The sequence below is a fragment of the Borostomias antarcticus genome (genome assembly GCF_949987555.1).
Source record: "Borostomias antarcticus genome assembly, chromosome: 17".
Lineage (NCBI taxonomy): Eukaryota > Metazoa > Chordata > Actinopteri > Stomiiformes > Stomiidae > Borostomias > Borostomias antarcticus.
The window spans coordinates 17,195,484-17,267,572 of NC_140250.1; the positions used below are offsets into that span (position 1 = coordinate 17,195,484).

At 43.6% G+C, this 72,089-nt stretch overlaps 1 protein-coding gene across 3 annotated transcripts; it reads left to right on the forward strand.

Annotated features, from left to right (window-relative positions):
• Positions 1–3,003: 3,003 nt before the first annotated feature.
• Positions 3,004–52,173, forward strand: col18a1a (collagen type XVIII alpha 1 chain a). 3 transcript variants are annotated; one of them, XM_084452352.1, is made up of 43 exons: positions 3,004–3,409; positions 15,794–16,335; positions 20,161–20,244; positions 22,039–22,098; positions 22,736–22,789; positions 27,739–27,817; positions 30,228–30,349; positions 30,884–30,910; positions 31,787–31,984; positions 32,318–32,344; positions 32,473–32,535; positions 33,182–33,265; positions 33,463–33,513; positions 34,664–34,795; positions 34,937–34,990; positions 35,525–35,569; positions 37,489–37,566; positions 37,979–38,110; positions 38,392–38,460; positions 38,599–38,625; positions 39,218–39,316; positions 39,971–40,006; positions 40,471–40,551; positions 41,580–41,612; positions 42,132–42,167; positions 42,455–42,514; positions 43,019–43,096; positions 43,190–43,225; positions 43,416–43,469; positions 43,878–43,949; positions 44,177–44,242; positions 44,487–44,517; positions 44,978–45,031; positions 46,897–46,931; positions 47,226–47,357; positions 47,626–47,785; positions 47,871–47,935; positions 48,110–48,238; positions 48,422–48,451; positions 48,848–49,159; positions 49,474–49,671; positions 50,079–50,194; positions 50,713–52,173. In XM_084452352.1, exons 1-43 carry the CDS (start codon positions 3,079–3,081, stop codon positions 50,924–50,926), a joined length of 4,386 nt encoding a protein of 1,461 aa, XP_084308478.1. In that variant the 5' UTR covers positions 3,004–3,078; the 3' UTR covers positions 50,927–52,173. The 3 variants fall into 3 exon arrangements, with proteins under 3 accessions (XP_084308478.1, XP_084308480.1, XP_084308479.1); XM_084452354.1 differs by having other exon boundaries at positions 3,004–3,292; XM_084452353.1 differs by lacking the exon at positions 37,489–37,566.
• Positions 52,174–72,089: the final 19,916 nt, after the last annotated feature.

Here is a 72,089-nt window from a genome sequence, read left to right on the forward strand (position 1 = left end):
CTATTATAATATATATCGTATATCATACTACTAGTATAAACACCCCCCAACCCCCTGCCTCTGAGTCGCTGGGTTTTCGGTGGCGTAACTGATGGAGGTGTTTATGAGAAGCGGTCATGTGTGTTCGTAAGTCAGAGGACCGAGTCCGAAACCAGTGTTGGCTGAGGTTTGAACCCAGTGTGGGCTGAGATTTGAGCCCAGTGTGGGCTGAGGTTTGAACCCAGTGTGGGCTGAGGTCAGAACCCAGTGTGGGCTGAGGTTTAAACACATTGTGGGCTGAGGTTTGAACCCAGTGTGGGCTGAGGTCAGAACCCAGTGTGGGCTGAGGTTTGAACCTAGTGTGGACTGAGGTCAGAACCCAGTGTGGGCTGAGGTCAGAACCCAGTGTGGGCTGAGGTCAGAACCCAGTGTGGGCTGAGGTTTGAACCCAGTGTGGGCTGAGGTCAGAACCCAGTGTGGGCTGAGGTTTGAACCTAGTGTGGGCTGAGGTCAGAACCCAGTGTGGGCTGAGGTCAGAACCCAGTGTGGGCTGAGGTCAGAACCCAGTGTGGGCTGAGGTCAGACACCAGTGCCAACAAGTAGCAGCTTGACACCAGTGCCAACAAGTAGCAGCTTTGTATTTTGCAGACTCCTCAAATATGGATGGTCCTGTAGGCTACATGGAAAAGGCCTTACTTTCAGGACCTTAGTTAGTGTGTTTTCTGTTTATTTGCAGTCACTCCAGACATTTGCCTGAAATAGCCTCTGACTTTCCCTCTGGAATGGAGCTTAAATTCACTTATTCTAATGTAGATTGATGGTGTTAAAAAAGTCTTACCGTACCAAGGCCTATATTTGTCCTCTTAGAAAAGTTTTGCAACACGTCACGTTTTTGGCACATTGCAATCCCCCATGTTCTAAGTGTTGGTACATTGCATAGTCACTTTCTCACAGGAAGGTGCTGTCATCGCACGTTTGTGTTTGCAACAATATAATTAAATCGTCTATTTCTGACAGTTTTATTCTGAGCTATAGCTTGTTGTTTACGGGATTGCCTCATCCTCTTCCCCTCAAGGAGCATTCAAGTCATGCATCCTATGAGGGGGCCATCATGGAGTCTGTAGACAGTCCAACAAGCTTCAACTCGCCTTTGTGGATAGTGCTAGGGTCATTTAACATATCTCTAGACTGATAACCCTCCATAGCCCCTCTTCATAGTAGCATCTATTTATAAGTGCTGTTTATGACATCACACTTTTTCCTCAATGCCCTTTTTGACAAAACATTTCTAAGGTCAGAAATGAACACAATACTTATTTGTGCTCGGAACACGAGTTGTTAAGTCATTTTTACCCAAAGGATTTCAATGGCCTGTTTCTTTAATGACCGTTGCCTTTACTAGATAGTTCAGTAAACATTGATACACACATTGATGAGTTCAGAGTCCATTGACTGAGAGAAACCTTTGAGGATTTTGAAGCAGGAACAGCTGCCCCGCCACGCCCCCACCCACCCAAACAAATACGGGGTCTCGTAGACTGGGGTCAGCGGGACCCCCAGTGACCCTAAGCTACACCGCTGATGCCTGTCACACCAGAGGATAAAGTTGTCATGCCTTTTCAAGGCATCTCCATCGAAGTCCTCACAACACCGGCCCACTGACAAACTCCACGACAAACTCCGCGTGTTCAAATTCCCCTCTATCAACAAGCAGGAAAGTATAAGCACTACCTTGCCCTCTACCTGTCTCTTAAATCCCAGAGGTTATTAGAGATCGCCTCTTCCCTTTTAACCACAAAGGGTCCCATTAGCAGATGTCGAGGGTCTCTGTCAACCGCCTCCATAGGCTCTTCTGAAAACCAGTCTGGACAAGAAAGTCAGACCTGGATCACTGGGTAGCCACACAGCATGCAGCCCTGGGAGCAAGGGGGGTGGGAGTGGATTAATTGTGAGGTAGGGCAGGACACAGAGATTTATGTGGAGGTTCTGCAGAAAGAGGCAAGGGGGGCGGGAAAAGAAGAAGTGGAGGAATTTTTGTAAAAGCACCCGTCCCGTTTCACCACTGATCATCTTGATAAGAGCTCAGCAGACTAAGAGAACACCGAGTTAGAATTTATTTGCCAGATAAAGTATCTCGCTGCACTTTACCTTTCCAGATGCCGTATGTGACTATTTTAATGTTGTTGTTTGTTTGTTTGTTTGTTTTTTTCCTACTGATTGCACTTTTATGTTGTTTTTTTACTGTAAAACACTCGTGCTGGGAATGGTGCTATAATAAATGAAGTTTTTCTTACTTATTTAGATTTTGTTCAGATGCACTCACACTCAGTGAATGTCCATCCAGATAAAATTAAAGATGATTCTACTAATCATATAGAAGTGAGTATTAGATTCATTAAATGTTGAGAGTTGTTGTTGCAATATTACTGTCAATGGAATTAAGTTTTCATTACTTTGGTTAAATGAACAGGATAAGCTATTCTCCACATATTGAAACATAATCAAAAACAGAAATGTAAAATTCTAGGCGTTTAATACATTAGTTATGATCATAAGCCTGTAGACATGCTTATATCTAATCACACAGGACGAGTGGAGCAAGAGCTTTGATACTTTGAGCCCTGACAACTTTCCCCTCATGCTCCTAATAGTTACACATTGTTTGCTTTTTAGCACTGGGCTGCAGAGTCCCTTATTATAATGTCTGCTCAAAGAAATCAAGTCAAGGGGAACAAATTGCTCTTTTCTGTAAAACATTGAAAGCACCAACATATACATTGAAAGGCAAGGCAGACACTTCTCTAAAGGTGTCACTCAGCAAGAGGGAGGCTTTTCAATGCTGGGACAAAAGGAGGAGATGGGGGGAGGAGTCTAGGGGGAGGGGGAGATTACAGGGGCAGCCAGTGAGAAAGCGACCTCCCTCTGCCCCCTCCCCTCCCTCCGTTGAATAAGCCACACCTCCTTAGTTTTCCCTCTCTGCCTGGTGGTCTGCATGTAGTTGGACTGGAGGAGAGTGCATGTGGAGCTAAGTGGCAGTGGGCATGTCACAGTTTACTCTGGGAGACTGATCAAGCTGCTGGATGTGCACAAGTGGGCAGGATGTCTAAAATGGGATTCCGGCGAGGAGTCTCTCTTCTCTTGGTACTGTGGGTGGGCTGTTCGGAGGCCTGGTTCTTCTCGTGGTCCGAGACCACCACCGCAGCCCCGTCTGTGGACCGCGAGGGGTCCGGCGACGCGGGGGGTAGCGGAGAACCGCCGTCAGAGAACATCGTAGGGGTCGGAGCGGAGATCATTGATGTGGCCAACGCGATTCGTAAGTTTGGGCAGACTTGGGATCAGAACTTGGACCCCAAGTTGACCACTGTGAGGCCTACATCTCAATCCAGCAGAAATGACAACTCTGGGCCTTCATCAACGGGAGGCAAACCTGGTAATGGCACATCTTCACTTCCGATTGTGGGGTCTGGATCTGGATTTGAATCTGAGTCTGGGTCTGGTTCTGGGTCTGGGTCTGAATCACGGTCTGGGCCGGATTATTTGTCCGGGTCCGGGTCTGGGTTTGGTTCTAGCAATGAAGCCATATCTGAATCTGGGTCCTCTGTGTGGGAGGGCCACGAGGCAACAGTTATGCCGACTGTTCTCACAGGTTTAGTAGAGAGCAGTACGCTTAAAGCAGCAGATAGGCCGGAAATTGAAGTTTTAGAAAGTAGATTGGACACACACAACAGAACAGAAGATGAGGGAAACGCTTCAGGTAAACCCCTAGACGGTCAACAGGTCCAAAGCCTTCATGTCTCTCCTGAGACTACAGACCTCAGCGGTTTGATAGAAAGAAGCAACAGTGCACCTATAGCAACAGATGAGACGAAACTGGACATTTTAGAAAGTGCCTTGGGCAAACACAACAGAACAGATGAGAGGCATATGGCTATACCTCTAGAGAGTCAGTCCATGCAAAACCTCAGTTTCTCTCTTGAGACTGCTCCCAGTAGCATCAGTGGTGATAGAACCATTAACAGTAGCTATAGTTTGAATGACAAAGATCTTAACTCGACGGAGTATTCTGGTGAATACACTGTCCCAGGTGATTTACTAACCCCTCCCGGAGACCACCGCTCTCTCGTAGCTAGCCCGGTGCCGGCCCTGGCGCCCCCGCGCTGCTTGCTCCCGGACACCCCTCTCCCCTTCTGCCCGTCTGCGGGCTTCGCCGCACCCAATCACCTCAACCACAGCAGCGTGGACGAGGTCCGGGCGACCCTGAGCGAGTGGGCGTGGCTCTTGCGCTCCCGCTGTCACCATAGCTTGGAGTGGTTCTTCTGCCTGCTCCTGGTGCCCAGGTGCGGCCCGCCGGACTCGGCGCCGGCGCTGCCGTGCCGGAGCTTCTGCGAGGTCCTGCGGGACAGCTGCTGGACGCTCCTGAACGAGGGCCGCCTCCCCGTGGAGTGCCACTCTCTGCCCGAGGAGGAGGACGATGGGTATCAGTGCTTGTCAGTTAGTAACTGGAAAGGTAATTACTGGTTAAAATGGATCCCTCGATGGGGGAATCCATTTTGAACCAGCCACCCAATTCTCCACCTTCCTCCAATCCCAAGTCTTGTCTGGTTTTTGTCACCCAATCCCTTGTATTGACAGTTGTCCTGGTCGTGCATGGCATAGCCAGTGGAGGGACACAACTAACCGTTGTGGTTAATTTTGGCTACCTAACATCTCTTCAAAGAGAAGTGTGAGATAGTTAACAAGCATGGCACAGATGCTTTTTTAACAGCCTGATTCCTTTGCATGTCAGTGTATGTCTTAAGTGTCTTACCTAGCATGTGACTGACAACTAGGAGACACACACACACACAGTGGATTAATAGATCACATTTCACATAATCAAATCAGACAGATTTTCTGAAGATCTAGAGAGAGCTAACGTCTGCTTGTGCTGTGACAGACTGACTGTGTGAAAAATGTGTCAATTTGCAGGCTGAATAGACTTCTTTTAAGGCAGATGAATATCATAATGTTGACGTCTGAAATAGTATAACGTAGAGGTCTGGAATGTTTTAAGTAACTCAATTTCAAAGGAAAACTTTTTTCAGGTACACATAGCTTGACAATTTGAATTGATTGGGTTAGACTAGCACAATTAGCGAAAACTTGCACATCTTTTCCTAAGGCTTTTGAGTCTACAAGGTCTGTGTTTAAGAGGTCTGTGTTTGGGGGAAACCCTGTGAGTTGGGTGTGAGTGCAGGCAGAGAATGGAGCAACACCTGGAGATAAAGTGTACATTTTATACATTCCCTCTTGACATGTGATCTTTACATTAACAAGGTGTGACATCTCTGTATATCCACAGCATAAACCATTGATAAACCCTGATGAATGTAATTTGGTTTTGCGAGCGATTTATGCATGTAATGGAAATGTTGGCATGGGAGTGTGCACTTCAAAAAAAAAAAGACTTTTGGAGGTTTAAAAAGTGCATTTGTCTGTCTTTAAATGTACAAATCAAGCTGTCATGTTTGATGTGTGACTTTTGTTTTTAAACAGTGCAGCCGCACTGTGTGTGTGTGTGTGTGTGTGTGTGTGTGTGTCAGTTTGTAGCATGAGATTTAGACCAGGAATACTTAGCCAATACCGTTGCACACCAGCAGAGGGCAGTAGAGATTATTCCTAAACTTGTACCACTTACTTAACCACCTGGGTCTGATTTTCTCCTACTGGAGTTTCAGAGAGTTGTGTGGCATGGAGTTGGTCATTCTATTAGTTTCTATTCCATTAAAAGTAGCTCTTGACCTCCGTGACCTGAGTGTGTGTTTGTATGTGTGTGTGTGTGTGTGAGTACAGCCTCTTATCTAATTTAGTTGAACACCTCCCTACCAATATGGGACTGTGAGAGAGGCTCTTAGGATTCATTTTTTCTCGAGCACGCCTCGGCAAAATCACTAAACCACATGTTCAGCTCCAGTCTGCTTCAAGCTTTTGCCGGTCTCTGTCGAATAATTACCCTTGTGCTTATACAGTACCACATGCTTTCTGAATCTCCTTTGTACCCTTCAAATACCATTCAAAGTACAGTGAACTTCCTCAGTCTTGAAGTATAAAAGATGGGAACGGTATTTCAGTGCTGGAGGTGTTGAGGATGGGAGACTTAAATTCCAATTAAATAGCAATTATAGGCTGTTAAGAAGTGCATGCTCAGGTTTACGGGGGTATTTATGGAGTAATTGTTTATTTTCTCCTCTAACTGCCCTAGGTCTAGGGAGAAGGAATCTAAGGAGAAATAATTCACAGTTGTTAACCATCTTCAAAGCGTCAATCGCTTTTTACTGTATGTCCAATAAGCTTCATGAACCTAACACGTACGCTTAAAATATCAATGCTTTGCCTGTTTACTCCTGACTGGAATACGTTAAGTCTCAAGTCAGTGTTCAGCCCTCACTCTTAACCCATATCAGCAGGAGTCAAGACTGTCTTTTTACAGCACTTCTATCTTTCCCACACCCACCACCACTGACAGCTGGTAGTGGACAAGATGTATCTTGGTCCCGTCACTAAGTGAATATTCAGCTGCTTAGAGGTGTTGGGAAGTTCAATGAGATTTTGTGAAGGATTCAGGCAGTGGCAGCAAAATGTGACTTTGTAAATGAGGCCATGCACTGTACTCCCGTTACAAAGTTAGACCCTCAAGGGCTGAATTTTAAAGTTGCTACACAGAGTAGTTCACCAATTAGGCATGCTTGGTATTGCCTGACAGAATTGCCCCTAGGTGTAAGAGGGTCTGTGTTATCAGTTACAGTATATCATCCTTGGTGAGGCAAAATCGCCCCGCTCATCTGGAACCACTCGCTCAAGAATTGTTTGGCATAGATACCACAGACTGAAACTTAGGTGGGGATTGATGGTTGAGGTCCAACGCCAAGCATTCTGTAATCAGATGGATTAAGATGTAGGGAAACACTTGGTTACTTACTCCTGTGAGGTCTGTCAAATTCTTAGCATGCCATATAATCTTTTAAAAAATGCATAAACATTTACTTTGGTGGGCTTTGGCTTTCATCATAACGAGGTAATGCCAAGCTAATGTGTCACTCAACCCCGTATAGACCTACTCTCAAGCGAAAGTTGTTTTTATGATCTTAACCTAACCTGAGCTCTTCAGCCCTCTTCATCCTCCCACAATCTCCCTTGGCAACTGTCTTAAATGTCCGTACTGCCTGTTATGTTCGTCATGGTTACTGTATCAGACACTTGCTGCTATCTGCCGTTCCCCGTGACATCGTGTGTGGGAGAGGAAGCTTGATTTATCCATGTCTGTACAGTACCTCTCCTCACAAACCCCCCCGCCCACCCCCTCTACCCCCGGTGGCCATCATTCAGTGGTGATGGAGCGCCATGGAAGGATCTTTCATCACCTCCCTTCATAATTTTGAGCTGGAATGTTAGGGCGGGTGCGCGCTAGACTCCTTCTTTAGTGCCCTTCACAGCACGGCAGACAACACTGGGGCAGTTCACACACATCGATATGGGACTATGTGTGTGTGTTTGTGTGTGTGTGTGTGTGTGTGTGTGTGTGTGTGTGTGTGTGCGTGTGGGAGAGTTGCCACCCGTGGGAAGATTTCAAAGATATTGGCCTGAGCTTGAGTGAATCAGAGGCCTGTCAGATGCTATCATTCTTCCAATAGGAGAGCACCCCATTGGCATGAAAGAAGATTGCTAAAGCACATTAGCCAGTTCAGATATATCTCTCCCATAGTTACTAGCCTTTCCTTTGAAGGGCAAGCAGCCACAGATTTAAAGGGTCAGGGTCAATTGCGTTTTAATACTGTCATTAACACGGTCAGTTCCCAAAAATGAATGGAAAGGACTTGGGAAAACCCCGATTTTAGAACAATGGGCAACAGATGAAGTTCCATAATGGACTGTCAAGTATTTTTTTTTTTCTTTTTTTTTTTTTACCTCACCGAATTTAAATCCAAGGTCTAACTGCTACGGTGGTCCGTTTTAGTGGTGTATGATGTCTGCGTGTGCGTATCCATTTCAGCACGTTGTTGTATGTTTGTAGCTGTGCATTCCCAGGGGGTGGTAAGGATGCCAGTGTGAAGCGGGTCTGACAGTGATTACAGACAGCGTGGTTCCATTGTGGGGTTCTGATATTGTATCCTATGACAGGAAGGCCCAAAGCCTGGCAGAGCTCTCCCGCAGAGTTTGCCAAGGGAACGTTAGTCCCGGACTCCCGGCTGCACTCAGAAGGGTCCAATTATGGGCACAGCTTGGTCTAAAAACTTGTGCCCCCCCCAAGAAACATTGAGATTTCAAGCTGAGGGATAGCCAAGTTGAGTCTGTTGATGACTGTTGAGTTTTTAACAAAGTGCATGCTCAGCTAGTCAGAGGCATCCGCTCACATATTTAGAGACAACTGACTTGGAATAAATTCAAATTCATGCATCTTTTTGTAATATGATGTACTTTAGAATTTTACTGTGTCAGGGGAGTTAAAATCCTATAAGTCACCGCAGAGCTTTTTCTGTTTAGCCTTTGCTCTGTGGAGCATCTTAAGTGCAGGAGAGATTACAGGTAGATTACTTGAACAGTATCACATTACGCCCTGAAGAGTATTCCACACAGCTGGAGATGGTCTCACCTTCTTTTGGGTTGAAGTTTTACCTTGTGTGTGTGTGTGTGTGTGTTGAGGAGGGGGGGGGGGATCTAGTTTTGGGGCAGTGAGGTTTTAGCCATTTTCAGCTGGATAGTCATTCAAATGATTCACTGATGACAGGATCGTTTTAATGGAAAGTACCGTATGCATTCCAATATGCTTCTTAGGTTACTTAGAGGAATTAGCTGGTACGATTGGCCTACTTTGACAAGAAAGATTTATTTGTGCTCGATATCAGTGACATGAACTAAATATTCCTAAATTAGTAATCGTAGTTGTGTGTCTTTCTCCTGATACCTTGGGTGCTGTGCTGGTCATGCTGTACTTGTCTGACTGACTTCCTTTAAGCACTGGGACATTCCATTTCAGTTCAACCAATGAAAAGCTGTTTCGACACCAACCATCTTGGGTCATTCTAAGATTGTTTTGGTAGTGAAAGATGGATAATTTAAGTATTCCTGCAGCATGCAGTTTTGGAAATGCTATTTAATCTATGATACAAATTATGGCACAGCACTGTATTTAACTGTATGACGAGACATTATAGACTCTACTTCAGTGATACATTTCTCTGAACAGTGGAAAAACAGCTAATGTTACACTTTTTCTTTCGCCAGCGAATTAGCTTAGCTAGAGAATAATGGTCGACCAGTGTTGCCGCTAGCAGCGATCAATATTGCTCTGTCAGAATGCTAACGTCAGTCAGTTGTTCAGAAATAATTGACAGTAGAATGCCTTGATTCTCCAATCAGAATTGAGTATTTCAGTCTGCTGCATCCAACTATAGAACTATACTCAACATTCAAATCAAATCAAACTTTATTTGTATAGTGCATTTCATACAGAGGCAACATGCTTTTAGGAGAGCAATGGGCGGATGGACATAGAACCTAACCCTACATTTTCCAGTGGGAAGCAAAAAAACAGTTTCACCTGGGGGCCGAAAGGGTGAGCTGAAAAAAATCTTCCCTGACCTCTCTGAACGAGACGATCGAGCAAGCTCCTGGAAAATGTTTAAGTCAATTCGCTGTTAGGAGCTCAGTACCTGAGGACCTGAGAAATCTACTGGGCATGTACCTAACACGCATGTCTGAAATGTATTCAGGTGCACTGGGGAGAGATTTAAAGACTAGTAAAATAATTTGAAGTGTATTCTTAAACTGAGAGGTAACAATTGCAGTGATTTTAAGACTGGTGTGATGTGTGCCCTCCATCTAGTCTTAGTGAGGACTCGTGCTGCAGCTTTCTGTATCATTTGTAGTTTAGAAATTGATTTCTTTGGTAGGCCAGACAGTAGAGCATTGCAGTAGCCCAGCCTGCTTGTGATGAAAGCATATGCATTAGTCAGCCTGAGAGAGAAACGGTTGCACCTTGGCAGTTTCTTAAGTGGTAAAAATATGTCTTGGTAATATTCTTGATCTGGGCTTCAAAATTAAGATCTGAGTCAAGTACGACACCTACTGTAGACATTTGGTGTCAATTGCCAGTGTTTTTAAATGTGCAGATAGTTTCTCTCTTTAAGCTTTTTCACCAATGATCAGTACCTCTGTCTTGTCTTGGTTTAGCTGGAGGAAATTATGTGACATCCATACATTTATATCCGTAATACACTTTACAAGGCAGTCAGTCGAGTTGTAATGACGGGGTGTTACAGAAATATAGTCGGGTGTCATCTGCATAGCTATGGTAGCTATGATGACTCCTAATGACACTGCAAAGTGGTAGCATGTATGGCTGAAAAGTAAGGGCCCTAGGATGGATCCTTGAGGCATCCCACACTCTTTTCTGAGCTGTGGTCACCAAGGGCGATGAAAAATTCCTGACCGGTTTGATAGAATTACAAAAATCTGATATGGTGGGAGTTGTGGCCAGTTGATTTAACCCCAATGTACATTTGTACTGTTGTCTTACACAGTGGTATGTGCAGCATAGGGAAACATTGACTATTCAGTCAGTTAATCAATGGCTACCCAAACATACCTGATAATGAGTTACCTGGGTGTAACAGCTGTAGGACTAGCGTTTTTTTGTATGGAAAGTAGGTTTGCAAAGTAGGCCATGTTCATGAACTTTACAGATATCCTCTATCTGACTGTCAGTGAGTTTTCAGTCACCTGTTTATCGGGGACATGTGCTGCAGTAAATAGTGGCAAAAGGAATAGAAATACGATGCCTTATCCTCTGGGATAAGATTCTAATAGTCTTGGTCTGTGGCTATGCAACACCATTGTTGCTTTAACTAAAATGTCTACAATGTTTTAGTTGTATCAGTGTGCAGATACTATACTGTGACAAATCTGAGATAATTTGAAGGTGAAGTTTTATTTGGTTGGCACATAGCCTATACAATATAAGTTTGACAAAATAAAGTGTACTACAGTACCTTTTTAATTTAATAGACATATCTACATATTTGTGATGGTTACGTTAATGCTTTTATATGATAGCTACTTCTGTTTACGGTGTTAGGAGACAACTTTATATATATGAGGTAAGTGCTCTGCTCAAGGGCACACCTGTGGCATTGGTAACAACTAGCAACAGTCACACAACCCACTATTTTGTTTTTAACCAAACCAAGAACAGGAACCAGTAGCTGGCCCTCCTTTGTCTGCAGGGCTACTGCCGCCCTCAAACATGACATCCATTTGACTTCGCTAGCATAACTGTGTACCCAGTGACACTGAATGTCATGGTTGAAGCAGAGTGAGGAAAATTAGGAAACCAATGCCAAATGGATCACCAGTTTAGTCTAAACATTGAAAGGCCCAACTAAGCTTCTCGGTGCTAACACAGTCCCCAGACTTGTTTGCTACCAAACTTAATTTGATGTTTAATTCACTTGTAAACCAGCTTGAAAGGATTGCACTGAAAACACAACCCCACCCTATAGAAAATCATATGCTGCAAAGACATTTGGGGAAAAAAAAGTATTTACAACCATGGGCTTTTGTGGCACTCATACAACCTTTGACCCCCATAAGGACAGGTCTGGACCACAGACGAGTCAGTTACATTGCAAGAGCGATTCTTTGGCATTGTCAGTAGGCCCCAAGGGATGTTTTAATTGGTGACAGAGCATAGCCAGAGGAACCCATAGTTCACCGCAGTAAGTCCAGATGTTTCTTATTTTCCCATGGCACGTTTTGGGAGGAGAACTGCCTCAGGACATGGGGGTTCCAATCACTAATCCCCTTCTGTCACTTCCCCTTCTACCCACCTCCCCCAACCCCACTTATCTTCATAAGCTTGGGATTTTCCCTGAGTGTATACTCAAAGGATATGTTCTGGTGTACACAGCTTTATCAAGTAGCCTACGGTACACCATGTAATGTATACAGCTTTATCAAGCTCTCAGTGTATATGCTTAATGTCTCTTAACGGGTGGGAAAGAGGCATGTGTGGTATCCGGGGCCTGTGGTCAGTGATGACTGCAAGAAAACAAACTAGGACCATAAACCCAGCTCCAGGCCCCCTTTCAGGGGCAGTTCCTTTCTCTGCCTGATTTGCCCAAATTACTTGTTAAGCTGTCATTGGTTGACAAAAGCTTTTTTGGAGAAGTTGAAAGGAGTTTCTAGTAAAAATGCTAATTCTGAACACAGACTTTTTTGGGGGGGTCAGTTCTAACAAATGACCCCACTGGCCTTTCGACGACACAATACATGCCTTTAGAGGCTTGCGCTCTGGTCGAAACGCGTCAACCGCAGTTAGAAAAGACGGTATTGAAATTATGTTCTGTTCTAATCGTGTTGAAATGTTCTTTTCCGTTGTTGTTGACCGAAGGGTGTTTTTACATAACTATGTTAGACTGAGTCATCAACATGCACTAACTCAGTGTCCCGACCATAGACGGTAATCCTAAAATTGACGGAGATGACTACACCACACCCATGATCATCATATCAGATCATACCACACTGCCACTTGACGGTGGCAAACTAGCGAGCCATTTGCAACATATAGTTTTAATATTGTCAGCACAGGCCCATGGGTAAATCTGGTCTGCATAATAGGTGTGAGGGGCTTCCTGAAACTATGTGGGGATGCTGGAAACACACATACACAACATACACACACATTAACAAGACAACTCCCAAACATGCCAACGGCAGAGGAGAAATGAGCTGGGAGGCTGGCAGAACACATCAGAAAATCAGATGAGCGCATCATCGGGGAATGAGAGAATTATATTAAAGCAGAAGGAGGCCAGACTTTCCCTTTCAAAAGAAACATTATGATCTAAGGGAAAAAAGGGAAAAACCAGGCTGTGTTTTGGTAGAAGTGTCCCACATTCCAACATATTACTGTCCCTCAACTTTAATTGGCCTGAGAATCAATTAGCCTCAGCTGTCCACTGCCAATTTTCGCTCATGGGCAGGGATGTGACGACCAAGGAGGCTGTTTGTAGGAATCGTTTGGGTTGTGTGTAGAAGGGGATCAGGGTACTGATCGGTACAGGTGAACATTTCATGAGGAGAGCAGATATGATTAATTACTCTACTTGGCAGAGGAGGTTGTCTTACATGAGAGAACCTATTTTTGTCTGAATGTATGAATTGAGTCAGGGCCAGGTGGGTGCCAAGTATTGATCTTGCTGGTAGAAATTCCATGACTAGGAATTGATTCTTGAGAAAAAGAGTAGAGTCCGCACACTGGAGCATAATAGAAAAATGGAATGTTCCCAATAGTTTCTGATGAAGATCGAATACGATCGAAACGTCAATATTCAATAAACTATTGGGAACATTCAATTTTTCTATATGCTCCAGTGTGCGGACGGTCTTTTTCTCATTTGCACTCCGGTTTGTCCTGCACCTGGTCTGCATGGTGGATTTTTTTTTTTTTTTTTTTTTCTAGGAATTGATTCCTAGCATGATTATTTCTTCCCACAGTTATATGAAATATGTATCTCTGGCTGAATGTTTTACTATGTTGTTCCCTGCTGAACTCAGTGAAGTCAAAACAGAGAGTCAGAGTCAGCAAACCTGTGAGGACTTGCGAGCCCCCCCCCCCCACACACACACCTCCCCTCAGGGTGCCTCATTCTCACTTTATCAGAGCCAACATCTGGAGAGGCTGGCGCAAATGACAAATTGTTGGCTGTCAACGAGGCAATAGTCAAGGACCCACGCCTCTCTAAGGTGGTTGGGACCGGGCCCTCTATGGTACTACAGATAATGCCCCAGTCTTATTTCAGGGTGACCCCAGTCATTTTTTCTGAACTTTCAGTTCATGTGGAGCTCTCTGAATCTGTCTTATAGTGTTGACAGACATATTATCTGTTTCTTCTGTTGGGTCACCGACCACTGCTGAAGTGATGGCCCAGGACGACAGGAAATGGCTCATGTCACCAGACTGTACACAAGCTAGTTTTGGTGCACATACAGTATTTGTATGATTCAGTATGTTGGTTCGCATTCTACAGCAGGCATTTAAGAGGCCACGCAGACCTTCTGTATGTCAGTTCAGCAGAATACCTCGTATGTTTTGCCTCTCAGTGGAGCCACCTGCGGACATTAACGATCCATAGTCCTCACAGCGCACCAGGGATACTTTGCACGTTGTGATAGAGAGGCATGTATTAATCACGGGGTGGTACACAAAGCATTCCTTCAAAGGACCAGGAAGTGTGTCTTTGATGCAAAACAGTAATCTTAGGTGATCACACATGCACGTGTTGATAAAGGAAGAAAAAACGTTGACTTTGGTGAATGTTTGGTCATCTCTTAGAACTGAATTACAGTGTTGACATTATGCTGTGTTCCATTTGGGCCGGGAAGTGGGGATTTAAGAGATACAGTACAACTCTCAGTTTTAACTGGAACGCCCCTCTCCACGTTTTCTCCATTCGTGAACTCGTACCACTCGACCCTACCCCCAGTTTGTGCTGGAAGTCATGAACAAGATGCTCACTGTGTAACTAAGTGAAACTTTAGTAATTATTAGAATTTCTCTCGTATTTACTTAATTACACAGTATTGCACAACTGTTGTCTGAGGACATGTTCGCTACCTCTTTTGTATGCGCAAAATACCGCATAGCGCATTGTTATCTACTGGTTTGGCAAACAAAGCTAGCCAACATTCATCTTTGTTCCGAGCTGTTGTTGGTGTCTGCTGTAACAAGGTTACTTCATGGGTGACGTCGTTCTCTGTCTCTCACCCCACCACTTCTCAGCCAAAAGGAATGCAGCATTATTGCTTGATAGATGTCTTGATACTTTTGTTTTTGAAGTTTGAACAATGTAGTATATTGATAAGTTAGTTGCTTAACCAATCACTGAATACTGAAGCACTAGTTACTGTATGTACTGTATGAACCCGTATCCACTGCTCTCTGTACCATTCTCCATTGTAAATACTGTTTAAATCTCAGGAACAGAGTAGGGCAGGAGGTCACTGCTTTGAACCACACAAACGTCTACAAGAACCCATAATTCATCAAGGGGCTAGCAGGGAATTACCCCCAAGTAACTGAAGCAAAATACATTTCATGTAGGCATGTATTCACAAGGGGTCCATCAGGCTTAAAGCCTTGCAAAGAGATCTATTCCCATTGCTCCCTGGAGAAACCATTCTCATCTCGTCTGCCTTTTTTTGGGTGATTTTGGGAATATCAAAGCTAGTTTATTATAAACCAGACTTTTATGATATAATTTGACATTTTTATTTGATAGTCTTCAGAGAGCTCGTCCCACAGTGTTGCATTGTACAATTAAGAGCAAAAAGGTCACTTCTATAAAATGTTTATTCTCCAACATTTTTTTAAATTTCCCATTCAAGGTTATATTGGAATGTGCAGCATTTTTTTCTGTGAAGATATGCATTAGGAGCAATATTTGCTAAGAATTTTGAGCAGTTTCCCATGTCAGAGAACATCATCACCTGTCCTTGATAGGTTCATTTAGATGTTCCTGTTCCATGTTCCTGTGAATAACACACCCTCATAAAAGTTGCCCTAGTGTAACACAACCCCCACAAAGACTCATAAAACACAACTCAAGAGTGTGATGATAGTCTTCACCTCCCCACCCAAACTCACCAAGGGAACCCCCTTCCAGCAGACTAACAGGAGAGCTCTCTCTAACATATCCTTGCCATGCAGCCCACCCCCGTCCTCTGTGGTTTCCTGTTTACTGTGACCTCATTTCCTGCCTCTCCTCCCCTCTAGATGAGAGCGGCGTATCTCTACTGCAGCTGATCGGGGACCCGCCCCCGGAGGAGATCACCAAGACCTACGGGCCGGACAACAGCCCGGGCTATGTCTTCGGCCCCGACGCCAACACGGGCCAGCTGGCACGCGCCCACCTGCCCAGCCCCTTCTATCGAGACTTCTCCCTGCTCTTCAACCTCCAGCCCACCTCCAACAAAGGCGGCATCGTCTTCTCCGTCACCGACTCCGCCCAGCAGATCATGTATGTGGGTGTGAAGCTGTCGGCAGTGCAGGGCGGCAAGCAGAACATCATCCTCTACTACACGGAGCCCGACTCCATGGAATCGTATGTGGCGGCCACCTTCGCCGTGCCCTCGCTGAGGGACACGTGGACGCGCTTCTCCATCGCCGTGCTGGATGACAAGGTCACCCTCTACATGAACTGCGACTCAGACCCCCAGGTGGTGCGTTTCGAGAGGTCGCCGGACGAGATGGAGCTGGAGGCCGGAGCTGGGGTCTTTGTGGGCCAAGCCGGAGGAGCCGATCCTGATAAGTTCCTGGTATGTATAATGTCCTGGTTCCTGGTATGTATGATTTCCTGGTTCCTGGTATGTATGATGTCCTGGTTCCTGGTATGTATGATGTCCTGGTTCCTGGTATGTATGATGTCCTAGTTCCTGGTATGTATGATGTCCTGGTTTCTTGGCATGTACAGTATGATGTCCTGGTTCCTGGTATGTATGATGTCCTAGTTCCTGGTATGTATGATGTCCCAGTTCCAGGTTCCTGGTATGTATAATGTCCTGGTTCCTGGTATGCATTATGTCCTGGTTCCTGGTATATATGATGTCCTGGTTCCTGGTATGTATTATGCCCTGGTTCCTGGTATGAATGATGATGTCCTGGTATGTATGATGTCCTGGTTCCTGCTTCCTGGTATGTATGATGTCCTGATTCCTGGTTTGTTTGATGTACTCTTTGAAATAAGGGATCAAGGGTCAGTTTCCCTTCACTGTGGCCATTTAGGAAATTAATTGCTATCCTGAGTTCAGTGAGGTGAAATGTTCTTAAACCCAACCCCGCTACGGCTCAGCTCCACTGGGTCCGTCAGCGTCAACCATCAACCATCACACGTTCAGGAAATGAACCCGTTGTAATTAATGACAGCGGCTCCACTGCAGCCGTTGCGTCGCGTTTGACGCCTGCGTCCGACGTTAGAGAATTTCTGAGGTTCATTTCTTGATTTTTGACGGACACTGACGGTTGACACTGATGGACGCGGTGGAGCCAAGGGTTTATGCTGCAAGATACAGTATATATTGACCATGGGCTTTATCTGAATTAGTATTTTGTGTATTAGTTTTAGTATTAACCAAAGCTGCTGTGGCAGTCCATTATTTGTTCACAAGTAAGGGTTAGATGCATGTAAGTACTAATGCCAGAGAGCCGTTCAAAGCAGAACGTAATGGTGTTAGGTTGAAGAGGAATCAGAAATCGTCCATACAAGGTAGGCAGCTTTTATTTTTATTTTTTGCCCCAATCCTGTTCCCCAAGGGGCAATCTCAGCCGAAGTCAGACACGTGAAACGGAACCTGTCGTGCCTGGGTAAACCCTGCATGATTTGATTGCCCAAATTGGCCTGCTTTAAATCCAAACATAAAAACGTCTTGTCCACCGAGTGAAGTGGACAGAAGTTAATTGCCCTGCCTCACTGTTGGGGTATAATCAACCCCCGCTGACTCTCTGCTGTAAAATCCCACCAGCTGACCCTTTGAACTTTCACCCTAGGCTCTAAGGAAGACAGATGCTCTATAATGGGGCAGGCCTGTTTTTTTCTGACAGTATGTCTAAGTCTGAAGTGTCTAGCTTCAGAGAGTAGTGAATGCAAGTATGTCAGGAAAGTATGTGGGGAGATTGATATAAACAGCCGAGGCCATAGGGTGATCATGCTTTTCTCAATGGTCAGAAGTGTTTTGGGCCATTTTGAGATGTTGAGAGAGAGATAAAGAGAGAGAGAGAGAGAGAGAGAGAGAGAGAGAGAACGCTTGGATTGAGAAGAAGAAAAGAAACTAGGCTCATGTTGTCAGTCTGTTTGATGTGGCTCTCCCACATGACTTCTTGGTCATCCATATAGTTGGGCATTATTTTGGGAATGCATTCAAGCAAAATAGACCTCCCAGTGTTACTGTACCATGCTCTGAAGCAGTCCTAAATGGCTCTACTTGGATTCTAGCAAGCTCAGTCTGTCTTCACAATACCCTAGACAAGATCAAATGATGTGATGCAAGTTGAAGGCTTTGGCTGACTATAAAGGAAGGTCTCTCTCTCTCTCTCTCGGCTGTAGTAGAAGGACAGTGAAGATTTATTGTTTTGTTTTTTTCATGTTTGAGGCTTTTTTAAGCAATTAAACAATATGTGTTTACATACACCCCCAAGGGCATCACCCTGAGGTCACAAATTTTGTCATAAAGAGGTCCATCGTCTACATACTGTCTGTACTCAGTGGGTGGGGGTCAAACCCTTATTTTCCGAGCAACAGGCCATGAACACTTAACAACCTTTCGGCGGCCTTGTACTGAAATGTTCCTGTGAATTTGATTTTTTCAATCTATTCAGAGCACATGGAGACATTTGCATCTAAACATTCATTTTTTAAGTTTACATTCTTGACTAGTTAATTGAGTGGAAGTTTTTTTGTATATGGGATAATGTGTACTTGAGGACATAGTGAAACATGGTGTTGGTAGACATAGTGTTGGTGATCAGTCACGATGCACTTCTATTTACGTCCTCTGCAGCTGGAACTTTTAAAATATTTCAAACTAGATATCAGAGAGCACAGACCTCTGCCCATGAATGCATTTCATGGCTCTGTGCATGCGCATGTGCGTTCAAACAGTACATGTTTACTATTGCTGCATTCGTTAGGCCGAAATCTTTATGCCAGTCCAAACCCCGCGTCTCTGTGACATTCCCATGTCGAGATATGACCGTTTCAATTCCCCCTATTGACAATGAATGGGGGGAATTTTTCACTCCACAAGTCCAAAAATGAATGGAGGTTAAAGGCCCGCCATGTTTGATTCGGTCCACTCCAGAATTGAATGGGCTCTAAATTGGAGCATGCCACACCCTTCCACCAAGTTTCATGAAATGTAATCTGGTAGTTTTTACCTAAACCTGGTCCAGAAAATGAATGGAGGTTAATGGCCGGCCCGGGCGTGTTTGAGCGGCTCGTGGACCCGCCTCATGATTCAGATCCGCTCCAGAATATAATGGGTTGTTAGCTGACCCATGCTGCACCCCTCTGCTGAGTTTCATGAAAATCAGTGAGGTAGTTTTAGCGTAAACCTGGTCTAAAAAATGAATGGAGGTGAATGGCTGGTTGTGTTTGGGCAGCTCATGGACCCGCCATGTGATGTTGACCTATACAATTTTTATGCGTTCTAAGGTGAACCACGCTTCACCCTTCCACCAAGTTTCATTGAAATCGGTCTGGTAGTTTTTGCGTAATCCTGCTAAAAGACAAACAAACAAACAAACGAGCAAACAAACAAACATGCCACTGAAAACATTATCTCTCACCCTGCGCTGTCTCTGGGGCGGAGGTAGCGATTGGCAGATAGTGCACGTTTCCACTGAATGTTGCTTTCCCTGCACACGGATGCACCTGCAAAAAGCATTCCATACAAACTGACCTCAGCACATTAGACTCATCTCATCCAACCTGCATAGCAAATGTTGAACTACAGCGTCAACCCTAAATATGGGCTCTACAGAACAGTACGCAATTGTGTCACTTCAAAGAACATGAATAGGGGCTTCACAGAACCACAAATAGACACTTAGCAGGACTCTTGGAATCTTTAAGTTCACGCCTGTTGAATGCGTGAACCCATATCACACAACAAACAACATTAAGCAAAATCCCCCAGATGCCAGGCTTTGGCTGTTTGATCTACACAGATAGCGCTAATACGAGTCACTGAAAGCTTTTCTTTTGGGTGAAAACTCATAGGAATGGACTGTGGAAGAGGGAGATAGTGTCACAGACAGATGGAGAGTTAATCTTTTCATCAAAATGGCCACAGCCCCCTGGAACCAAGGGGATTCCCACTGCAAACACTCCCTACAGTGGCGAGTGTGAAGAGGGTAGGGGAGGAGTAACTTTGTGTCTGTGTTTACAGGTGACAGGGTCAGCGCAAAGGTGAATGCAGACGTGTGTGTGCATGTGTGTGTGTGTATGTGTGTGTGAAGACCAAGACCAGGCTGTACCATGGCATGATAATGACAGCCTCTCATACTGTCACCGCACCATCAAACATCAAAGGTCTTCTATTAACGCATGTGTCCTTCTGTGTGTGTGTGTGTGTGTTGTTTCTCAGGGGGTGATTGGGGAGCTGAGGGTGGTCGGAGACCCCCGGGCAGCTGAGAGACACTGTGAAGAGGACGGGGATGACTCTGATGTGGTGAGTGAACTTTGACCCCCAAGCCACCCATCCACAAACACAGGACGCTGGCATCTGCTGCAGTATGGAGATGACCGAGCAGGTGCTAAGGGTTTAGCATCGAAGGGAACGCTAGAAGCAAAACAAAGCTGTCGCATGGACAACCCCCTCGGTGAAGGGCTCCGAAACAGTAGTATCCCCCCAAAAAACACACACACTCATACAGGCACACACACACACACACAATTGCACACCCACCTGATGCACACACACACTTCCCCCGATGTGTTGGTTGTCACAGACAAGACATTTTGATTGAGGTTCTGATCTCTGTCAAGAGGTTAAAACACCTCCTTTGACACTATCAAAATCTGTAAATAAACTGTGTGTAATATTTAATGTTATCTGTTTGGTCGTTGCAATTCTACATCTTCTGATCCATTTCACACACACTCTCCGTTCCTGTTCTCATTCATAAAGGTGTGTGAGAGAGAGAGAGAGAGAGAGAGAGAGAGAGAGAGAGAGAGAGAAAGAGAGACACAGAGAGAGAAGCCTGCTTCCAATGACTGACCTCACAGCCTTAATATAATATTTAATAAATATGTTTAAAGCAGAAAACAGATAAATGGATAATCAGCACCAACAGTCTTATCGGACCTTTGCACTGACATGTTTCTCCAGCGTCCTCATGAATGGGGAAATGCCAGACCCCCATGTACCGGTGGGGGCTCTGTATGCTGGCACGGGGTTTAACGCTTTTTGGTGTCTAAATATGTTGGCATGGTTACTGTAAACCCCGCAGATAATAAACAAGTGAACGTTTGTGTTGTGAAATGATGAAATTACTATGGCTAATGAAAACTTGTGAGACGCAGCGTTGTGGGTATAATTCGCAGTTTGCGCATGTGCAAAAAAATAAATAAATAAAAACTACAAATATGTGCGTCAGCTGTGTCCCGGAACCTCCTGATTTACAAATTAAGCACTGCCCGTCGGTCAACACAATTTGACATGAATGACAGGTTCCAATTTTGGACAAGTCTTTAATGCCAGTTAAATTTCCTCATGTTAAGCACAGCTGTTTTTCCTCAAAGTGCTATCATAAAATGTCTTATATGACATATCCTCTGCATAGCACAGCAGCACAGACCGAATGTCTCGTATTCAAAGTTATACATTGTTCTACAAACTCACTTATCCAGCTACTCGTTAGAAATTAATTTGATGTTAAATCGATTCTCAAAACAGATTGAGCACCTTTGGATCTTTTTGATACACGTTTACTAGTCCATTTCACTAGGGAGAAATTACTTTATTTACTTTTTTATCATTAGGGACCCCAGTCACCCTGCCCATGCACTGTTCTCTCTCCTTCCATCCAAAAAACGTTACCGGAGCATCAAGTCACGTACCACCCGTCTCAGTAACAGTTTTTTTCCACAGGCAGTTAGGCTGATGAATCACTGATGCTCCTACTTTTGCTCTATGCACTTTAATGTCTCTTTGTAATGTCTTAATGTCTTATTGTCGTATTTCGTAGTGTCTATAGTGTCTTAATGTCTTATTTTGTAAACATCTCCTGTCATATTGTTGTAATGTCTTACTGTCTTATGTCTTAAGGTTTGTCTTGATGTCTGAGAGTGCCGGGCACAGTGCATTTCATTGTATTTTACACATGACAATAAAAGCCTTGAACTTAAACTTGAAAACTTGAACTTTTTGCTGTCTAGCTCCCCAACTCATGATCTGGTCTGAAAGCGTTGTCGTGTGTCTGGTGTGTGTTAATCCAGAATGCCTCTGTTTCTCTGTTCCCAGGCATCAGGTGATGGTGGAAGTGGCGACGCTGAGTCAAAAGCAGAAAGAAAGCCACCCTCGGTATGATGGACATTTAACTAATCTTGATATTCAGAAGCAGGACAAACTAAAAGCTACTAGAAGCTACTAGCATAATAAGTAAAAAAAATCCCTCTTTCCCTTTGGTGTTGCGTCGCCCATATCGCCCTAATGAACCAGCCGTCGCTGCTGGCACCTGAGTGATTTAGGAGTTCAGTGTTGCAGTCTTGCTCAAGGACACTTCTGCACAATGCCGGGAGCTGGGATTGAACCAGGGACCTTGCGATCCCCAGCGGGCCGCTCTACCTCCCTCTAAACTATATCCAGGAAATAATGTACAAGTTTCACATTTAAACGTCATCTGTGAAACCACTGCGCTCCTCAAGACACAGACAGGGAAATATGTTCTCTGTCACTGGATACACAAAAAGAGAATGATGTTTCCCCTCTCATCCCTTGGGCTGGATTAAAAACTGCTGAGTTCATGTTTTATTGAACACGGCGAACTTCAAGTCTGGAGGTTTTAGTCAACGTCCTTCTTACTTCCTGTAAAATGTAAAATGTAAGATTTATTATGATCCGATCGTTATAAAAAATCTCGGAGAGTTTCTTTTCTGAATGTGTGTGTGTGTGTGTGTCCTCTCCTGTCCGTCTCACAGTATCTCTCTCTCATTCTCAGCCTGGCCGTGGATATCAGTGGAACGGGGTAGAGTGGAAATGGCAGAGTGGCACGGTAAGCTCTTCAGGAAGTCAGTGTGCATTTACACACATGCACACGCACACACACACACACACAAACACGTACTCACGATACGTTTCAGGATAGGTCGGCACTTCTTTCCCCCTGATGATAAATGATTCAAACCATGTCAGGTTGAAATCCAGGTTATTGTGCTTGTTTGATACCCCAGAGATCCGGATCAAGGAGAGGTTTCATGTGTCGGTCCTGCTACAATATAGCTTACTGGAGGTTAACACATGCGCTGGCTAGCGGCTAGGGACTCCGAAACAGTAGTATCCCCCATAAAAACACACACACTCACACAGGCACGCAAACACACACACTTGCACGCCCACCTGATGCACACACACACTTCCCCCGATGTGTAATAGGAAATGAAACGCTTCCTCCAAACCCAAAAGCCACTGTCTGTGCGCACACATGCTAGTCCAATTACGATGGAAAACACAGAAAAGCAGATGTCATGTCCACTCAGGACGATGAGATACACACACACACACAGAGCACAATCCCCCTCCTGATTTCTGATTCAGACTGTTTTGTCAATCAAAGCGTGAGTCCAGGAACTTGGGGGAAGGGGGGAGGGGCTAAGAAACCAAATGGCGTGTGTGTGACTGTAGCTGTGAAGAAATTGTAGGGTTGCTAAGCACATCAACCTTCTGCTGGTGCAGGACAATATGGTATCAGATGAAAAGATTTAGGTCCGCACAAACAGCTACTTCATGATAGGATTTAATCCATGAGGACAAGAAAAACGATGTTTTGACCCAAGCGAAGACCCACCTTGGGTCGAAACGTTGTTTTTCTTGTCCTCATGGATTAAATCCTATCATAGAGTAGCTGTTTGTGCGGACATCAATTATTTCATGTGACTGTAGGTGTCTAAAGTACCAACTCTGCCCACTCAACTTCATGGTTATTGGGAGACTAACTTTGATGCCGACAGAGGAATTTTCCATCTCACTGACAAGTGTTTATTAGCTCCCTATGCCATGCTCTTTAAAACCTTCATAACAGCTGGCCCCCAACAATCAGGTGGAGAGATGTTTCCATCAAGTATGAGGAACAGTCGTCGTCGTAGTGAAGTTGTTTCCATGTCTGACTCTGTCTGCAGGCTCAGGCAGGCATAGACGGAAACACTAGAGACAGAAACAGAGATTTGTCTGGGCGGGAAATTTCCATTGTGTCACAGGGGAATTGATCTGTGATTGATGGTTGTCATGAGCTATCATCATTATTCCGGGTAGCATATTTTGGCTGGGATTCAACCCAACTCTCACTACATGGGAAAAAAAAGACAGAAGCAAGCTTGTTCCCGCACCACATGATGGCACATTTCATTTCTGTGATTTATTTGACAGTATTATGATGCGCAATATAGATAGAAATGTAATGCAGCTTTGTCAACAAAAAATATGGCTGTTTGCAAGTACCTTTCAAAAGTATGGATCTAACAATGTTTTGATTTAAGATTGGGAAGATTGCCTTGTGACTGAACTGCTCTATAGCAAACTTGTTCAATTTGTGAGTTTTAGCAATACTGGAACTACTATAGGTGATTTTAAGCTATTTTAGTTTAAATTACCCTCAACTAAGCCCTCAATTAGCATTTAGAAACAAGTAAAGTCCCATTAAAAAGTTAGCAGAGGACCACATACTCACACACAACATCTAACATTCTAAAGTGCAGCTTGTGACAGTGAAGTCAACAGACTTCTTATTTCATTTGTTTCCCAAATGAATTAGTCACGGTCTCTGGTGTGTGCAGTATAATATTTTCAGCACACTCTACAGTGCATTGCTGCATGAGGTTTGTTGTGATCTGAATGCACGACACTGGTGCACAGACTCACAGAACATCACATGCATTCGGTACGATCTGTGACGTACAGGTAGGCACTTGGACACACTCCCAAGTGTGTTTTCAAGTGTCCAAGTGTTTTCTGGGCAAATTCATTAACATCGTACAGTAGTCGTACAGTACAGCACAGTACATCTGGAATTTTTTAATGATTTTCCTACTATAAGTCATGGGCCCCTCTCAAATATATGGACTCCTCTCAAATCCATCATTACCATATCCAGACTCCTCCAGCCCCCTCTCCCCAGCTGTGATGGATGCGTGTGTGGGAGTACAGGAGCCTGTCTGCTCGGCTCCACATATCACTTTGGAGCTGTCATTAATACTCAATGAGCCAAATTCTTTGCATAGTTGATCCCGGGTCGTATGATGGGAAGAATGTTTGCCCAGGGAGGAAACTAGTTAATTTTCAATGGTGAATATTTCAGAACCGTTCTGTGTCACGCTGGGCACCCGCCCCTCTGATAGGCTAATACGGAACCTCCCGTAGATATAGTCTTTTCTGGGGCGCTAGCGGTGGTGGCACACCTTCGGCAGTCCGTCCTTATCTGTCCACACACACACACACGTTTGCACACACACACACACGCACGCTCGCACACACATACACAGACACACACACACGCACGCTCGCACACACATACACAGACACACACACTCACACACAGGCACACTCTAACACACAGACACACACAGACACACACACTCACACACAGGCACACACTAACACACAGACACACACACACTCACACACAGGCACACACTAACACAGACACACACACACACACACACACACACACACACACACACACAACCGCCACCTCCTTCCTTCCCTGACCCCTGCCTTCAGAGCGAGAGCCCTAAACAGGGAACATTCCTGTTCCTCCCGACCAGAAATACCCTCCGTGTGCAGCAGGCCCTCCTCACACAGCGGGACATTCAATGGACATGTGTCCCTTGGAGGAAATAAGACCGGTGCAGGGAACGGAGGGACTGAATGGGACAGGAGGATGCCCAGACTGCTGGCTATTGTCTTGGGCCCTTACTTGAAATGTGAGGAGGTTCAACCCCCTCTTTCCAAAGGTCTGACACCTGTTATTTGATCACCAGGGTCTGCTAGTTCAGCCGTGCATGTCTGCAGAGGGAGGGGGCAGGAATGCCTACCCCCTCCCGTCCCCCGTCCAGAACCTTGCTGAATGGCCCCCCTCCACTATACAGTGAACACACACACACACACACACAAACTATTTATCTAGGTCCGCATTTTCTAAATACATTGCAGGGGCCCAAATATAATTCCATTGCTGTCGTGTTGTTTGGTCGTTTACCATGTCATAGTAGCAAGCACGCTTCTATGTACACAATATACTTGCATGCACATTCATACACACACATACATATATCTTGGTGGTATAATATACATAACACACACATGCACACACACACAACAGTGGCATTTAAAATAGCTACCATAGATATAGTTTGTGTAGTAATTTGGTTTGAAGCCATGATCATATCCCACTCTGCTTATGGCCACATTCACCTGATATGAAACTAATAAAGCAACAGTCTAAAGGCCGTTTCAGACGGGGAGCGATATTCCGCCTGCGTTCTCGCTTGGATCAGCGGGGGACGCACGCGTCCTGCGCGCAGCAGGGAAAGCTGACTACAATTCAGCTCGTCGTGGGCGGGCGTGTGCACGAAACGAGCACGCGCGCGACAATTTCACGGGGTCGCGCCCGCTTGCCGCTCCACCCCAGATTGTCCGCGGCTCCCAAATTGTGTAGCTTTTTTTTATTCCCAAAAATTATAACAAATGTTTATAAATGTATAGTTTTTATAGTATTTATTCTATTTTACGCTATCTTAAATGTTTTACTTTGATCGTTTCTTTTAAAACTGTTCTCACTGTGTTTTTATGATTTATGTTTTTATCCATCTCTTTTCATGTAAAGCACTATGTGCTACATTAATTTATATGAATGGTGCTACATAAATAAAATGACATTGACGAATGGGCACATTACTGTACTTCCAGCGTCTGGGGAAACATCAAAAGTTATCCGTTTCAAAGTTACACTTCGATGATGCAACTCTGTTGCCAACCATAGACATGTAGTTATTGGGAACAAGACATCATTTTGTACAACAACCCAGAATCCCCTGCAGCCTGGTTTCCTGCTGTATTTTATAATGACAAAACATAAACTCAGTGCCGCCGTCAGGGCCTCTTGTAACTCTACTAGAGACAGAAGGGGAGTGTGTGTGTGTGTGTGAGTGTGTGTGTGTGTGAGTGTGTGTGTGTGTTTGTGTGTGTGTGCTTGTTTATGTAAGGGATTGGCTTCGCCTCAGGGTTTCGAACGCACAGTCGGCCTCGTATTTTTCAATAATCACCAGCTGGCGATACGTTGTCCCACTTATTACAGGGCTACTTACCAACGACATTCATTCACAGATCCAAATTTACACGAAGGTCATCATCATTCCACATGTTCTTTTCACAAGCCTACAAAAGCCAACCGTTATGTTTAGAATGTTCAGCAACGTACCGACAACCTCCACCTGTCGCCCGTAGACAGAATTATTGCTCCAAGCCCAATTATTATTATTGCTCCAATTAGTAAGAAATAATTCACCGGTAGAATGCACAATTGTCCAATCAGTATTTCAGAAAGCCGTGTAATAAACCATGATAATCCACAATCATCAATTAACTTAGCATTAAAAAACAAATGTACTTAATGTGAGCCAGGCACACACTATCTAGCCTGCCAAAGATTAGCATGTACGACAACTGGTAACAAAAATGGCAACACAAAAACATGATATTGAACATGATATTAACACATAATCAACACTTGAAAGTTCTGGGGCTTTCTGCATGCTGATTCAGCACTATGGATGCAAGTGTCAGAGAAGTTGCTAAGCAATTAGGCTACTACTGTAGGTGAAGTCCAGACAGACACCTGCAGTACCTCAGATTAACATCATTTTTTGTCCTGTGTACAACCTTAAACATATATATCTAGTGCGCTTAGAAGTACCTAACGTATGACCCTGCTTTGCCATGTTTTAACAGACCACACCTCCCTCGTCCCGGCCCATTCAACAGCCACCTGTCACCAGGAAGCAAGAGAAGCTCACGCAGACAGAGACTGGTGAGTTCACCCCTGATGGCACAGAATAGGGTTTCATTAGGGCCTACGGAAAGCAAATACAAGTCCCCATTTCATGATAATCTCTGATTTAGTTCCACTGATATGCTTTACATAGCACTCAATGTTATTTTCTTCAAATGGCCTCCAAATGTATTTACAGTAAGTGTTGCATCACCTGATATCCGAATTAAAAATGTGTATCTAAAGTAGGATTTAAAGTAGGAGTTCACTTGTCTGGACAGCCACTGTATACTCAGACATTGTAGGTTAGTGGCTCCATCTAGTGGACAAATAGATAACTGTAACTGTGCAACTGCAACTGAGGCAGTGTATGTATTCTTTAACATGGATTCTTTAATGTTGGAATGGTACCATTAATCCAATCCAGATCATTTTGGCATTATAGAAAATACTTGAGTGAATGTTTGCTCCAAAAGAATGCCATGCCAGAAACTTTGCATAGACATTCATGTCATTTTGTGTTAATATCAAGAGATGGCATTCGCTGATTAACCCATAGAGATTCAATTACAATGTATTCATTTATGGATGAACTGGACATAAGTGTAACTTTAAAACACATTGATCTGCGAAAGCCTTCAGGCAGGCAAAAGATGATGTTAAATCAGGAGACTAGTAAACGGTGTCTCTCCTCTGTCACGCTGTGTTCAGTCCATGCCTCGCGTCAGTCGGTCTCTGGGGATTCCAGGCCTGCTGTCGCAGGGCCACAAGGTGGGTCACTGAGGGTCAAAGGTCGCCTCCAGATGTGCGTTCAAATTCAGCGAACAGAGACGAACATTCATGGCAAACATGTTTTCTTTAATTGGTTAAATTTGAGCATTCCAAATTGTTAGCATTAAACAGAAACGTCCGTGCGGATGAGAGTGTGTAGGATGAGAGCATGTAGGATGAGAGCGTGTAGGATGAGAGCGTGTAGGATGAGAGCGTGTAGGCCGGTTGCAGCCACTTCTGGGATCAACCTGGATTTCGCAGCCACTTCTGGGATCAACCTGGATTTTCTGGATGATCATATTTTGGATATAGTCCCGCTAGCACCTACAGTAGCGTGCTGCAACCTAGCTTGGCATTAGTTGCAAGTGAAATGATTTCCTCTCTGGTATTCAATTAACTCATTCAATCATAAAATTCACATTTCCCTCAGTCCAGCGGGGTTTTTTTCACCGCAAGCTATATTTCCTGGCCATTGGCTTCTGTTCGGAACGTTTGAGCCAAACGCAAAGCTAATGGAAAAGAGGGGAAGTAGTTTGCAAACGTTTGCCTTGTTAGCTGAATTTGAACGCACCCCTGGTTGCATCAAGGGCTCTCATTGTTGATGACATTGCATGACAGACTCTGTATAGACCCCTTCTTTCATTCATGGCATGTGGTATGGCATTTAGGGGCATGCATGGGGCCATGGAGTGTATGTACAGGTAGTGTACTTGGTACAGGTGTAGTATAATAGTAGTAGTAGTAGTAGTAGCAGTAGTAGTAGTAGTACTTTATTGGTTGATGGAAATTACACTGTTACTGCATCAAAAGACAACAAAGTAACACAGACCAGAATGTACAATTTATACAGAAATCCAAATATACAAGAGTGCAAATAAACAAGTGTACATCACATGAGCTGCTGCAACTGGCTACCACTAGCACGGCGCCATTTTGGCCAATAGGTGTGCACTCACAGGTGGTGCTAACGTGTTCTCTTACATTTTTACAAAAGAATAGTCTCTCACAGTGTGACCAATGGGAATAGAGGAAAACGGTGTGACTTGTCTTGTGAATCACTGAGCTGTGGGGTCCGTATTTGCTAGACCAGGAGTATCAGAGAAAGAGTAGACTGTGTTAACACTGTTGGTTTAATGGTTTTACATTTTTATGTATTTTTATTTTTGTCTAGAGATGCAGAAATACATTTTATTTAAACTGATAATTTTCATAGAAATTAAAGAAAAAAATATAAATTATTATTTTGATACAGTATATCAATTTTAGCTGAATCCATTGCTGCATGGACACAATGTGTATTCCATAACTGACAATGCATTCCTGAACCGATCTGAGTGCTTTGCCCTGCATTCATTGTTAAAATACCGCTGCTTCATTAACGGAATGAGTTCTCGGTCAAACGTGGAGGCTCTGGGAAATATTGGGGATGTGGTGCATGCATGTTGGATATGTTCGTCCATCCAGTCATCCATCCAGGAGGTTATTGCCCTCAACCTCCAAACCTATTCAAAGACCAATAAATTACACTATGAGGCTCCAACAAATGAAAAAGCCATTTCCTTCCTCGTATGGATGGAGGGGAATGCATGTTGTCCAGGATAAGGGATGCGACCATTCATCATTTTTCGAGCAGTCTTTTCAAGTCGGGTAATGACTTTGTTCTTTCATCGTTTCCCAGGTCCCGGAGGGTCCAAAGGAGAGAAGGGCGACCGAGGGGAGAAAGGAGACAGGGGTCCGGGCGGAGCAAAGGGAGACTCTGGGTCGGGCGGCGTTCTGCGAGGAGGTGGACAGGGAGGAAAGGTTTGAGATTCTGGAGTATTTTTTTTATGGTGGTTAAACATGCCAGAATAGTAACTCAAGCAATTCAGCTGATGTTACTGTATTCAAAATTTTATTGGAAATGTGTATACATGTAGTACACTCATACAGTACTAGGAATTTGAAATATTAGAAAATTTGAAAGCCTTGTTTAAAATGGCTCGTGGACCTGGTCTTCATGGGCCGCAGTGTCCTGCCAGAGGGGAGTGGGTCAAAGAGATTGTGACCGGGGTGGGAGGGTTCGGACACCATCTTTCTGTCCCGTTTTAGAGTCGTGGAGCTGCGCAGGTCCTGTAGGGATGGCAGTGAAATCAAATCAAACTTTATTTGTATAGAGCATTTCATACAGAGACATACACGATGTGCTTACACTCTACAGCCGATCACTGTACCTAAACTTGCTTTTTTCATTTTATTGAAAAACATAGGGTTAAAACACTATTTAAGCCTTTGGATAATGATTCATGTTTTATGTTGTGACGGTAGTGTGAGCTCTAATACACCACTTTTTTTCAGGGTGAACCTGGAGAGAAAGGAATGAAGGTATGTTTATCTTCTCTGTCCCCGTGACCTTGTAACTATCCACACATCACAATAATGACGTCAGATCAGCATCACGCTTGTGTAAGCGTAACCCACAAAGCTCTCCTACGCCATTTAATGTAGACTCATCATGTTTCACTTTATTTTGAATAAAGTGCTCTAGAATCAAGTACCGCTGAGCTGAACATTGATGATTTGGTCAGGTGTCTCAAAAAATAGTATGCACTGAATTCCCATCACTCCTGCTTATGGGAAACTATAAATCCAGTCGGGCCTATGGCACTGTTGACGTGATGTACAGTTCAGTATGTAGATTAATTGAAGTTTCCTTGCGGTCAATTGATATCAACTCAGTCAACATAAAGCTCATGAATTGATGAATTGAGATTGGGCAATTGAAAACACAAGGCAATTATGTTCTCGTATTATCTTAATTGAATCATTACAGTGGACAAGTGCACTTGACAAACAGCTATGATGTTAGATATTACATTGCCACTGTTATGCAGGACCTGGAGCAAATAGCTTGAGTAAGTAAAGCCAAATACACAAGTGCACTTTATTGAGCCTATCCACTAAAAGCAATAGAGTTCAATTGCAATGAAATTGAACAATCCCAAAAAATTGACTTCTTGAGTTATTCTTCTTCGTCGTGTGGGTTTCGATGTTGTGTCCTCTCCCCCCCAGGCTCGGGGCCGAGGGGCTATCCTTTTACCACCCCGAGCCTGGGTGAGGGGGTCAACCGGGTTATATATCCAGGCACACCTCCAGGAGCCACATCACCGTTTCGTCATCCACAACCGTCAGGCCACGCGTTCCGTTGAGTTATTGTGACCGTTAAACACTGACCAATGTGTTTGACCCATGTCACCGCAGGGAAGCGCAGGTTTCGGCTACTCGGGGAAGAAGGGTGACCCCGGCCCCCCTGGTCCTCCCGGGCCCCCTGGCCTCCCCGGTCCCACGGCTGAGGTGGTGGAGCGTGGCGACGGGTCGGTGGTGAAGACTGTAGCCGGACCACGAGGCCCGCCCGGACCTGCAGGGCCCTCCGGACCTGCCGGGGCAGATGGAGAGGCTGTAAGTGGCCCGCGGTACTGCTGCCTCCAGAAGAAGTCCGTTATGACTGACCTGATCACTCCCAATGTTGATAGTGGGTCAAAAGACTCAGGGTCATTTTGTGTTTTGTTCTAGATGGTCAGGGTATTAGGAGGGTGAGGTACTGTAGCACATTCTGGACCGGCGTCCAGAGATAATTCAATTAATGTCACTTAGTTTTCTTTGTTCACAACCGTAGCTGTCTACTAAGACTTCTGAACTTGCGGTGCCACTCATTTCCTTGAACATCATGAGTAGAGTATTGCGGTATTTTGTAGTCCACCATCCTCCTAATGTTCACATTTTCTCTTGCAGGGCGATCCTGGAGAGGATGGAATCGCGGTATGTTCCCTGTGAAGGAGTGAATCTGCTGTGAAAACTTTCATCATACTTATCTGGCTTGTTGTTGCTGTCTTGGCAGTGACCTATAAGGCTTGTTAGTTCTGACATTTATGCTGTTTCCCTCCCAGGGTCCCGTTGGGCCACCAGGGTTCCCCGGAACGCCAGGAGATGCTGGAATCAGAGGGGAGAAGGTACTGAACAACATGCCCCTCCCAACATTACCATTGAGTAGTGATAAGAGTAGAGAAGGAGAAGCCAATCCTCACCTCCTTAGGCTAAGACACATTTGATCTGGCTGCACAGCCACCCCACATTTGTAGAGCGGGACGTCCAATGATCGTCCAATGATCGTAGGGTCAGCGGTTCGAATCCCGCCTCCTCCTGTCCACATGTCGAAGTGTCCTTGTGCAAGTCACTGAACCCCAAATTGCTCCCAATGAGCAGGCTAGCACCTTGCATGGCAGCTGCCGCCATTGGTGTGTGAATGTGTGTGTGAATGGGTGAATGAGAGGCCATTGTAAAACACTTTGGATAAAAGCGCTATATAAGTGCAGTCCATTTACCACCTGGAGTTGACCCTCACCTCCCAAAGCACATACTATTGAGCTAAGACACTTCAGTCAGTATTGGTTCCCTCTTGCCTTCTTAATGATTAGGCTGACTTGTTCTTACCACCTAACCAATCAGAAGACAAGGAGGCACCACTATTGATTCTGGCTTAGACCGACGTCCCTGGGGCAGAGAGGACTGTGATTGGACAGGTCCTCAGACTGCTGGAAATAGCTCATTGTCTATGTGAGTTAATTAGTTAGTCATTGCTGTATATTTGTCTCTCAGGGTGACCGTGGCGAGGGCCAGCCGGGCCCCAGGGGACCGCCAGGGCTTCCTGGACCCCCCGGGCCATCGAGAACTGACAGACCGGTGAGTCACTGTGAACCTATTTGTATCATTTTCCCATTTATGAAGAATGTTATTATTATTATTGTGTTTCGACGATAACCACTTTCGTAGTGCCAATGGATGTGTTGGCAATAAGGAACATTTCAGCCAAGGCATATTAGTAGTATTACTAATGGTGTTTATGACATGTCTTAAGTATTTAATTTTCTGTTTTACAGACCTTTGTGGACATGGAAGGCTCTGGCTTCCCTGACTTAGAATCTATTCGGGTGGGTAAACTTCATTTTGGCCTAACTCCTATAACCCTCTCCTCGCCTCTCGCCTCATCCCTGCTGGCTTAGCTCAGTTAGCTCAGCTTAGTTAGCTTAGTTCAAGAGCCTAGTACTGTACACCTGTATAAACAAACAAGCATGTGTATCACAGATTGGGGTACCTCTGACCAAACCTCTGCTATAAAAGCATGCAGGATGCCAAACCTCAGAGAAGAATGGGATTTCTTCACTGATTTAATTTGAAAAACACTAGTGTGGAAGCTCTGATGCATTTAGCTGATAAAAGGGGTGAAGAATGCACATCAACCAGCTTGAGGGCAGGGGGGTGCTGAGCCCAAAAACGGTTGGACGCCAAATAGTTAGATCTCAAAAAGAGATATGGGAATCACAACCCACACATAAATGCTGATTACTTACAGTTCCACTTTTTCATATTTGGCATGCATATATATATACATACATATAAACACATTTCGTCTAAACAGCCTTCTCCAGAGCATACTATGCTATTATTATGCTCTGAAGCTATGCTAATACTATGCTAATAATATGTTCAGAAGAAGGCTGTGTAACCAAAACATGTTAGCGTTTCTGATATGCATGCCAAATATTCAAACAAGTGCAAATGTTTATTTTATTTAAAACAAGGGACAATGCACATTAATCAACATTTCCACATCAATGTAAATGTACCAGAGTTAGCTAGTAGACCTAAGCTAATTTTCATCTGCAGTCCCCTGGCAGGTCAACATAGTACTACAAAACAACACAGTATAATAAAATACAGCACAACACAACACACCACAATACAATAGGAAGTGGATGGAAGTAATCCGTTTTGTTGCACTGTGCTGCCCATATTTCTTTTTGAGATCCTACTCATTGATGTTTAGTCAACTTCCAACCATCACATTTTGATGTAGTTTATTTCCATTTAGCTAGCTTTTCACTTACCAAAATTAGTTGAAATCCAGAATTATTCACAGAAGCTGGAGTTGCTCTGATTTGTATTTAGTACTCTTATCGGTTACATCACAGATTCAAAAACATTTGCTGAAATCCATCAACTGTTTTGTTTCGATAAATAATAATGAAATAAAAAGTGTGCAATGTTAGTAGTACAATGCTGATTGTGTTTTTTGTGTAGGGACTGCCTGGCTTACCTGGTCCACCAGGCCCTCCTGGACCTCCAAGCCCCCCTGTCCACACAGGATCAGTGGGTTCTTCCTCATTTGGGCCCCAAGGACCCCCGGGACAGGATGGAGCCCCTGGTCAACCGGTGGGTCCTTAGGAGATGCATGCTTATGTTTAACCAGACAATCAACAGTCAATGTAACCCACAGTTTGTTAGTCATGATCGCTATTAACTTAACCAAATCTCAACCAAACTTCAACCAAATTTCAACCTTTCGGTTTCTAGGGCCAGCCTGGCCTGCAAGGCGCTGTTGGTCGTCCAGGACCCACGGGGCCGAAGGTAATGTTGACGGACGATTCTAGAACGTGATTGCACTGCTGTCATCTTCCTCCTTTCAATGCCCCTTGTTTTGTTGCTTTAACTCCAGAAATCTACAGTAGGTCCCACTTTAGATGAAGTGCTTCGTAGGACTTTATATATAAGCACCACACAAATGTGGCATAAAAGTGTCTACTGTATGCCATGCTTTATAAAGACTTCACTTATGTGGAATATGCTTATACTGTATATGGTTTGTGACACCTTTAGAGAGGCTTTATGAATTAAGCCTTTATAAGGTGCGCTTCATCTAAGGCAGGAACGAAGTCTAATCAAACGGAAAAGTTAAATCTTTAGGAGTCAACTGGTAGGAACTTTATCTGTCTATATTACCATTGTCTAGTCATTGCACCAAATATGTTCAAATCATAAGTTAATGTATATCTTATACTTAGATTACAATTCTAATTCATGAAACCATTATCTCTATGACCATCTGATCTGGTTTTACTAAGAGCTCAATCAAGGAATTGAACCCCGTATTCTCTCCTACAGGGTGATTCTGGTGAGCTGGGTCTTCCAGGAGCAGGGGGTGAGAAGGTGTGTATTAGGGATTTTGGTTTTCATAGTTGTCCCCCTACATGATGGAAGTTTGTTCAGCCCTGACAAAACTGAGCAAAACATTTATTTTAAACGGAAACGGTGGTGGGTTTGTAACACTCTGCTAATCGGTTAACACAGAGAAAACAATGTCGTTCAACCCAGAAACCGTAGCAAAACAGTGCACACCGGTTTCAGGCTGAACTCACCCCAGCTGACACACCAGCCTCACTAGAGAGTTTCCCTGACGGTTGGCTCTCAGCCCACTGCCTACGCAGTTGGGGCGAGTACAGAATAGACTCGTGATCAACTTTCAATCATGTGTAGTAGCCTAAATGAAATGAATAGTGAGATTAAAGTCCTATGTTGCAAACAGAATGGGCATTTTTAACTTGTGGCCATCCACAATAATAAGCCTATGAATTGATTTGAAGTAACGGACGCGGTCACTTAACAGCCTACGTGCCGGTGTCCGTTCGTGGATTAGAGGAATCAGGAGTAGGTCAATTTATGCAAACACAGCTGTTGGACATTTAGCCCTATTTCTGATATGTCTAACATCAATCTGAAACATAGAGACCATAATTTCACTGATCGCTCAAGTATTGAGCTAGATTGAGATTTCCGTCTGACTTAAATTTATTTACAATGGAAGTGGCCGGAAACTGCCCCAAATTGCCTCAGACCCTAGAGGGTTAATGGCGATAACTGCCAAATATGTCAACAGGGACACAAAAAACATGCAGAAAAGTTTATTCAATCACGAAAAAAGCAAACACAGTTTATGCTGGAGGTGGCCAAAAGTACAGAAACTCTAATGAACTGTCGTGTGTATAGGGACATGTGTGTAAAGCACGGCAAATGAAACCCAAGGTGCCATGCTACACTGAACCTTTTTGTTAAAGGTGCGAACGATCTGATATTTCACATTTGCAGGAACAGCATAATACTGCAACAGCTTTGTGTTGCCACGATGCGAGCCAAACACTGACTCGTGCAGGAGGATGTGGAATGTAGCTAACGTATTAGTTAGCTAATAGGTGGAGGAACCTGATGGAAAAACCTAGAGCTAGTTAGCAGTTTCAGCTCTAGGTGTATCCAGTAAGTTGGATCAATTAACTTCATACAACGGGTTTACAGACTGAGAAATGCAGTACATAGCAAACATAGCCTAAGCTTTGTGTATATCGTTTTCGCTGATCGATTTGGCTGAGTTTGAACTACTATGCTGTTTTGACCATTTACACAAACAGGCACAAATTTGCGATAGCTGCAACCTCGAATGCGCTTGTCTGCAGCACGCATGCGTAGCCAGACCCGCCAAACGACTGACAGAGAACGCTGTAGAGCTACTGGTCGCGGCTAAAAATATCCTGTGCATATTGATGTCACAAGAACAGCTGCAAATACTTATTTTCTAAATAAGAGTGTTTGGTTGATTGCTGCGTTAACCGTAAATAGACATTCTAATTATAGCTACAAAGGGGTGATGCATCATTGGTGGGGGACAACATGTTCACTGTGCATTTGTTACAGTACATAATAAGCCACTCGGAACGAAAGGCAGAAACTGCCTACAAAACATTTCTCAGACTCTGTAGTATCTGCTGCACACCAACAATGTTTTGCACTGGTGTTACATATTTATATGCTCTGAAGGTGTCATGGCAAAAGGCTTAGCTATAAATATCTGCAATTTGCACTGCTTTAAGTAGTCCCCCACTGCTATTTAGAGGACGGAATTACAAAATATGTGAGTCTACAGGGTTTAATATGATTATCACTTGAAATGTGATGAGATTAAATTGTGTTTTTGCGAAATGTTAATGCAAAACATGAATTCTGCGTCCACACTCAAATTTCCACTCCCACCTCTGATGGTTACTGTACACTTCTCCGCTGTCTCTATCTTCCTCTAGCCAAGCTCCTCCCTTTCATATCTCTCCAGCCTGCTCTCCTTCTCTTCATCCTCTTCTCCTAAGCCTGCCCATCTGCAGGTACCTGTTTCTCCCAGCATGCCACAGTCAGCCATCTGAGCCGTAGCGTCATAAAAAATGATAGATAGACTTAGCTAGATACAGTACTATGAGAACATGACTGCCTGGGTTGGTGTGGTTGGGTTGGCATTAACATCAGTGTGTTGTGAGGTGATATTTCTCTAATACTCCAGTTGGCATGAATACTGCTGTTCTCTGATTGGAGACAGGGCAGCAAAGGGGCTACAGTGCATCCATACAACACACACTGTAGAGCCATGCTGAGGAATGGGCATTAATATACAGTACTGTACCTGTATACATACACATCAGAAAGAATGGCAAACATGTGTTTGGTACTGTATGTATGCATTTGGGGGATAAAATGAAGTATTGTTTTTCCCTGGTCATTCATCATTTCTCCTCTCCATAGGGGGTCCAGGGTGACCCCGGCCTTCCAGGTCGTCCTGGAGAGGATGGACTGGCTGGTCTCCCAGGACCGATGGGACCTGTTGGACCAGCTGGGCCACCGGGACCCCCTGGACCGAGCTACCGCGTTGGCTTTGTGAGTGACACCTGAGATAACACAGATATTAAATACTGTACTGTGCAACATGAATTTATCAGTGGATATTGATCCATTCGCCATTGAAAAGGCTCTGTACCACTGGGCTCTGAGGTCAATTACATTTTTGGATCAAATGTCTCATCATCTCCAGAATATTTATATTTCGAGTTCTATTTAAGGATTTTCAAATTCTGATATAGTGTTGGATAAAAATAGACATGCCCCTATGTATGTGTGTGTGTGTGTGTGTGTGTGTGTGTGTGTGTGTGTGTGTGTAGGATGACATGGAGGGCTCTGGTGGATTTGGTGCTGGGGTTCCTGGAGTCAGAGGACCAGAGGGACAACAGGTGGGTGGTTTGGTGCTTTTGTGCTTCTTATTACATTGTTAGTATTATTGTGCTCATATTAAATGCACGCTGTATTTTGTACATGGTTCTTATTACAGTATAGTTACTGACTGATTATGTTAATGTATTTATTTTCAGGGTCCTCCTGGCATACCTGGACTACAAGTAAGAGTTCATGTTTGATTAATACTGTAGCTCAAATGGTTTCCTCTCCTCACCTTGCTCCTTTCCTGCGTTGGAAAAACAGGAAATAATCAGGCAGTAGTTGGACGCATATTTAGGGGTCCTACGGTAGTAGGAACCCTATTGTTAGTATTGGAATTTGCATTTATATTATTATCTAGTACTATTAAATCTATCTAAACTACATATTATGCCTGCTGTCAGCAAGCACACACATATTCGTAAGAACATGTACCTTTTATAGTTATTATTAGGGACCCTATGCTATGGTAATAAACCCTATTGTAATATTATTTTGTCCCAAAAGTGGTCAAATAACTCAGAGAAGTTTGCATTTCTGCGGTTTGGTGTGTAAATGTTGGTGTCCAAAATCTGTCAGTTAAAACTCTGTCGGTTACTCTGTCCTGCTATCTGTCAGTCTGCCCTCATTTGTCAGTCTCCCTCCCTGTCTGTCAGTTTTCTGATTATGGCTATGAGGGCGTGTCCCTAGGACCCTGTCCCATTACCCCTTGCGGTCATATTTTTTGTCATTTCAAGCTGTGTCTTGACACATTCTGTGTTTTTCTTTCGCCAGGGCAAGGCAGGTTTGCCTGGTTTACCTGGTCTGAAGGGAAGTGAGGGATCATCTGGAAGAGATGGCAGAACTGGGCTGGACGGCTTCCCTGGAGTTCAGGTGAGAGACTGCCCTGCCTCATCTGCTGCAGGTACCATACAGCCACATGGGCTGTCACATGTTCCACGTCTGGATCTGCTCTAGACATCGCTTTCGAAACAAAATGACCGGCCAAGTGCAGCTGGGAGTCGACTGCCTACTGTATGCTCAAGCTTTATAGATTTTTTTAAATATTTTTTTTTTCATTGAAAATCTGCTTGTGTGGGACATCTGTCATAGTAGATTTACACAGTGCGCAATATCTATCTGGTAGATAGGGGTATTCTGTGACTACTTTACATTACATTACATTACAGTCATTTAGCAGACGCTTATATCAAAAGCAACTTGCAATACTGTAATTGCAATTAACGTAAGTAGTAAGAGTACTACTACTCATCAGTACTCACAAGTGCATCTCCTTTCTAAACAAGTGACTAAGAGCATGATCTTGTGCTCAAGCCAAAGTGCAAGAGTAGCAAAAAAAAGTACTTCATTGAGTATTGAACTTAGCTCGAGAATTTAGTTGAAAAATTGTATGTGGTGGACAGGTTAAGTTCATTCCAGCTGGCCATTTCTGAAAATGAACTTGAAGTTGATTATGGATTATAATGAATAACATACAGTAACATACAGTATTAACTTTACTACTGTCTTCTTTTATTTTTCATCAAGGGACAAAAGGGTGACCCTGGGTACAAAGGCGAAAGAGTGAGTTCATTCACATGATAAACTATGTTCTCCCTCAGGAGGACGCAACACACTCTCATGTCATGCCGCACACACAGATACACACACACAGATACACACACACGCACACACACACACACACTTACACATTACACTCTGCATACTCACTGTATGTACACTGACTGCACTACTTTTTTTTTTTTTATTGTTATTTTTCTTAGCTTATCCTTTTTTCACTAGCATTTTGTACTCGCTCTTTGCACTGTTTTGCATCATCCCTGCACCATGTCCAATGTCAATGTTATGCACCGCAACCGAAAGCAAATTCCTTGTACATTAAAAAACTGCATAGCAATAAACATAATGATTCTGATTCTTGATTTTCATGGCAGAAAAAAAACTAGGGGAGGAAAAACTGGATAAAACTGGATTCCATGTAAACGGTTCTTTTGTCGCTGATCATGTTCTTGTGGTCCTGGTTTTAGGGAGAAGCTGGTAGAGATGGAACTGGACACCCGGGACCTCCTGGCCCTCCGGGTCCCCCAGGACAGATCATCTCCAGTAGCGTAAGTCTACATCCACAGATGCACACAAATCATAATTCATCATGATAATCCTTTGGATCAGTGGGCCTCAATCTTACTACAGTGTGAACAAGCTTTGGCTCTTGAAATTTTGGCTCCAGTCCAGTACTGATGCATTTGATTAACCAGTGCTGCAGTGATAATTCAGTTAGTTTTAATTAGGGATGGTTTTATGGTTCAATTAGGGATGGTTCAATAGAGAAATAGAGACCAACATTTAATCATATGGTTTTAATCAAATGGTTGAGCATGTATTAGACTTGGTTCAAAATACTATTTGAGCTTACTACTACTCTGAGCTCGATTCAGGGGTGCAAACGTGTCACCTTTTGGCAAAATTTGCCGTTTTCAATCCAAAATACTGTAGGTCATTTGTGTGATCATTTGTGTGTACGGTTTGTATGGGTCTGTAACGACAAACTTACTTTCACTTTCAAATAGGTGCTCATCCATCTATTTTATACCACGATAAACTATAGGGCTGATAGTAGCCTAACAAAACCAATCAAAAACTCAAAATGGCTTTTAAAAATGTTTCTACCAAATAGCGTTGTCGACAATTATGTCTCACAAGTGCACTACTGCTTGCTCCAGCTCCTGCATGTTGAGTGCCCCTATCCTTGTGTGAGTCCAATAACAGACGTGCTCTGTGGCCTAGTGGTAGAGTGTACGCCCAGAGACTGAGGTCGTGGGTTCGATCCCCGGCCAGGTCATACCAAAGACTATAAAAATGGGAACCATCGCCTCCCTGCTTGGCACTCAGCATCTAGGGTTGGAATTGGGGGGTTAGATCACCAAATGATTCCCGAGCGCGTCACCGCTCCCCCAGGGGATGGGTCAAATGCGGAGAACAAATTTGTGCCTACTGTAGTTTGCACTCCTGTTGATTAATCATGCCTAGACCCAAAGAGCTAGTCCCTAAACTTGAAATTCCAGATAGCTGAGATTCACACAAGCTCCATTTGACCTAGGTCTGGTATGCATTATTGACTCTGTGTCTTTTTTTACAGTATGATGGAGTCGTTGGAAGCGCTGGACCTCAGGTACATGTTACTATTTTTTTTATTTTTTTTGAAAGAAGCACCATGATGTACTGATTTTTATATATTTTTTAGGGTTTCAACTTATTTGAAAGGACTCCATTAAGTTAATGGCTCTAGCTGCAATGAAGATTTAGCTTGCGACCATGACAAAATATTCTGAAACCATGTGAAACGATCTTGGTTCGAACAAGTTGGCCCCATATTATCACAGATTAATGATTGGCAAACTGATTCCATTTGTCGGTGTGTCAATACTATGAATTGTATACACACGTATACAATTGTATACATTCTCCTTTGCACGGTGAAAGCTACATATACATTGCTACAGTAGCCCAAATTTTTTTGGACCTGCTCTTTGCACTGTCCTGTCTTTTCAATGTCCTGTCTCGTCCCTGAACCCTGTCCAACGTTGTCTCCATGTTACCGTATGCACCACGGCCGAAAACAAATTCCTAGCACAGTATGTTGAAAAACCGCATGGCAATAAAACAAATTCTGATATTTATTTCACTTTAGGGTGGGCCTGGTTTACCTGGCCAAGCTGGATTCCCTGTAAGTAAATGATCTCATTCTACTGTATTGAATTGGCGTTTTCTTTAGGCGCAGACGTTCATGTAAAAATTGGTTAAATACTGCCCACCCGCCCTTATACACTGTGAGATCAGTGTTGATGCAGTGTTAATGAGAGGTGGTAATGCGTCAGAGGTCAGAGGACCCTTTATCAACTCAGCTTGGGCAAGTGAGGGTGGAAGCGATATTTACAAGCGACACAGTCTGTTACATTCACATTTCATTGTCTATGATATTCCTCTCACGTTCAATTTGTGATGTTTGAACAGGGCCCCATGGGGCCAAAGGGTGATGCAGGGGAACCAGGCCTTCCAGGATATGGAGTCAAGGTCAGTGATCTTACAGTATCCTATCATTCGTTCATTATATCCCTCCCTGTCTTTCCATGACACATCTAGCACCTGATATTAGTACTCGCCACACCAAAGGGAGAAGCCGTCTCTGCAAATGCTAATAGAGATTCCAAGTGAACAAAAATAAATACAGTAGCATGAGGTTCCATGTTACACACCTACTATAATGCATTGGAGGATTCTTAATGTTACATTCTGTCTTGATGTGAAATTCTGCTTCTATTGTGAAAAGCACAAGTATGTCTATTGTCCTTGTATTGTACCTTACTGTATGTGTTGTCTGTGGTAATGAGTTATGTCTTGTGTTGTTTAGCTTGTTGCCGTTTGTTTTGTCTGTTCTTTGTTTTGTGCTCAGTGTTTTGTGTTAACATCAACCTGCCGAGGGACTACAGATGGAAATTAGCAGCTTGCTATAATCTGGCGTGCACTTTCCCTATTTTAATAAAAAATAAATAAACATCCATCCTTTGCTCTTCCCAGGGAGAGAAGGGGGAGCCTGGCCTGATTGTGGGACCAGATGGGAGCCCTCTGAACCTGGGAGGAGTGTTCGGTGAGAAGGTGAGAGTCTATCTTCCTGACTTCAGCCTGGCAGTTTATGCTATCTGCTGGCCTTTTGCACAATGTTCATCTCTTATCTCTTCATCTCTGTAGGGCGAGAGAGGGCCTGCAGGACCGGTTGGACCTACTGTAAGTACACATTCATAAAGAGTCACCGAGTGGCAATCTTAATCTGAACCCTAAATGAACAAGGTGAAATATAGTGAAGTGTTACCTTTAGTCAGTTGATGCAGCTCCACCTTAGCAACTAAGGTTAACTGCAAAATCTCGTCATTGATCCCTGCTAATGCTTTGCATGTGTATTTTGTATTTTTTACAGGGTCCATATGGTCCCACTGGTCCTAAGGGTGAAATTGGAATGCCTGGTAGACCTGTAAGTACAGTGGCCATAGTAGTCATAGCTTTAGAAGTAGTTTCATTGGACTGATACATGGACAGCTGTCAATGAAAGTGATAGGCTGCAGTCTACTTGTAATTGGCTAATTCCACAGTATGTACTTTCCTCTGGAGACTGCTACAGTATAATCACATGCACTGTATTTACAGTATGTGGTTACTTTACCTGCTGTAGCAAGTCAAGTATTTTTGTAACATGGTACCTACGGTATCATTACTGTAGGTCTGGTGTAAACACACATCACTTAAGAATGTATTACCACAGATGAGCTCAGTAACTTGATGAGAAGCATTGCTACAATGGGTTTACGAAGTGTATAATTTGAGTTTGTTTACAATTAAATGTGTCTCGAACAGACAATCTCTATTTGTATTTGTTTTACAGGGCCGACCAGGTGTAAACGGATACAAAGGTGAAAAAGGAGAGCCATCTACAGGGGCCGGGTTTGGCTACCCAGTAAGTAGGCTATGGTGGTACTGTCATAGAGTATTACAATGGACAAAGGATTTGCCGAATGCCATCTATCTGCTCATTATTTGACCAATGACAAAATCATTGACTTGCAATATCAAATGGCATATTTCATGGATAACAGTAAAGGGCAAGTCCAATTGGTTATTGTGTCTTGGAGTGGATTCACCTTTTTGATCCAAAACTGACCCAGTGTTATTGTCTTTTCTCAGGGTGTCTCTGGCCCACCTGGACCACCAGGACCTCCTGGACCAGCTGTCTCCTTGGACCGCTTCAACGTAAGTGTACCCGAGAACTAAAAATCACTCTGGCTGAGTTGGTCCAGCATGAGATTCTTAATCTCAGGGTCATAGGTTCGAGCCCCAAATTGGCTGCATGCAAGATTTGTTTATTTTATTTCTAAATAAAATTATTTATTGTTTTTTGACAGTTACTGACATTAAGTAATAAAATACTTGTATTAATATGCCATCTTTGTCAAAATGTTCTTACCACTGTGTCCATTTTCCTTTTGTTTTATAGCGATACGATGACATCTCCAGGAATTATCCAGGTATGTTCTGTAAGATTGCTGTTTGTATGTCAAACATAATGACTTTGGATGGAACTTCTCAAAGCGGAGGATTTAAGAGAATACCTAGCTAGTCGACGAGAAGATCAACAAGGGTCTAAAATCTCTGGAGAGACAAACAAGTCTGCTCTACTTGATCCAGCTATCTAAAACTAAAGAGGGCTTAATGCTGAGTCTATTGTCGAGATAAGCCTGTCAACAGCAGTCAGATTTAAATAATTTACTTATTAAACACCGGAATTTCTCTGACACTGCGGTAGAGTTGATTTAAAAGTGTTTTTTCTTCATATGCATGTAGATCCATTGTTACAAAAGCATATCATTTAAATAAGAAAATGTAGCTTACTTTATTATATATCAACTGTAATACATTGATGTTACAGTATATTGTTTTCAGTTATTTTTATCATTGTTTCTGACTACGCTGCTGTATCTTCTGCAGCAACTAAGGGGGAGAAAGGAGACCGTGGTTCGCCAGGAGTCCCGGGATCAGCAGGTACAGTAAAGCTCCATCTACATATCTCATTCACTCCATGCATTTCAATACAAAGATTTTTGTTTTAGCTGCGACTAGCAGCTCTATAGCTCGATCTGTCGGTCGGTTGGTCCACCAAAAATGGGTCTGGCTGCACATGGGTCTTCAATAAGTACTTCAAGAAGTACTACCACAATCTTCCCTCTTAAAGGTGTCATATTATGCTAATTTTCAAAAATTTAATAAGTCTTTGGGGTCCCCAAAACAGAGTATTTTTGCTGAAAATACCGCTCAGAATAAGGGTTCTAGTATGCCTCTATACCCCTCTGTTGACTACAAGATCAGATTGAGCGGATTGAGCGCTTTTTTCATATGCAAATGAGCTGAGCTAAGCAAGTCGGCAGGCTAGAGAACAAGGGCTGTTAACGGCGCTATGCTATCTCAAATATAGCTGGCTAGCCGTCCACACTTGATGCCACTGTGACAGATTTCATTGTCCTCCCTCCCTGACATGATAGCGTTAGTGCCCATGTTATCTCCACAGTTGCATGCTGTTATCTCTAGCTACATTCGCTAGCTAGACACCACCAGACTATATGACACCATTCGACTACAAACAATAACATCGAGATTCTGTAAGTCGAGGGGAATCCAATGAGGTCCACTTCTTAACATTTGATCATTTTAATGACCGCTCAAACTAGAAGTTTACCCATTTCATTTCACTAACGTTACTCTAACATATGATGAGGAGCACCTGGGTTGAGGCAAAAGGGGAGTTTGTTTATGTTAGCTAGCTAGCGTTAGTACTATATGCAAACAAACACACAGCATAACTACTTACAGTTTCTGCATATTTTCTACGAACAGTTGGTATTGCTTGATCATTCAGAAAGAGTTGATCTGAAAATCCTGCATTGTACTGACCTAGGTTGAAAAAAACATCAGGTAAAAAATGGCTAGCACACACTGCCAGTGTTTTGTCAATTTCAGCGGGAACGTTGCCATCAAAAATAAAATTTATCCAATCGGCTCTGCTGTCCTTTGAGCTTGGGAGACGATCTGTGCTGCTTACTACATGCAAGAACAGCATTTTCCGTGTGAAGACATTATGCTAGCTAGCGGGGTCCCTGAACGTGACGTAGAGTGACACAGGAGATTTGAACGGCTTGCAGGGACTGACTTTTTTGGTAACACTTTACAATAAGGGCACATTAATAAGCATTAGTTAATGCATTATTAAGCATTAAGTAACAGTTAACTAATGTCTCTATTAACCATTTACTTATGTTATTTATGTTAACTAAGGTTAACTCACCTAACCCTAACCTTAACTAAGGTATTAATTATCATTAGTAACCTAACCTTACCCTAAATAAGCATTAGTTAACAGTTAATTCATGTTTTTTGTGACCCTTATTGTAAAGTGTGACCAATTTTTCTTTTAGGCTGACCACAACAAAATGACTGGGTTGTTTCACGTCATACTTAGTGTGTTAGTAGGCCCATCAGAGACTCAAATGTATATGCAAAAACAATGAAAAAGTTAGTTTTGCAAACGTGGACCCCTTTAAGCACCTACAGTATTGTATTTTAGATTGTTATTCTTGCACTTTGCCTTCAGCACTAGATTATGCTCTTAGTCACTTGTTTTAGAAAGGAGATGCACTTGTGAGTACTGGCAAGTAGTAGTACATTGGCTATGCCTACGTTAAATGGAATTATTGTTAGTCGCTTTGCATAAAAGCGTCTGCTAAATGACTGTAATGTAATGTAATGTAATGTAAAATGGTCACAGCTATTGTGAATTCACGTTTGCTTTTATACAGGGCTGAATCTGTTATTCCACTGTAGGTTCTTAATCATACTTTTTGTTCATTTTGTAGGGGTAGCTTCCAACTTTGACATTTTCAATTTCAAGGTAAGTGACACACCATTTTAGTCTTTTTTTTCTGTTTCTGATTAATTCACCAAGGATACAAGGATAACTGCTGACATTACCTATACAGACACCACTACTGCATTTTGTCCAAGCTTAGAGGTGTGATTTATTACATCAATTTTGGTTATGCATTTGAAGACCCTCCGAGTTCAAACACAGTGCTTTGAACCATATTCCTAATTAAATCATACAGTATGCAACTATCCAGAACCATGCAATTTGAAAGATGCAAGTTTTTGAGAGGTTCGCAAGGAGAGTTTCGTCTCTTTCCAGAATGAGCTGAAAGGAGAACGTGGGGACTCGGGGGTGAAGGGAGAGAAGGGAGAGCCCAGTGGCGGATATTACGACCCCCGCTTCGGCGGAGTACAAGGCCCCCCGGGACCATCCGGCAACCCGGGACTGCCGGTAAGTCAGAGGGATATTAGAGGAGACTTCGAGGACATCACACCATTGGTATTGTGAACCTTCCAGAGTCACTGTGTTTGATGAAAAACCTGTGCTCCAGTATAGTTTCTGGTGACATGAACAAGGCATGAAGTCACCATGGGAAAAATTAGACAGGCAGTTACCTACATTCAATCAACATTGTCAAGTTGATTAATGACATCGATAATGGAGAATTCACATAATTTCTAACTCCAAGCTATTTTTTACCAACTTGTCGTGCCTTTAGGGTCCAAAGGGAGACTCCATCAGTGGCCCCCCTGGTCCCCAGGGCCCACCCGGGTCTCCAGGGATTGGTTACGACGGCCGACCTGGAAACCCAGGCCTGCCAGGGCCTCCTGGACCCCCAGGGTCCCCTTCACTACCAGGGGCCTACAGACCCAACCACGGTCAGTCATTTCACTAACCAATCATGATGAGTTCAAACACAATTGCCATCCTTAAGATATTTATTTATTTATTTATTTTTTACAGCCATCAGTATCCCTGGACCTCCTGGCCCACCCGGTCCCTCTGGACACCCTGGACACTCCTCCGGGGTAAGAGCTCTCTACATACTGTTCTCATTCTGTAGCCAATTGAATGTACTGTACCATAAAACGATTCCAAGAAAAATACACACCTAGAGAAGTGAAAGTGTTCCATTTACTTTTCCTTCCAGTGAATCAGTTTTATTCACTATTTTCACATTGTAAACTATTTATCTTCCCTAGGTAACAGTGTTGAGGTCGTATGACACCATGATGGCCACTGCCAGGAGACAGACAGAGGGCACCCTCATCTACGTTGTAGACAAATCAGACCTTTACATCAGAGTCCGTGAAGGATTCAGACAAGTGTTGGTACGGTTAGCAGCTTCTTTTATGTGGAAGACATGGCTAAAAATTGTCTCCTGTGGCATTCATACAGTAGATACATTTCAATGTGAACTTGATTGAAATTAGGATTGTTCAAAGCTGTGATTGTCACATTTGAATTGATCACCAATCCTGAAAAATGTTTGTTTTTCTTTTTTCTCCATTCAGCTGGGAGATTACAGCCCCTTCTACAGAGAGGTAAATTTGTCCCAACGGAGGGATTATGTATCAACTACATTTGAAAATAACGTTGAAGCTGAAATAATGTTGAGGCTGATGAAAGCAAGTAATTAGATCCTGACCAATATGGGATCTGATCTTATTCCGATAGCAGAGTGGTACAATTACATACAGTATATATCTGCCAATATTTTGACTTTTAGATCTTTTTTTGGGGGGGGGGAAGCCCTAAAGAAGATAATCCAAGCAGCCCCAAAACTTTTTTTTCCCTACGGTGCCATACTGTATGAAGGATCTACAAGTAATATTTATTGACTTGATAACTGCCAGCTAGTCAGCAGTACTATGCATGTCATTCTATTTAAATTAGAAACCGTAAATCTCAATCTAGTCTTTGTTGCACCCGATCTACAGGACAACGAAGTCGCAGCAGTCAAGCCTCCTCCGGTAGTCCTCTACCCCCAGTCCCAGGACCAGTCCCCCAGTAACGGAGCCGAGCGCTACTCACAGGGCGGTGCCCCCACTCACCCGATCGAGCCCCCTCCACGCCAGCCCGTGGAGATCCCTAGACCGCCCCAGCCAGACCCCAGATACCCTCCTCAGTATGACCCCAGGTACGATCGGTACGAACCACCGCAGCCCGAGATCCGGTACCCGGTGACCCCGCGTCGACCCAGTCCACCGGTCCCTCAGCCTGCCGGACACGTGCACACCTCGGGACCCGGGGTCAGTGTCCTGAAATTCTGTTCAGGTTTTTCTGTCATTCTAATTGTCCTCAGTTTATGAATCCATACCGTAGCTGTTCATCTCCAGATGTGCATAAAGGTTGTAGGATTACCAGTTTAGCCAGCTACCTTTGATAAACAGCCAGACATGATGTTGGTACAGTAGTCTGCTTTAATGGGCCATAACCCTCAGAAAAGTGAGCGGAAATTGCACCCTGAAGAACCTGTACGATAACGTGTTGACTGGAGTGTAGAGCGTCTGTAGTGGCAGGAAGCGAGTGGTTTTGTAACACACCTCTTTCTTTTACCAAACAGCTACACCTCATGGCCCTGAACACACCCCAGGGGGGCAACATGCGGGGCATCCGCGGGGTAGACTTCCTGTGTTTCCAGCAGGCGCGTGCTGTTGGACTCAAGGGCACCTTCAGGGCTTTCCTGTCGTCCAAACTCCAAGACCTCTACAGCATCGTCCGCAAGTCCGACAGAGACAGCCTTCCCATCGTTAACCTCAAGGTATGTTAACGTGAACGGCTACAGTACAAGACTCTTGAAAGCCACTTGCAACTACTAACTACAACTACTTGCTGTACACTAACAACAGATGACATTTTCTATAACAACTTTCATTATTCATTTTTTTGGCCTATGCTCAGTCTGTTTTGCATGAACCTGGCACGTAGAGATTATAATTTCCCTGATTGCCTCAGGGCTAGGTGCAGTTGCTATGCAGGTGCACACTCGGTTACGGTGGAAGTCAGTGGGCCAATTTGATTCATATCATTACTATTTTGTTTGGAAACCATTTCACAATTTGAATGGATGGAACTAATTGTTTGTATACTGCCAATAATTATTTTTGCGAATGTTGAAACCGTGTTTACACTTTTAATTTGCTTAATATTTTCTGCACCGTCTTCTAGGATCAAGTGCTGTTTAACAACTGGGAGTCTCTCTTCAGTGAGACCGGGGGTAGGATGAAAGAAAATGTGTCCATCTACTCCTTCGATGGCAGAGATATCCTCAGGGACAGTGCATGGTGAGTGTTGGTCTTCCAGACACCACATCATGTACAACAAAGCCGTGTCTGGCCATGCATTTGTACATTTGCATATTTCATTTCCCCCAATTTTGGTATAGAGCACGATTACAATACATGGGTCTAAAAGTGAGAATACATTATACTGCATGTCACATTATTGCTTAGCTGTCTCTACGTGAGAAAGACCAGTCACAGGTACACTTCATTAAGGTGCTGAAGGTACAGTTCATTAAGGCACTATTGCTAGAAATGACATTATTCATGAGTCAAGATAGGCCTACTTTTTTAACAGTGCACAGTAACGGTAGCCAATTAAAACATTTTAAACCAATTTCACAACCTTTGTGACAGTTACTGCTGAGGCGCAGACAGCTAGAGAGAAAAGATGAATTCTAACAAGCATTACATAACTTGTTTCACCTCCACTAAAATCGAATGTAATATTTTTGGGCATCAGTGTAGAGAACAAATAACCTCAACTGACTTCATTTTCATACCCCTTGTTTCCTGCCCAGGCCAGAGAAAATGATCTGGCATGGCTCGAGCAGCAAGGGCCATCGCCAGACGGACAGCTACTGCGAGACGTGGCGAGCCGGCGACCGCGCCGTGACCGGCATGGCGTCCTCGCTGCAGTCGGGCCAGCTCCTACAGCAGATTCCCGGCAGCTGCTCTAGCAGCTACATCGTCTTGTGTATCGAGAACAGCTTCGTCACACACTCCAAAAAATAAGAAAGTCGTCACTTTTTATTATTTTTACGTCCGAGGAACGGACCTGTTTTTCCTGTCCCCGAAAAACACGACGTCCGACGAACTGGGCCTGTGGCTCTCTCGCGGCAGAGAAGCTTCCCATCGTCTTCTCCTCCCTTCCAGAAAATGCCAAAGAGGCGGGTCTAACAGAGAAGCGTTTGCTCTTTTCTCGGGGCATTGGGCACATATTTTTTCCAAGGGGTTGAACAAGAGAATAGAAGCTAATTGCAGCCGCATTTTAAAATTGTATCCATTTAATTAAAAAAAGGTTTGTATTATATGTCAATTGTGATGTTTATTTTTGTTGTTTATTTTCCATGTTTTTACTTTTTAAACTGTCTTTGTTTTGGAATATTCAACTAGTTTATCATTATTTTTGTGTATCATTTTTCACTTTTTTTAAATTTCCATTTCATTTAAGGATTATGGGTTATTAAGGGGTGCAGCAAGTGTTTAAAGAATATTTTAATTAAAGAAGATAATAGATATTTATTTTTTAATGAAGTTATGAGAGAACATATGATTTGATTTGGAAAACTAAAACCAATTACAAAACACCCTGATCCATATTGTAGTCTGCACTTTTTACACATAATACCTTATAGCTACATGTACGCAAGCTAGAGTGAGTTACAAAACTTTATCTTGAAATCTGAGAATACACGTGTTTGAACTGCATAATAAAAGATATTCTGATAATAAATTGTTTTGATTTGTCCAGGATGACTTTTTTTTATTAAAAAAGAATACAACGTAGAATATTAAATATTGTAATTATTGTGTTATCGGGTCACAAATATGTAAATGTGATGATTAATATTATTTTTAATAATTCCATACACAATATAAATACACTTGCCATACACTTACGTGACATGTCCTTTTGGAAGCAGCTTATACAGAGGCTTAGGCAAATTTGATTGAAGGGTCAATTTAATCAGAAACATTTCTTATTTATAATTACCCATCATTGGTGAGGCTATAAAATATTTGTGTTCAATTTGGTGCTAATCTCTTTTGGAGTGACTGCTGACTGTGATGTTTGTGGAAACCTGATGTATTTTATGAAGACACTTTGCAGTAGACTTGTGTTGAATTTTGGAGACTAACTTGGCTCTAGTGCTACTGACGTGTGGTGACTGAACATGTATGAACCTGTGGATATCCATTCTTTATGTAACCAGTATGTGCTGTATCATTTCTCCCAGGCACTGAATAAATGTTTTTTTTCCATCCATGACATAATTGTGATTTACTTTCATAGAGGTTAGATAGTTGTACTTTAGATCTATTTATATTTAGTAATATATACTGTAGGGATGGACTGATCTAGATCTGATTTTAGATTTTCTACAAGCACAATTGGCTGATACCAATCTAATATTAAGTAAGTAAGTTTATTTATTTATTTATTTTTATTTATTTTATATAATACAGTAATCAGTACTAGAAACCACCCCCCATGTTCACATTCTTAGTTAGCTGGCTAATGTTAGCAAACTAGCTTTCTGTCCATGTGAAATGACTTGGCTGCACTGAGAGCTGCAGCATCCGCATCTACATACAACTGTGCAATACATGTTAAATGCTTCATGTTGACATTCTTTGATGCACCCTTTGCAACAATGTTTCTAATCACTTTCTGAACGTTGCACCACACTCTGTGGTGCTGTACTCTCTCGGTGGCTGTAAAACTATCTGGGGGATAAAATCTCTAGCTACTGTAGCTAGCCAGGTAAGATTATTTTACTGTTGTGTTGGCAGCTGGTGAAACATGTTCACAGCAAGCAAGCTTGTTCAAAACTGCTAGTTAGCTGGGACTGTCACTCGTGACTCTTAGGTGGCTTGCTAGCTGACCGTGTTGTGCCGGGCAGCAAGCATCAAACAAGCTGAACATTTATTTGGGATAGCAGTACAAGCAATACAATACTGGTGCATCCCAAACAATATTGTGAATATTATGAAAAAAAACACATTATTTTCTGTAATTGAGTTCAAAAAGTGAAACTTTCATATATTCTACATCCATTACACAAAGTGAAATATGTCAAGCCTTTTTTGTTTTAATCTTTATGATGATACTGTGTGTTCAGTTTGTTCATTGATGCACTCAATACTTGGTTGGGGATAGTTTTGCACAAATTACTGCATCGACATGCAGCGTGGCATGGAGGTAATCAGACTTGAAATATTTCACTACATGTGTAATGAATTTGTAATATATGAAAGTTTCACTTTTTGAATTAAATTTAGGAAAATAATGAACTTTCCACAATATTAATTTTTTCTGAGATGCACCTGTATATACTTTGCTAAGCAAAGTCAGCTTTCCCAATTGGCATGGTTACGAGGTTCGTTGTTTGTCGCGAGTTTGAGCGAGTCACGGGGTGTACTGTGTATAGCATAAAGTACTGTATAATCTCGCTAGAGCCTCATCTTGGTTAGAAATGAATGCACCTGTTACACTGTCAGCATTCCAAATATAACAGACTTCTAATTCAATCTCTCGGACTGTGTGTTAGTGTTGAGGAATTTACATCCAAACACCTTAAACCTTTGTCCTCTCACTTCTCTTGTAATTCATCACCTCCCCCCCAAATATTCACATAGCTGTGCTAACATACAAAATGGCTTCCAGAAGGCCATCTGTCTACTCTAGAATAACCATCCTTTGTCCCTTTGTCCCTCTTAGAAACTACCGCCTTTTTCTCATGTCACATGTCTTTACTCTTGGCCATGCCTGCCATTTCATATGTACAATGGAGTAGCCAATCACATCCTGGAAGCAACGTACCTTTGTTTTGATTGCATATAAGGCACAGCAAAACCCATGAAGGCTCACTTCGCTGACGAAACCACCCTTGTTGCGTTTTCAGGAAGTCCTTGCGCTCGTATGCTTTTCACAATAAACCAGACCTAACCTTTTGAACGAATCTTGGTAAATCCTTTTTGACTAGATCAGTTAAAATACTATCACATTAGTTTATTAACTTTGTAATAATTTCCTTCCTACACAAAGTTACCATTTGGATTCCGAATATGTGATCTGTTTATCAAAATAAACCTGTTTGAAAATGTGTCAAGATGTTTTCGGACTTCTCCGGCAGGTTCTGTAGCTAAATCGGGAATCATTGTTCAAGGGTGTTAGCCAGCTATGGCTTTCATCACTTAGACAAGAGACACGCCCTTTGTTTATGTCTGTTGCATAGCAACAGCCACACCGGGGACTATTTTCTCTAACGTTACTGAAATGCGATACAAAACGTTGTTAAAATGATTTTGTGCTGAAAGGCAGTCATTGTCTTTGTTTACTATTTATACTTTCGCTGGCAACCCGTATTATAAAAGCAATAAGGTACTCGAGGCAGTACTTTGTTGTGAATAATGTACAGTTCAAGGGTTTGCCGCTGCCTCGAGTTCCTTATTGCTTAACTATAGAATGGGTTGGCTACTTGCTGGAAGCAAAGGTGATAGACACTTCAGTCACTCGTACGGCGTACGGTTCTAAATGTTAACTTATTTGATGTCATCACTTTGCTCCAGAAAATATCTTTTAAAATATATTTTAATGCACATGGAATTTGTTTGGAATATCTACAATCACAATCTCGATTCTTAGCAAGCCGATTGATCCTTAGTAATATTCAATCAGTTCTGGGGTGTGAACAACAAATATTTCACCTCTAACCCTATCACTACGGTAATAACTACTTTTCCATCATTGCATGTAAAATACACCACACTATTCTTGAATGCAGTTATGTAGGCTCATTGTCAACAGGAAAGCAGGTAACGTCTAACTGACTTGAGGGAAACATCCCATTACCTTGAGCCATGCTAGTGGTCCCTAGATCGCAGACCTTCCTGCTTTCTGATGAGATTGCAATCTCACCTCAGTACCTTTCACTCAACCACTGTCCTGCCCGGTGGTTTTATGGCGCACTCAATGGGATTTAGCTGTGTGGCCTTGCAAGCGCATCCTTGACACAAATCAATGTCCTTGGCGACAGAGAAAGGTGTTCAAGGTGTCTCTGAGGGTTGCTCTTTGAACATATAGCACCCTTTAAGTACAGTACTGTAGGTGTAATGCTTTTACCTATACTGTACTGGCGCAAATTCTAAAATTATAAGGGGATACATATACTGTATGACTGAAGTCATTCAAGAAGACCATTTATTCTGTTAAGGCACTCCTGTCAAAGGTAATGTAAAACTAGGTGTGTTCGATTACTATACAAAAGCTTCCCCCCTCTCCACTACATGATTGGATTGTTGAAAGCCGGCATTTCACACCGACTGGCTTTCTCCAATCGAATCAGGACAGGGTGCCTTTACGAGTCATAAAAAAGAGGGATATCAAATGTAGATGGCAGTTACACTTCCTGCTTGGTAATGAGTATCATTCAGGGTCATGGGGTCATGAACCTATGGAGTGTAATCAGCTCTCAGGTCATGACCTTACACTGACACAGACTCTATGGGGCACAATTGAAAGGGTGCTGTGTGAAATGCCGCTCCCTGTCAGACAGTGACAGGTGACAGCCCATACACCATTTTCACAAAGCCCTTGAAACATCAGTGACAGTTCTGGACTCACTCTGTCGAAGTGACAATAGGAGATGACAATTCAGAGCCAATTGAGGTGGAGGGAATGTGAAAAGAATAGTGGATTGCTCTGAATAACTTCTTACAATGCTCTCAAAAGTGGATGCTTCAGTTTAAGTTTTAATGGAAATAACGTTTTAATAAAAATATTAATTATGATTATCCCAATATGTTAGATAAGAAATAGGGTGATTTTCTTCAAATGCTAATTCTCAAAAAGGCTACAAAGACTGATTTTCCCAGGGAGCGCAAAACAGTATTAATTTGAAGATCACTTACAGGATAATATTCACAGACTACAAATGACGCTCAGAGAACACAGACCAACATCTACGAATGCATGTTGTGTCTCTGTACGCGTGCACATGCGTGCGAGCAAGACATGTTTGGTATTGCTGCATTCGATATGTCAAGAGCTTTCTGCCAGTCCACCGAGCTTTATGAAAATCAGTGCAGTCGTTTTAGCGTGGTTGTCATTATTATTACTTAGTGTTGTTATTACAGGGTGTGTGTATGGTGTGTGTGTGTGTGTGTGCGTGTGTGTGTGTGTATGTGTGTGCGTGTGTGTCTTGAGTGTGTGCATGTGTGTGTTGGATGTTGTGTGCATGCACTTATAGTTCTTCCTCTGGGTTACATTCAACCCTACAATGGCTTTGATTTTAATAATCTTATTAAAAATTAGAAGAAATGTTGATTTTACAACCTATGGTTCAAGAGTATCAAGAGGTAAAGTGGGCTGTTATAGCGCCACCATATTTTTTCCAGAGTAGGACTCTTGACTGTTAACCACTCTACCAAGTTTGGTAACTTTAGGCCTTAAGGTTACCGAGATAAAAATATTTGAACTGGAGATTTTCCCTATTCCCATTCAAGTCAATGGGAAATTTTTATCATCATCATCATCTTCATCCGCTTATCCAGGGTCGGGTCGCGGAGGCAGCAGCTCCAGCAGGGGGCCCCAGACATCCTTTTCCCTAGCAGCATCAACCAGCTCTGCCTGGGGAATCTTTAGCCGCTCACAGGCCAGTGCGGAGATGTAGTCCCGCCACCTGGTCCTGGGTCTACCCCGCGGCCTCCTCCCAGCCGGACACGCCTGGAACACCTCCCTAGGGAGGCGCCCAGGAGGCATCCTCACTAGATGCCCGAACCACCTCAACTGGCTCCTTTCGACGCAAAGGAGCAGCGGCTCTACTCCGAGTCTCTCCCGGATGACTGAACTTCTCACCCGATCTCTCAGGGAGACCCCAGCCACCCTCCGGAGAAAACTCATAGGTGAGGGTGGGGACGAAGATAGACCGGTAGATCGAGAGCTTTGCCTTTTGGCTCAGCTCTCTTTTCGTCACAACAGTGCGTTATAGCGACTGCAGAACCGCACCAGCTGCTGGAAATTTTTATACACTAATAAATTAATATAAATAAAACTATCAAAGATATTGCTTAGCAATGAGGAAGCACATGATTCCCGATGAAGCTGGTCGATTTGACATATGACTATTGTGTGTGCCGTTAGAACTGTGGGAGGAGTAGCGTGGCAAACTTTTGGGGTTGCTCTAGATCCAAACCAACCAAACAAACAAATAAAGTCGACCAAGTACTAGAGTGTGTTGCCCTTCGGGGCAACCACACTAATGACTTAATCCCGGAGGCAATATTACGACACACAGCTACATTAGCCTATGACTAAAAATGCACAATGTAATAACGGAGAATTGCGTTCTCTTGGAAAATGAATCAAGTGAAACAGTAACGATCAAGTTGAAAATGTAATGAGCTAATACATGGAGTACATGGAGGCAATAACAAAATGACTCAAGAAATTCCTAGTCTTCCTAGTCTACAATTAGTCTACATGCCCACAAACTGAAACATTAATGTCAGCCTCACCAGTCCGCTGTTAGCTGAGCAACAAAACTGCTTGTGTTGAATAGCCTTAACATTCCTCACAAATCTTTGCTAACCTGTTAAATCCAAAGACAATCACAGGCAAAACTATTTACAGTTAATTTCACTCCACTGTTCATTTGTGTGCGCTTTGCAGTAAAAGGATGGCAGCCACATTAAGGTACAGTAACGTTGGCTACCTACCTAGCTAGCTAGCTAACACAGCCAGCTCAGCTGTGTACATTTGCTCTGGCCTATTTTCACATTCCGCGCACAGGAACGCTACATCATGTGTGTCTGTGTCACAGAGCCCGACCCGAACCCTAACTATGTATTAAAAAATCAGCCCAAGCCCGGCCCTAATCTGTCCATGGTGTCGGGCCCCGTCGGGCTTGTAGACCTCTTGTTCTAAGTTGGCCCATGCTACACCCCTCCATGCAACACCCCTCCACCGAGTTTTATGAAAATCGGTCTGCTAATTTTTATGTAATCCTGTTAACAAACAAACAAACTAAGAAACGTCTCATGGACCTGCCCCGTGATTTCGACGGCTCCAAAATATAATGGGTTCTATGTTGGGTCGTGCTGCACCCGTCCACCAAGTTTCATGAACATCGGTCTGCTGATTGCTGCCTAATCCAGACGAACAAGCAAACGAACAAAGAACGAAACACATGCCACCAAAAACATTACCTTTCACCCTGCACTGTCACTGGGGCGGAGTATGGTGTTGCTTAATGCTCGATTCTGATTGGCTGCTGGGTGTGCATTAACTATTCCTTTGTATCATTTCTGATAATGAACACCTGGTCGTTGATAATCGCTTGTGTATTCTAGTAGCACATGAGCAATAGTCTAATGAGATTTTAGGCTAGTAAAATGGTACTTCCTGTGAAATGGCACCTAACATGAATGAATTGATTAAGGCAATCTTGCAATTCGACTGAACAAATATGTAGGGCCAGCTCCTCATAACACAGAGTACCAAGAGAAATTACATAACGCTTGAGTTCAATTACATCTCATTCAAAACTTTCTCTCAACTGTCTCGTGACTGCTGCTACAGTCTACAGTACGTGGAATTATTAATTGACTGGGGCTCCAATGTTGTTGCGCTGTCTCTGGTTGAAAGAAAAATAACTAGCATTGCATACAGCTCGCAATACCTCAAGGTCCCTGGCTGAGTAAATCTTTCAAAAAAACATAATTTGCCCAGTGATGTACTATCCACATAAAGTCTCCCTGACAGACTGGAAGAGAGACTGTCACTGTGTGTGTGTGTGTGTGTGCGTGTGTGTGCGCGTGTGTGTGAGAGAGAGAGAGGGGGGGGGATGGAGAGAGAGAGAAAGAGAGAGAAAGAAAGATGGGAGAGAGAGAGGGGGGAAGGAGAGAGAGAGGAGAGAGAGAGAGAAAGAGAGATAGGAGAGAGAGAGAGAAAGAAAGAACGATAGGAGAGAGAGAGCGAGCTGAAAGGAGAAGTAGGAGGATGTTCGGAACAACCTGCAGCTGGCCTGCCGGGAAGCTGCTTTCACAAGGGCTGCCATGGGAGCTCTATATTTAGGGGCTGGCAAGTAATAACTAAGCACATCCAAATGATCCACAGACGGTAATGATACGAGGGTGCAACGGCTAGATGTTGAGCTTAATTACATTTGGGGCGGAAGAGAGAAGCAGCGTCTGTCAGAGATCTGCCCTGTGTTTATATGACCCCGGTGACTCACCACGCCACCCAATCTAACTATATATCTGAACAATACACGCCAGGCTTTTACAGAGCCCCCTTCTCTTTGTTTTATGCCTTCGTTAAATGCACCATATTTCCTGGAGTACTTAGTACTTGTGTGAAACTACTTCTTTATCACCCACAACACAGGCCTTAAAAACAGCATGAAACAATATGGTTGAGGGGATGTGTATGGTGATATTATGTTGTTAGTCCATACCAAAATGTATGAAAAATAAATTCATTTGGGGTTTGTTTTTATCATATTTAGTTTCAGGCCATATTTTGCACATCACCCAGCTCAGCGGGGATCTCTCTTCTGCACTGCAGGCAAAGATGGAACACATTTGCATAAACTCAGGCTTTCACATCTCCGCTATCTGGTCTGATAATGAGCAAAAAGAAAGCTCACTCCTTAAAACCTGCTGTTTTTTTCTACTGTATATTTTTACTTTAAATATTTGATGAGCGTGATGTTATCTTGAATGGGTCTTCCTGGCGTCACACAGCTTGGCTTTGGACACCCAGCTACTCCAGCCCCTCTGAGATCAAACTGATGTCCCCATCTTTCTCTTTAGTGAACACAATAGAAATACACCAAAACAGAATGGGGAAGACTGGGAATGATGTTAGACATGCTAGAGACCTGCTGTACAATATATAATTTCTTTAGGAAGGGGGTACAGTTGGTAAGGCAGGCAGTCAGCATTCAAATCATAAAATGTCAAGTCTCTGCACTGCATAAATCAGTATCCTAGGACACATCAGAGCTTGGTCACATAATGTATTTCAATATTTTAAATGATCAGCAATGAATAGCTCTCTGAGTGATGCCCGGGTCCATATTTAATGGCCTACTGTATATTCACACTCAGAGGTGTGTATAACTCAGAAAAGCTCTTTCTTTCAAGTGGTTTTATTTATTTCAAATGCAGTAAGCTACAAATCCCTTCAGCGTTGTGGTACTTTAAATACATAATCTACCCGGGTCAGGTCCGCCGGTTTAGTTTACCTTCTGAGTTTACAGCTCACTGCGCTCCGCAATCTCCACCGCTGGGTACATATCCGATGTGACATCTCCTTCCATCTACCATGAATTTTTTATGGATCTCTCTCTCTCTCTCCCCCCACACCTCTCACGCGAAGAAGGGGAGTGTTCCACCGTACCGGGCCCGCGCCACGCCGCACTATCGTGCCTTTGAATCAGCGACCCTTTCTCTTATCCACAGAAAAGTGAATCCTAATGCGTCGGCTGGTTGTATCTTTGACAACCGTACAGAGCCTGCATATCCGAAAGTTTCCCTCCCCCTTCATAGGAAATGATCAGACAAAACTGGCCAGACTGTTCCCGACCTTAGACATCTCCTACAGTGCACCATCATGTTCATCATCATGATATTATTGCCATTGACATCATTGTCACTAACAGATTAATGTATGTACTCAATTATATATAATTATAGTTTAGGACAGAAACACATGTGAAAGAATGGGAGGGGATAGTGTATAGCAGGAAATAAAATAAATAAAATAACAAATGTTATTTATAAAGCACTTTTCATTGTGAGACAATCTGCAATCTGTTGTAATCTGTGAAATAAACCATACTTACAGTACTGTGCTTAGCCTACCCCTAGGACACTGCTCACTGCCATACTGTATACAATAAGGAGTATGAGTGATTTAGATTAGTCAAGAATATGGCGAGCATGTCCTGAAGTATGACCATTCTGGTGTTGTATCTCCCTATAATAGGAGACCAAACAACTTGTAATCCAGTTCAAATTCTAGGACTCCATTAACACAAGAAATGTCCAACTAATACATCAGGAAGTTATTGATTCCACAGGAAGTCAACATCCTGGTCTTACAGTAATTAATTCAGCTGTCAGCTGGATTTCACAATTGTGCTGCATATCCTTCCATGTTATAATGCACTCAGGTATTAATGGCACCATTGATTACTGCGCCCCACCCCCAAACAATTCTCAGAAGTATTTAGAGGAAAAATCTTTAGAGATAATCTTTTTTTTCTTACATTGTCTATCTAGTGAATGCCTTTAAGAATCCGCATCAGACTGGAAATGCAACCCTGGAAATTAGCAATATGTGTTCATCGTGTTCCTGTGTGAACTGCATTCACCGTCTAATTTCCTAAAGGAGGTGGGGGCTCTATTACAGCGGTGTTTATCCGTCTGTCCGTTCATCCTATGTGACGTAGCAGAGCCAAACACTAGGAGGGCTGGCCACAGACCATTTGTCCCATTTCTACTGTTGTTTAGTAAACAAAAACTGTGCTGTCCAGGTGAAGTCCCTTCTACTCAGGGACCCATCTACTTCCCAAATCCACAGTTCAGAGCTTCAGGAGCTTCGATGCTCTTTCGGTGCTTGTTCTACATGTTAGGATTATCATAGGTTAGTGTTGAGCCCATTATGCATATATGCTCATAGAGATCTATTGTTAGCTGATACATCTCTATGGGCATTATACTACAGTATGTGTCCATAGAGATCCATTGTGTACTACTTAGCTGTGACATGAGCAATGAGCACTAATAACTAATAACTAATAACTAATAATAATAATATTAATAATAATAATAATAACAATAATACATCCAGAGCTTTTAAAAAGGTGTGGCATAAAACCAATGTTTTTCCTCCCCCAAAAATATTGATTAGCCTATGAATTAATAATTTTAATTATTGTTAATGGGTCTGAAATTAATGTTGTGTTCATCTGTCTGAGGTGTCTGAGGTTTGGTTCCTACCTCCAGTCTGAGGTGTCTGAGGTTTGGTTCCCACCTCCAGTCTGAGGTTTGGTTCCCGACTCCAGTCTGAGGTGTCTGAGGTTTGGTTCCCACCTCCAGTCTGAGGTGTCTGAGGTTTGGTTCCCACCTCCAGTCTGAGGTGTCTGAGGTTTGGTTCCCACCTCCAGTCTGAGGTGTCTGAGGTTTGGTTCCCACCTCCAGTCTGAGGTGTCTGAGGTTTGGTTCCCACCTCCAGTCTGAGGTGTCTGAGGTTTGGTTCCCACCTCCAGCCAGGCTTGTGAACCAGTAGTATCACGACTTATATTTAAATTGTTATGATTCGTACATAAAAATGGCATCTATATCAGCGTTGGTATTACAGTTGGTATTAATTTTCCACTGATCTGTCCATCATGCAGAGTGAAGATGGTGATGAGGCGTGATGCATCCTTCATTTCTCATCCTGTACAGTTTGCCATCGATCATTAATCAAGCTGAGAACTTGGCAGAGCTATTGATCTCCGCAAATAAAATAAGACTTATGAAATTAAAGGTGCATCAGAGTGAGGGGTCAATGTCAAACACTACTCCATGTTTCATCCTGCAATGGTTTTTTAAAAGTTCAGTAAGAATGTAGTGTGTTTGTGTGTGTGTGTGTGGCACAGGCTCGACTTATTGGCTACTGTACATCAGGCCTATCACAAGGCTCGTGTGCACTGTACGTGCTAGATTGCATATGAACAGTGTGAGAGTGCGCAGAGGGCGGGCTCTGATACTGTATATCTGCCCCAAATCCCTGCACCCCAACCTCGTTCTCCCTTGGAGCCCCCGCGGTCTCTGCCAAGGCGTGCGGTGATATTGTGCCGGGTTAAGTGCCTCAGAATCTAATTACTCTAATGTCTGATGCAGCTCTAAATCACACTTATTGGCTAAGTGCACTGGTTTGTCTGTCCTTCAGAAGGGAGGCTTCACGCCGGCTCCTGGGGTAATTATTCCGATTGGATATGAGCAATTGCACTTATTGGATGGAGCATGGAACCGGCTGCCCCGCCTCCCATTGGTTGCCGAGGGAGCCTCTCGGCCGCCTCCCATTGGCCGCCTGAGAGAGTGGGAGGAGCCCCCCAGCCAGTGCTCCTCCTACAGTATGCCAGAGTGTGCAAATAAGGGCTCTTTCTCTCCTATTACCGGAGTGACTCCGGTGTTGGTGTCTGCCTTTTTGAGCGTGCGCGTGTCAGCGTGCGCGCGTGTGTGTGCGTGCGGGAGAGGAAGCGATATAAAGAGAGAGAGAGCGAGAGAGGAAGAGAGACGAGCAGCGGATCTACTCCCCCTCGAGCCTCCCCGTCTCCCTGCTCCTCATCACTCCGTCCTCCCCCCCTCCTCCTCCTCCCGGACCACCCTGCCTCCGAGCCGGACCACCGCCGACCCCCCCAAGACTCCCTCCCCCCCCCATCAGTCCCTCGACTCTCCTCACTTCTCCGACCCGCCTCGTCAGCCACCCAGGTAAGACCTTTGGATGGGAGGGGTTGCAAAGACCGCGTTATTGATAGAGACCAAAAGTGCTCACAAGACTCTTTCTGATATTTCCCTCTTGGCTCTTTCTCTCTCACTCCCTCTCGCATGCACAGGGCACTTTACTTCTCGCTCTCTTCCTTTCTATCCCTCCCCCTCCTTCTCTCTCTCTCTCTCTCCTGTTTATCCCTCTCTTTTCTCTCGCACTCTTTCACCCTCTCTCTCTGCTTTCAATCTCTCCTCTAGATTTCAGGCTCCTTCCCTCCGGCACTTCCTCTTAACAGAGCATGTTGGGAAAACTGGCAAAGGGTGGAGATGAAATCTGGGAGGACACCGTTTTTTCTCTCTCTCTCTCCCTCTGATATCTTGCAGAGTAGCTTACCTCTCTGCCTGCAGTCTCTCTCTCTCTCTCTTCATCTTTCCATCCATGTCTTTTTGCAATCTTTAGCCTCCAGGGCTTCAGAGCGGAAGCTAACGCAGGGAGAAGTGAATTAAGTCTTTATTATCGGACCGCTCCGGTTATAAATCAGCCGTGACAGAGCGAACCGTAGTTTGGTTAGGGAAAATGCATCTCTAATTGATTTACATTGTTTAGCCCTTTGTTTGCGTCTTCTATTTATATATAAGTCAGAGTGTCAGTGTGTGTGCTGAAGCTACAGAAGCCGGGATACTTCCCAAATGGAGGATGTAACAAGACCACCACCAGGAGCCCAAAATGCATGACATTGCACAAAACACATAATGACTTTACAACGCAGCCGACCTGCTTGATTGAATCAGGCAATCTTTCCACTGAGCGAGTACCACATTAACATGGTCTATAAAACATTCCTGGTAACAGTAGGCAAAGGAGAGAAAAAAAAACCTGCTTAGCTCTCCAAATGGACATCCTGTGCTGTACCAGGAAGAGGAAGCATGCAATACTGAAGAAGTGATTTAGACATCAATACCGCCTGACCCAAGACTTTCAGAACAGCAGCGCGCTGGAAGATGTGCGTAGCTAGTTGGCTTAGGATGAGTCACAGACAAATATTGGACACAATGGAGGGAGGGCATTATCTGGCAGTTCAATTCAACTTCTGTTAAACACATATTACACATACCCAGGATATCATTGATGGCCTGTGGTAAAAACATAAGGCTAATCCTTTGCATAGTACAGTATGGTCCAGTTACTGTAGTTCTGCAAGGTGAGAATATTTTGAGTGGACCTTTCTGAATGATCAGAAGCAACTTACAGTAAACTATCAGCTATCCACTAACCCTAAACCTTAACTAGTTGCCCAATATAAAAAGAGAAATAGTTAATTGTTGATTGGTACTGTAGCTGCCCAATGGAATATAAGTGAAAACAACACATTTTTATATTCAAATTTGTTTTACATTCAAACTTTCTCAACTAAAAATTTTATTGTGGTGTAATAAACATGTTGAATGTGTTTCCTACCTGATAATTAGTTTGGAAAGTGTTCTCTTTTGAATGTTTAGAATGAATGGAGTCTCAGAAGGTGTTCCCCGGAAATTGTGGTAAATTGTGCATCAAGATGCACAAACAACTGTGCGAGGAAGCACACGTGATGTTTCACGAGCACTGTGGCGACGTTTCACACGTACATACACTGCAGTGTGACGCCTAGCCTTGTAGCTACGAGTAGAGTCTACCCCGTGTTTCTACACCAACCAGAGGTTACTTTATTGACAAGCCAATACAGGAGGCTGTGTTTTGTGCAGATGCAACCTACCTTGCTACTTGTGACACCTGCGAAAAAAAAAACACTTTGCAAAGGAATAAGGTAAATACATTCAACATGTTTAATTGACCACAAGGAAATATAAATGATTTGGGGCGAGAACATTTTTATGTAAACAAAAAATGAATTGTTTACAGTGATATTCCAACGGCGCCTTAAAGAGTCATATAGAGTATCATCTGTAGGGCTGGTAGAGCCACATAAAATAAAGTGTTACTGGCCGATGTATCAATATATATATATATATATATATATATATATATATATATATATATATATATATATATACAGTAATAGAGAAGGACTTTCGGTCGGCACCAGTGTTTCTGGAAGACCATCAGACACCTCAGGAAGGGAAAGCGGAGGACCATCCAAGCTTTATACAGCAAGGAGAGGACACTGCTGACCTCAACTGAGGAGGTTGTTCAGCGTTGGAAGGAGCACTTTGAGGAACTCCTGAACCCGACTAATCCACCCTCTACGATCGAGGCAGAGCCGGAAGATGATGGGGGGTCGTCAATTTCCTTGGAGGAGGTCACTGAGGTAGTCAAATAACTCCACAGTGGATAAGCCCCAGGGACTGAAATGCTGAAGGCGCTGGGTGTTGAGGGGCTGTCTTGGTTGACACGCCTCTTTAACATTGCGTGGAAGTCTGGGTCAGTGCCAAAGGAGTGGCAGACTGGGGTGGTGGTCCCAATATTCAAAAGGGGACCAGAGGGTGTGTGCCAATTATAGAGGCAGCACATTACTCAGCCTCCCAGGGAAAGTATACTCCAAGGTGCTGGAAAGGAGGGTCCGGCCGATAGTCGAACCTCAGATCGAAGAGGAACAATGCAGATTTTGTCCTGGTCGTGGAACCACCGACCAACTCTTCACTCTCACGTGGATCTTGGAGGGGGCTCGGGAGTTTGCCTCTTGTGGAGGGTTATGCGGGAGTATGGGGTGAGGGGGTCCCTACTTAGGGCCATCCAATCCCTGTACACCCAGAGCGAGAGCTGTGTCCGGGTCCTCGGCAGTAAGTCGTCTTCCTTTCCGGTGGGAGTTGGCCTCCGCCAGGGCTGCGCTTTGTCACCAATCCTGTTTGTGATTTTCATGGACAGGATATCGAGGCGTAGCCGTGGGGAGGTGGGTTTGCAGTTCGGTGAGCTGGGGATCGCGTCGCTGCTATTTGCAGATGATGTGGTCCTGATGGCATCATCTGCCTGCGACCTCCAGCACTCTCTGGATAGGTTCGCAACTGAGTGTGAAGTGGCTGGGATGGGAATCAGCACTTCTAAATCTGAGGCCATGGTTCTCAGCAGGAAACCGGTGGCCTGTCCGCTCCGAGTAGGAAATGAGTCCTTACCCTAAGTGAAGGAGTTCAAGTATCTGGGGGTCTTGTTCACGAGTGAGGGAACCATGGAGAGGGACTGGAGAATCGGAGCAGCTGGTGCGGTTCTGCAGTCGCTTTACTGCACTGTTGTGACGAAAAGAGAGCTGAGCCAAAAGGCAAAGCTCTCGATCTATCGGTCTATCTTCGTCCCCACCCTCACCTATGGTCATGAAGGATGGGTCATGACCGAAAGAACGAGATCACGGACACAAGCGGCCGAAATGTGTTTTCTCCCGAGGGTGGCTGGGGTCTCCCTGAGAGATCGGGTGTGAAGTTCAGTCATCCGGGAGAGACTCGGAGTAGAGCCGCTGCTCCTTTGCGTCGAAAGGAGCCAGTTGAGGTGGTTCGGGCATCTAGTGAGGATGCCTCCTAGGCGCCTCCCTAGGGAGGTGTTCCAGGCGTGTCCAGCTGGGAGGAGGCCGCGGGGTAGACCCAGGACTAGGTAGTGGGGCTACATCTCCGCACTGGCCTGTGAGCGGCTAAAGATTCCCCAGGCAGAACTGGTTGATGCTGCTAGGGAAAGGGATGTCTGGGGCCCCCTGCTGGAGCTGCTGCCTCCACGACCCGACCCCGGATAAGCGGATGATGATGGATATATATACAGTAATATTGTTAATAAGTAACCCATATCCAATCACTGGAAGTTCTTAATACAAACATTCCCGACACTACACTTTCACCTTGTCTCCTACTCTGAGCTTTAGGAAAAGTGTGCGCAGGGTGACCTTTCTGTTTGGGATAATCATATTTCAATTAGCTATGTAATAAAGCAAAGGCGTCTGGGGGAAAAAGGACCTTCCCGATGTGTCCTTCAACTCTTTAGGGAGAACAGCTATTCGTTGCTGAGAGGTTTCGTGTCTGTGCACTACAATGAGTGATGGGAAAAGACATTGAGCTCTGATACTTTGTTTGGTGACTTCTAAACACAAAGAGATGATCGTGTTTGATTTAGACAAAAAAACAACAACTGAAAAACAACTTTCTTTTCGCCTTTGATGAAGAACCTTTGTGCACTTGAACATTGTTTTAATGCGTTTAATCGAAGTTAAAAAGCCTTTATCAAACTCGCATGATCTAGAGACTGATAACATCTTGATTGATTATATTCGGCCCCTGCCTTTGTCAGGGTTGAGCCGACGCAATCTGGAGTGATTGATTAAGTTTTGATTAAATTGAAATGTTTATCTCGGTCTGTCATTGCTTTTACAGTACATCCGATAGTTGTAGCAGTTGTAGTTGTAGTTGATGAGTTTGGGAAGGTGAAGATGAGGTGTTTGGATATTTCCAATGGTAGAGCAGGTGCCTTCATTTGTACCAATATCTCTCTGAAGCCGAGCTGTCTGTATTCCAAATGGTGGCTATAGTGAAATGGCGGTCTGAATTTAAAACTAGGCATGATCATTTTCACCACTGTCAATGAAAGCAAGTTTAAGTTAAAGCCTTTAAGTTATTGCAAGCTAAAATAAGTCGATCAGGGCAGGTATTTTGTATACTGTGTCTGTATTTGCAGCTGCTGGGATAAGATACTGTAGAATCCGTAGAGTTTGAATTTGTGTGACTCTCGGTTTTGTGTCTCCTGACATGATTGGATTGGTTCATGGGTTCATTGATCATACAAATCAATATTTTCAGTCCTTAGGTTTTGAGGAGTCGTGTATCGTGCTGAAACAGATGCCATCTTCTGTCACTTTCCTTTAAGGTTTTTCTGATGAAGTGCCACATTGCCCTATAAACAGTCATTGTTCTTTACAGGAACATACTGTTCATAGTTTTACATAGTTTCATAATGCTCTGACTATATATGTTTATTATGTGTTGTAAGTTAAATTAAGTATCACTTATCTTGTGATGGTGCAAGCCTTTGTCTGTAAAAAAGTCACACTGGCTAACGAGTTGGAGTTGACAGATCTCTCAAGAGTGCATACATCAAGTCTTTAGTAGAATTAGATATTTATGTGCACACTTTGTGTGCGTGTGTGTGTGTGTGTATGTGTGTGTGTGTGTGTGTGTGTGTGTGTATGTGTGTGTATGTGTGTGCTTGAGTGTATGTGTCTGTGTGTGTGTGTGTGTACGGTATGTGCCGCTCCCAAAAGCTATACTGTAGTTGCACAGCATGTGGTTGATGCAGACTCCAGGGGCAGATTATGACATCATACCTGTGTTTACATGATGAGTTCAAAGGTCATCTTGTGGATGTTGAGAGGGAGTGAATTCTGGATGATGTAAACATTTTTTTTTTTTTAAAGTATTAGATACATAAGCAGCAGACAAAAGCCACGTTTTATGGCCACCGTTTAACAAGGTAGCTTATACTGTAGCTACACATTCTAGCTACACATTCTTGCGTATATGTCTTTGAGACCATTGAGGCTGCTGTATTTAAATATGGGCACCAATCCCACAATGCTTACAGTACATGACATAATGTACACCAGCCCTTTCAATGTCTATTTTTAGCATTTGAGTTCCATTTATATATAGAATAGCTACAATATAATCTGAAAAATAGCATATCTTCTCTCCAGTGCCTAACCTGAATGAAGAGCCATTCCTCGGTAGTGCATGTGGAAACACATACTCAGAAAGCAGCTGGTCCTTTTGTGTTTTGGCTGGTTCCTCCTCCTCCGGCTCCAGATCTCATGCTGTCCTGGCTCTGGAGAGGCCCGGACAATAGAAGAGAAGCAGGAAAAGGCCACTGACACTCACTGGCTACCTGGCATCTTCAGATCTGAGAGAAGGGAGTGGATAGCACAGACTTTCACACAGTGGAATTCACTACTGTTACCGTATGGGCTCTGTTGCATTAAAGACACTGCATAATGTGCAAGGTTGTTCCAGGGAGGGTACTGAGAAAAGGGTACAGTAGGATATCACTTACTCTCATCCCTGTGGCAGATGGATTTATGAAGTACTATTCTAATGTGAATTCAACCTTTTAATGTTGATGTTATACCTTCACAATTATTTCCATTATGTCGCCATTTTGGCTACACGATAACATTGCTTCGTTGTAATGCCTGTTGTGAACTATAAAGGCATGTGTTCATACCCTCGTGTTTTTCTCCCTTGAGAAAGTGAAAGGGTAATTAATATCCCTATCCATGTAATAATGTGTGGTTATAGGCTGCAGCAACATTTGATATGTTGGCTACTGCTAACAAACATGTTCTTCCACATCAACAACGATTTGGGACAATTTATAATGCCTTTTTTACCATTATTGTTTTGCTGCTGCTGATTTTCCTGAATGCCGACAAAGTCAGTTAGAACGTGAAAGTGAGCTCTCAATCTTATTATGCCCCGTGGCCACAGCTGCTGTACACTACATTGCACACCCCAAAGTGACTGATATAAGCTCATATTCAATATTTCCCCTCCTTCCATCCCTCTTTCACTCAGGCTTTGATTGGTAAGCAGCTCCCGCTGGCTGCCAGGGGTTGTAACTTAAAAACCGTCCAGCTTGTGCCGTAACTCATGAGAGAACGCAAAAATAAAAAGCCATCGCCTGTAGGTGACTGAAATTGAATGCTGCACCTTTTCAAATGTGAGGCCATCTGGGGGAGAGTTACTGCCTGTGAGACCCGGAGCCCTTTGTCTCGTCACAAACCCACACGGCGATGGTCTGTGAGATCAATCAAAAGGGGGATGAGGAGTAGATGGGAAGGAAGGAAGGAAGGAAGGAAGGAAGGAAGGAAGGAAGGAAGGAAGGAAGGGAGGGAGGGAGAAAGGAAGGAGGTGAGGGAGGAAGGAAGGAAGGAAGGAAGGAAGGAAGGAAGGAAGGAAGGAAGGAAGGAAGGAAGAAAGGAAGGAAGGAAGGAAGGAAGGAAGGGAGGAAGAAGGAAGGAAGGGAGGAAGGAAGGAAGGAAGGAAGGAAGGAAGGGAGGGAGGGAGGGAGGGAGGAAGGAAGGAAGGGAGGGAGGGAGGGAGGGAGGGAGGAAGAAAGGGAGGGAGGGAGGGAGGGAGGGAAGGAGGGAGGGAGGGAGGAGTAGGAGGGCAGGGTGGAGTTGGGAGCCTAGGCCACACAGAGCTGAGCTGAGCTGACGTTGCGCTGTGTGGTGCAGTCGTGGTCGTAAATAGACGCCATGTCAAACGGCTGCTTTTAGACCAACTTATACGCAGGGGTTCGGATAAATGCTTTAGTGAGATGAAATACGACGTGAAAATATTATGGTCGGCCCTGGGAACAGCTCTAGGTCCGGTGATCAAAATAGTGTGGTTAGTGGCGCAAAGTGATGAGTAGGCCTACTACGATACTCCATGTGCTCTTGTAGCTATACAATCAAAACTGGTATGCAGGAGCTTAGGGATAACGATAACCGGTATAATGATAAACCACGATAAAATCTGATTACATTTATCAGAATAAAATGATAATTAAAACCGTGTTTGATTGCCAGGCTTTGAAAAACTCACTGTAAATACTGTCCGGCATCAGCCAAAGTTAGCAGCAGTCTCCAGGTTTATGCAAACAAAAAGTGCGTAGCGCTGCTAATTTTATTTGTGGTTTTCAATATAAAACTTGGTGAAATTATTTCAGTATGTGTATCGTTAGTTTTTGAACATTTTCAGCACATTTTAACAATACTACAATAATACCGATAACCATGATAATGTTGGTCACTATAATCGTGATGTGGAAATATGACTGTTATACATTGTCAAAAGTAAAGTTACTAGTAAGACCTATGTAATTACCTCGTCGGTGGCCATCGTTCCGTCTTCAAAACACCCGCTCAGGTAGCTAAGGTTTACGACTCATGAGGCTCATGGGAAATGTGGTCTTTTTGGGCGGAAAACACTTCCGCTTCCCGAAACTCCTCTTAGGGCCTTTAATAGCTAATTAAGTTCTATTGATTACATTAGATTCAATATTGCACCGTAGCCTACAAGTAACTTAAACATGCTTCCTGGCTGTTCACTTGATTAAGCTGTCTTGTTATGTCCTGAAATGTGGTCAGATTTGTCACTTTAATAATAGCAATCATACTGTAACATCCCAGGGACTCCATAGAAAATCAGGCAACGAATACAATTCCTATTGAAGACGTAGCGAGTGGTGTCCCATTTCTTAGGTAAAGATTTCAACCCCTATCCCTTTGTGGCTCCGTTCTGAAGGGGCACTACCCATTCGAGGGCACCCCAAAACTAGGGGCTAGGGCTAAGGGTAGAGTATTGGGATTGGGCCAAAGACCAGCAGTCCAACCTTGTCCTCAGTGAGAGAAAAAAAACACTTGTCTGCAGCTTAGGGTATAAAAATGTGCATCGGGTGATGTTGGGAGGAAGTGTAATAGATACTCTTAAAGCCCTTTGTCTTTAAACTGTACCACCGCTTGGCACTCTGGTTGACTCTCAGCGTTTTTACTTGATTAAAAGTGCCCATGTAGTTGGTGGAGCAGGGTGGGCGTGAGCGCGCGGCCTGACAGCTTAACACGCTGATTATTCAAGCCTCTTATAGGCTAAGCCACAGCACTCCGGTGATGAGTGTCTGCTTCTCTCTCTCTCTCTCTCTCATTTTCCTTCATCCTCTCCTCAATCGAGTAGGTTAAGACAGCTA

Coding starts and splice junctions, on each gene's coding strand:
- col18a1a (XM_084452352.1), top strand. CDS start 3,079: ATGTCTAAAATGGGATTCCGGCGAGGAGTCTCTCTTCTCTTGGTACTG. Junction 22,790..27,738: donor GGAAATGGCAGAGTGGCACG/GTAAGCTCTTCA, acceptor ATGTTTTAACAG/ACCACACCTCCCTCGTCCCG. Junction 30,350..30,883: donor GAGGTGGACAGGGAGGAAAG/GTTTGAGATTCT, acceptor ACTTTTTTTCAG/GGTGAACCTGGAGAGAAAGG.